General features: G+C 43.4%; 1 protein-coding gene and 1 long non-coding RNA gene across 6 annotated transcripts; one reads left to right on the plus strand and one right to left on the minus strand.

The window, feature by feature from the left end:
* Window positions 1-18,605: 18,605 nt before the first annotated feature.
* SLITRK4 (SLIT and NTRK like family member 4) lies at window positions 18,606-40,083 on the minus strand. 4 transcript variants are annotated; one of them, XR_014215352.1, is made up of 2 exons: window positions 39,602-39,684; window positions 18,606-22,096 (listed from the first exon to the last, which is right to left on the minus strand). XR_014215352.1 is itself a non-coding variant. In XM_082207220.1 (2 exons), the coding sequence occupies exon 2, from the start codon at window positions 35,846-35,848 to the stop codon at window positions 33,341-33,343; it is 2,508 nt and encodes an 835-aa protein (XP_082063346.1). In that variant the 5' UTR covers window positions 35,849-35,910; window positions 38,339-39,372; the 3' UTR covers window positions 27,632-33,340. The 4 variants fall into 4 exon arrangements, 3 of the variants coding, with proteins under 3 accessions (XP_082063346.1, XP_082063347.1, XP_082063348.1); XM_082207220.1 differs by lacking the exons at window positions 18,606-22,096; window positions 39,602-39,684 and adding exons at window positions 27,632-35,910; window positions 38,339-39,372; XM_082207221.1 differs by lacking the exon at window positions 18,606-22,096 and adding an exon at window positions 28,800-35,910 and having other exon boundaries at window positions 39,602-40,083.
* On the plus strand, window positions 39,825-55,250 carry LOC309523481. 2 transcript variants are annotated; one of them, XR_014215383.1, is made up of 4 exons: window positions 39,825-39,927; window positions 41,585-41,650; window positions 53,611-54,237; window positions 54,493-55,250. It is a non-coding gene; the product is annotated as an uncharacterized lncRNA (long non-coding RNA). The 2 variants fall into 2 exon arrangements; XR_014215384.1 differs by lacking the exon at window positions 41,585-41,650.
* Window positions 55,251-72,089: the final 16,839 nt, after the last annotated feature.

Consider the following 72,089-nt stretch of genomic DNA (forward strand, 5'->3'; position numbering starts at 1 on the left):
GCTTGATATTTTTCTGTTTGATGAACTGCAAGATCACAGTTTGGTGTCACATGTCTTTGGCCAAGACCCTAGAGCCCACCACCATGACTTGAGAGGTACAGGCCAAAGTTTCAATTGGGTTTAGCACTGATCTTGCTCTGGACCGCTAGAATGCTTTGTTTATTTATTTTCTTGGCTGGAAGGCATTCTTGAGCTATGATTTTGAGCTATGTTCTCTGGACTATAGGCAGACAAGATGTATCACGTTTGTGGGTGGTGGTGTAAAAGCCTATGGCTTTTGCATGGATGCAATGTAGCCTATCACACAAAAAGAATGAATCACATCTACTGCTCTCTCCACGTTTGCCTGTGGCCCTGCTCATCCTGCAGGTTCTAGAATATTGTTCATGAACAAATGTGGCAATCAGTCTGAAAAGCATTCTGCACTCCTAAAATAGATGGGCCTGATGCTCAATTCTCCTGCTATATGATGGATGATAGGCAGGTTTTCCATCAATGGGTTTGTGACTTTTCCTTTCCTTTTAAAACCAAGAAGTCTTTTCAGATAAATCTGATCTGTGGGCGTAAGCGCTGGGGAATTCAAAAGCTCTTTATTTATTTTTTTAATGCTCAAATGCATTCCAGGAGGTTGGCATTCTGATATGTGCTCATTTTGTTTTACAATAGTGTTTTGAGAGGAAGAAGCTGTAATAAAGGAACCTCCTGGATTTATTGCCTGCACTCCTGAGACAGCATCGCTTGTAACAAAGAGTTCAACCTATTTGCTGCAATGACTCAGGGTGGTGGGGAGGAAGAAGAATGAAGCCACCTTGGATCCTGTTTAATGACATGACTTGAAGTCATGGTTACTTCTGCTCTGCTGCTTCTCTGGTGACATGGAGCAGAAAAACCCAAGCCCCCCGCCAAAAAAAAGGATTCTCTGAGAGCGGGTATGGGTGGATATGTCTATTTCCAGACCATCTCCATTTCACGTGTGTTCTTCTTAAGTCTGCGCCATCCCTGTTTCTCCACTATTACTGAAAATATTTCAGTATACATTTTAATTAGGGATGGAGGACAAATCTGCATAGCTCAGATCATGAACTCACTTTTATCTGCTATAGAATCTGCAGTCCAGAAGAAGACTGGAAGAAATTTAAAGACTATTTACATAAATATTGTAAAATTAATGAATGCTAGAAGGATGTTGGATAGAAACTAAGTGGTTTCCAGCTGTAATGCTTTAAGAGATAGGAAAAAAAGGTTTACAAAAGGGTAAAAGCTTAATGGTAAGGATTTGCTGAACTAACAAACTGAAGTGGAATACAAAAAAGGGAGGTAAGAGGAGGTCCAGGGAAATAAGTAAGATATGTTATGGAAAATCAATGTGTTTTTTAACTGTTTTTATTTTGTATGTTTCTTTTTATTTTTCATTTTTACTGTTATACTTTAAAAACTTTAATAAATATCTTTTTTTAAAAAAAAAATATAGAATCTGCAGTCCTGTAGATCCCATTGTGAGGCAGTCTGAGGGCTCCCGTGCTCCAGCCTCTGTCCATTAACAAAAATCCTTTTAAAAAGCCTCAGAAATTATACATCCACTCATAGCTGGCACACAGTTCTTGCCATTGCACATTTTGAATAGAATAGAGCAAGTCTCCCTGGGAGCAACAAGACCTGATGCAATTATATTGTTTTCGTGAGGAATTGTATGGTGAACGTGGGCAGCGTGGTTTCTCTTCCACTCCAAGTTTTAGGCTTGTCCCTATGCAAAACTATGGCAGACTGGATGGTAATGTGTTCAGGCATCCCCAACTTCTTCAGTGAGGGATTTGTGTGCATTTTAATATAAATCTCCAACTTAGAAAACATATTTTTGGTAGGCTTCTTCTTGAGTTGACATATGCAACACAAAATTTTGTGTTGTCTTGCAAAAACAAACAAACACAAACAGAAAAAAGGATAAGGTCCATGTAGATCAGGTCTGTTTGCTTAAAAAAAAAAAGTAGACTGAAAAATAACTATCAAGTCTAGGTAAAGGTAAAGGGACCCCTGACCATTAGGTCCAGTCGTGACCGACTCTGGGGTTGCGGTGCTCATCTCGTTTTATTGGCCGAGGGAGCCAGCGTACAGCTTCCAGGTCATGTGGCCAGCATGACTAAGCCGCTTCTAGCAAACCAGAGCAGTGCACGGAAACGCCGTTTACCTTCTTGCTGGAGCCGTACCTATTTACCTACTTGCACTTTGACGTGCTTTTGAACTGCTAGGTTGGCAGGAGCAGGGACGAGAAGCGGGAGCTCACCCCGTCACAGGGATTCAAACCACCGACCTTCCGATTGGCAAGTCCTAGGCTCTGTGGTTTAACCCACAGCGCCACCCGCATCCCAAGTATGTCTACTTAATTGCAAAAAGTGGAATGCTCACAAGAGACTTTTAATTCCCTAAGTATTTGGTTTGCAACTGTGAAAACAGAATGCTGGACTAGATGGGCCTTTGAGCCAGATAGCCTCTTCCTATATTCTTATAATTCGGAAAAGAGAGAAGCACATTTTGGGTTGTATCTAAGAAAACACCAAGTCACATTCCCATGAGCACAATGATTCCACTTGCACAACAGGATCCCCCCCCCTACCCCAAACCCAGTGACTCTATTCAAGGGTTTCCTCCAATCCTCTGCATTTGGGGAGGTTTCAGGGTGCTCATATGGTGGAGGAGAGAGAGGAGAAGCAGAAATACTTGCACCAATGGGCTACATTAGTTGGATACCACCCACTGTCCCAGGATCAGGAACCATGTGCAGTGATCCCCCCCCCCCAAAAAGAGACTAAATAGAGGATATTTGAGAGCTAGGAAAAGGAGTCAAAAAAGAGCAACCATGGCAATTTGGAGGTTGAAGTCCCTTCAAAGAAAGGCAACAATATTATATATTATTATTATTTTAAGCTTTTGGGGAAGGAGGAGACTTGAAAGAGGTAGAAACTCATAAATTCGGAATGCTGTAGAATACACACACACACACACACACACACACACACACACACACACTTCTTCTGTAATAAAAACAGCCCCACTGGATTATGCCAAAAGTCAATCTAGTGCATTACTTTGTTCATAAAGGCCAGTCAGATGCTTCTGGGAAGCCCATAAGCATGAGCAAAGGACACGCCCCCTACTTGTGATTTACTTCGTCTGACAGTGGAGGTAGAAGTAAGACAGCTTCATGCCCTACAGAGTAAATATTATATATAATTCAATAGGATATGTGATGACCAGGTTCTTACTTTTTGTGTATTTGGGGATTTTATCCATCAACCTAAAAAAAAGAAAAAGTAGATGGAGAGGGAGACAGTGGTGGACCTACATTTGGGGGGCCCTGAATCTTGAACTGTCATGGGGACTGCTTTGTAACTAGCAGTGAGGTTTGGGTAACTGCTGTTATCTTTTTTCAAATCGGTTGATCCACAACAGATCACCACACTTTTACAACATTTGTGCTGCTAACTGTCAAACTTTGAGATTGTTGAAATATATATATATATATAAATAATATCGATTAGATTAACAAAAAATTAATCAAATTGGGTCTACTAGACCCCCCAAAATTAAGCAATGTGGACTACAGTTACTTCTAGGGTCCCTCTGGGATTAAGCACCCTCAAGTGTAAGCTTCATTAGTTTCATAGTAGATCTGCCCCTGGCCATAGAGAGAAGAAGAGGAGGAGGAGGAGTTTGGACTTGATATCCCGCCTTTCACTCCCCTTAAGGAGTCTCAAAGTGACTAACATTCTCCTTTCCCTTCCTTCCCCCACAACAAGCACTCTGTGAGGTGAGTGGGGCTGAGAGACTTCAAAGAAGTGTGACTGGCCCAAGGTCACCCAGCAGCTGCATGTGGAGGAGCGGAGACGCGAACCCGGTTCCCCAGAGTCCACCGCTCTTAACCACTACACCACACTGTGTAGGAAGAGAGAGAGAGATAGATTGTTGGCATATTAGTGAGGTAAGAAACTCTCCTTTCAAAATATGATTCCTTCCTACATACTTATTGCTGCAGGTAGGAGGAAGACAAGCATCTCATCCAGGGAGTCAATGTTTAGTTCAGGTTGAACTGTGGCTGAATTGGTTAGGAACATAGGAAGCTATACAGTGGTACCTCTAGTTATGAACTTAATTCGTTCCAAAGGTCCATTCTTAACCTGAAACTCTTCTTAACTAGAGGTGTGCTTTCGCTAATGGGGCCTCTTGCTGCACTGCCAGCACATGATTTCCGTTCTCATCCTGGGGCAAAGTTCTCAACTCGAGGTAACTCTTCCAGGTTAGCAGAGTTTGTAATCTGAAGCATTTGTAATCTGAGGCGTTTGTAACTCCAGGTACCACTATATTGCACAGTATTGTCCACACGGACTGGCAGAAGTTCTCCATGGGTCTCTCCCAGACTGGGGCCTCTCCCAGTACTTTCTGGACATGCTAAGGATTGAATTTGGGACTTTCTGCATGCAAGGCAGATGTTCTACCACTGAATTACAGTACCCCCCCCCACTTTCCACTTTGGTTCTGTTTCAGACAATTTTCTCCAGGTTCAACATCCACTGGGCCCTTCCCCTCACAGAACTGATTCCAACTGAAGTTGTTGATGTTCTGATGAAGATGGTCATGGTCTGGCTAAAAGCCAATGCAATTAAGTATACAGTGGTACCTCGGGTTACATATGCTTCAGGTTACATGCACTTCAGGCTACAGACTCTGCTAACCCAGAAATAGTGCTTCAGGTTAAGAACCTTGCTTCAGGATAAGAACAGAAATCGTGCTCCGGCGGCGCAGCAGCAGCAGGAGGCCCCATTAGCTAAAGTGGTGCTTCAGGTTAAGAACAGTTTCAGGTTAAGAACAGACCTCCAGAGGTACCACTGTAACCCGAGGTACCACTGTAATCCAAACAAGTGTTATCTGAGGGACCAATCTTGGGGAATATTCAGCCTATTTTGGATGGGATGGTGCTCCCCTTGGAAAGCAAGGTTTGGAGTATGGGAATGCCTCGTTTTACTACTGGATGTCAAGACAGCCAGAGGTGCCTGATTTCCCCCCTTAATATGTTGATATCCCCCCTTTCCTCCAACACAAGAACACAGGAAGCTGCCTTATACTGAGTCAGACCAATGGTCCACATAGTTCAGCTGGCCTCTCTTCAAGAGCAGCTGGAAGCCCTTATGGAAAAGCGAGTCCAGCTCTGACAAACCAGGCAGTGCAGCTGTGATGCCAACTGAAAAGCTCCAGAGCCTGTCTTTTGTTTTGGGATCCTTTTAAATTCACCGTTGTTTGACAGATTGGGTTCCATGACTGAGAAGCAGATCCCTGTGATTTTTAGATGCTTTATTTGCTCAAAGGACTGGTGTTTTGCAGATATTAGACCAGTCTTGTGGACAGAAAAAACAATCATTTGAGGGAAGGCATGGGTTCCTTGAGCACTCACAGATGGTCTGTCTCCTGATGAAGACAGACAAGTCTTCATTTCAGTCTTGGTCCTTAAATTTTGTTTTAATTTGTTGGAAGCCACCCAGAGTAGCTGGGGCAACCAAGTTAGATGGGCAGCATATAAGCAACAACAACAACAACAACAATTATTATTATTATTATTTACACTGATTGGCAGCAGCAGTCCATGGTTTCAGACAGGGAATCCTTAACCATTCTCCCCCTCTCTGTTTTATTCTCACAACAACTCTGCAAGGTAGGTTAGGCTGTGAGTCAGTGATTGGTCACCCATGGCTCAAATGGGGATTTGAGCCCTGGTCTCCCTAGCCAATATCTAAAACTCTAATTATTACACACCCTGGCTCAGTGGCGTAGCGTGGGGAGTGCAGGGGGGCCGGCCGCACCGGGCGCAACATCTGGGGGTTAGGGTTAGGGGGCGCAAATCCACGGGTTAGGGGGCGCAAATTACTTGCCTTGCCCCGGGTGCTGACAACCCACGCTACGCCACTGCCCTGGCTCCCAGTTTAGGTTGATGCATCAGATGCAGCCACTCCTGAGAAGATCATATCTGGCCATTGGTGGTGCATACTTTGGTTACATCCACTTTTAGATGGGCACAATTTCAAGTGACTGCAATTATATTTAAAGTTCTATCTGGCTTCAGCTCAGGCCAACTAAAACAAACTAACCTTCTTCTCTTCCAGCTTGCTTGCTCTTCTCTCTGCCTCTCTGCCAACCTAGACATAACTGTTTGGGATGCTGGAAAAGACCATGGGCTGTATTCAAATAAGGGTTACAAAGTCTCGAAATCAATATGTCATGTGCATCAATTTGAATGGGTAAGCTCTGCATAGAACATTGGCTGCAACCCATAATCAGTAGCCATGCCTAGATTATGGAACTTCTTGCTTTGGTAGATTCATTTCCCCCTTCTCTCCATGCCTTCTAGCTATTACATTTTCATTCTAGATTTTGAATTTAGAACAGAGTGCTTCTGAAATAAAAACAAGAAGCATAGAAGCTGTTTCAACCTTCTGTACCTATTTCTGTTTTGCCGCTTTTTAATTATTTCCTTCCTGTTTCAAAAATAATGCACCACACATATTTATTGTGGTTGCTGTTATTAATTATTTTGTAACTACTGCATATGGTGGTATAAGCTGCCCTGAGCACTGTGAGTACTTAAGGCATTTCCTTAAATAAACACAAAAGGAACTGTCGTCATTGGCAACTATTCCTGCGGGCTGTGCACACACCATAATTTAAAGTACATTTAAAGCACATTACTTCCCCCACATGCTACGGGTGCTGGGAATTGTAGCTCTGTTAGGTGTAAACTCTGTGTTAAATTCATGGTGTGCACACAGCCTTGTTTTCTTTATAATGAAACAGGTGCCCAGCTGCAAGTGTTGGTGGGAAGGTAAAAAAAAAAGGTAGAGGACCCCTGGACAGTTAAGTCCAATAAAATCAATCAATCTATCAGTCTCCTTCATTGGCATTGAAAAAGTGCATCATATACATGGATCAGACCACTACACAGTTAACAAAACATAGTAGGAGATACTTTAGGATAAAACTGTCCAAACATTATGAGGTACGAAAATGGCTTTTAGGACCTATGGTGACATAATTTCATAGGGTCAGTCAAAAATCTTGCCACATTCCCCACAATGTCATTCCTACCATTGTTCAGCAGATAAGACACCCTGGAAGAGTCAGTGTGATAAATCCCCTCCTTCAATAAGGGGGGCAAATATTTGTGTGTTCAGACCCAGAGACCTCCCCCCTAAATAAATGCACATTTGACTCAAATTTTAGTTTTGGTTTTTGGCAGAATTTAAGCCACAACTTTATTGATTACAGAAAGTGAGTGGTTGCATAGGCTCTGGTTCGACTAGCTCCCTGCACCCTTGCAGGTAGTGCTGACCCAGAGCTCTATCATAGGTCAGCCAAGGGTGAACACCTGAGGTAGTTGGAAAGCCCAGGAACGGAATATGTCCACTCCCCAGATGCTCCCCTGGACTCAGGAACAGGCACAACCCCCTCTCGGGGGTTGACCAAACCAAGTCGAGTCCCTGGATTTCTTTAACAGAATACCCTTCACATAGGGATGGCGAGACCACTCTCCCATCCCTATCACCTGAACAAGTGCCTATCCGCAACCTTATAAGTTGTGACAATTTGCTACGCGGCACGCAAAACCCAAATGGCAGCAGCCAATCATCCAAGTGGGGGAAATTCCTGTCGTGCTCCTGTCCCAAGGATAGACGACACATGACAGCATAGCAAGGTCAGCCACAAAATGCCCTAAATATAGGGAGAGGTGGGTGGGTGTTCTGATGCACAAGCCAAAAGAGGAAGCTCTGGGTCACGTGCATATAAAGGTCCCTTGGCCCATCTAGACAGCTCCCCATTAGCCAGATTAAACCCAGCAACGAGGAACCTACAAATTGGGTGTTGTGGCTGCCCAATATACCCACCCACAACCAGGAGATCAGTCTCCAGGTCTCGATGCAACATGTGCACTCTTCTAGGGAGGGCACATTGTATCATAATTTTTTTTCATAAAATGGGCAATAAAATAAAATGTGTGTTATGGATTCAACCTAATTTGTGCCACAAGGGCAGTGTCTTTCAGAGTATGGTGTTTTGGTTTTTTTTATAATCTTACTTGCAAAACTGCAGATGGTAAGACGTTAAATCTTGCTTGAGAAAGAGCTCTGCGTAGATGGGGATCATAAAGCTGTTGCAAATATGGAGTGTCCTGGCCTAACGAGGGTAAGTCCAGTCAAATTTGACTATGGGGTATGGTGCTCATCTTGCTTTTCGGGCTGAGGTAAAGCAAGAGGAGGAGGTTTACCCTTATGCTATTCATATAATCAGTTATCAGTTATCAATATATTCACATATGCTCACATATAACCAGAGTTTTACAGTGATTTTTATAATCCATTTGAATCATAAAAAGCTTTTGCCTAGTCTAACAGAAAAACTGCTTGAAACCGCAAGTTCAGAGATGGACCTTTCGCCAGTGCTTTCTTGCACCCTAGAGAAAGGGGAAGCTATAAATCAGAAGACACTGGTACATTTCTCTCCCTATAGTCCAGACTAAAATTGTACAAGAAACAGGAAGGGCTGACCACAATACCCCTATATGAACAGATGCACGGGGGAGTTATCGTCAGGAGATCCCCTCCTAGCTGAAGTTTCTATTCCCTGTTCCATCAACTAGGGAAAAGGTCAGACTGTACTTTGACAGTACAGACAAAGAAAGCAGAAGTTGGGAGTTGTACTCTGTGCACGGTCAGGAGCATGGCAGAATGCATGCTTATTGGTTATTTTTCGCTGGCGTACATGATTGTCTCCGATCTTATTTTAATGGAATTTAGAAACTTACGGACTGAGATGTACTTGATTTAAACGTAATTTAATTTATTAATTTTATCTTGTTATACCTGTGTTGTTGTATGATGTACTGAATATGGGCCTATGGCCGTAATAAACTATCTATCTATCTATGATTGTCTCATGATTGTCTCATGATCTGTGATGCTGCACTCAGGTATATAACTCCAGAACTTGAATTCTTTGGGGTCCCAGTCTTTTGGAAAGGATTCCAACTGGGTCCATTATTGCTCAGCAATAAACTTCACCTTCTTTTTCTCCAAATTGCTGTGTCTGTCAATCCTTTGTCTCCACATAAGAGGGTAAAGAGAGCCAGTGTGGTGTAGTGGTTAAGAGTGGTAGTCTCGTAATCTGGGGAACCGGGTTCGCGTCTCCGCTCCTCCACATGCAGCTGCTGGGTGACCTTGGGCCAGTCACACTTCTTTGAAGTCTCTCAGCCCCACTCACCTCACAGAGTGTTTGTTGTGGGGGAGGAAGGGAAAGGAGAATGTGAGCCGCTTTGAGACTCCTGAAGGGGAGTGAAAGGTGGGATATCAAATCCAAACTCTTCTTCTTCTTCTTCTAAAGGTAAAGGTGAAGGTACCCTTGCCCGTACGGGCCAGTCGTGTCCAATTTTGGGGTTGCGTGCTCATCCCGCTTAAGAGGCCGTGAGCCGGCGCCGTCCGAAGACACTTCCGGGTCACGTGGCCAGCGTGACAAAGCTGCAGCTGGCGAACCAGCACCAGCACAGCGCATGGAAACGCCGTTTACCTTCCCGCTATAAAGCGGTCCCTATTTATCTACTTGCACTTAAGAGTGCTTTCGAACTGCTAGGTGGGCAGGAGCTAGGACCGAATGACGGGAGCTCACCCCGCTGCAGGGATTCGAACCGCCGACCATACGATCGGCAAGTCCTAGGCGCTGAGGTTTTGCCCACAGCGCCGCCCGCATCCCTCTTAAGAGGGTACCACTGCCTAAAATTCTCATTTGTCCGCAGACAGCTTTCAAGGTCATGTGGCCAGCAGGACTAAGCCGCTTCTGGTGCAACAAGACACCGTGATGGAAATCAGAGAGCATGGAAAGGCGTTTACCTTCCCTCCACAGCAGTACCTTTTTATCTCCTTGCACTGGCGTGCTTTCTAACTGCTAGCTCGGCAGGAGCTGGGACAAAGTGACAGGAGCTCACCCCATCAGGCAGGTTCCAACTGTTGACCTTACCAGCTTAATGGGCTTGGTGGTTTAGACCACAGTGCCACCCATGTCCCATAGTTGGTTGGTACCTTATAGTGGCATGAGGTCTGAAGTGTACACTTATCCTCAGTGCTCTGTTCTATAATTAGTATCATTGCAGATATAATATTGTTGGCTGGAGGTACACTGGAGAGAGCAGAGTAGTAAGTACAGTGGTACCTCAGGTTAAGAACTTAATTCGTTCTGGAGGTCTGTTCTTAACCTGAAACTGTTCTTAACCTGAAGCACCACTTTAGCTAATGGGGCCTGCTCCTGCTGCTGCGCCACCGCTGCACAATTTCTGTTCTCATCCTGAAGCAAAGTTCTTAACTCGAGGTAATATTTCTGAGTTAGCAGAGTGTGTAACCTGAAGCATATGTAACCTGAAGTGTATGTAACCTGAGGTACCACTGTATTTTGCATTTTTGTTTCATGAATCCTGGGCTTCCACCAGAGAGGTGACTGGGGTAGAAGTGAAGGGAGTCATGGGGAGGTATGAGTCTTTCATGAATGTAAAGCAAAGCAAAAACCCACATGACTCAGTTGGTAGAACATGAGACTCTTAATCTTTGCCCCAAGTCCAGGGGGTTCGACTTGATGATCTGTGTGGTCCCTTCCAACTCAACAGCTATGAGATTCTATGATAATGACCAGTCACATGTGAGAGTCAGTAAGAAAGGCCTTGAAGAAACATCATGCATTTTCCCAAAGGAAAATAAAACAGGGTTAGGCCTTGCGTAATCTTATTGTGTTAATTAGAATAAATTTGCACTAAAATGCTAATGAATTTTCATGAGCATTTTTTAAATGCAAATTCCTGCAGATATCTGGTGAAATGTATTTTAGGTTGTGGGGGAATGAAACAGAGAGGACTGAAATTGATTGATACTTTCACCCTTAGATTCTGGATCATACCACTTCAAACAGCAGGTGAAGAGGTTTAAAAATCTGGATGCTCCTCTATACAAAATAAAAATAAAATACATGGAATTCTAGTGTATTGGGAAGGCTGGCACATTCTCCTTGACATGGTAGCTGCCTGTGCACCTGACCTGAAATTACTATTGCTATTATTATTATTATTATTATTATTATTATTATTATTATTATTGCTTTAATAGAGGAACATTCAGTGGCAGGAGCCCCAACATAGAGTTGGAAGTGGAATAGACCAGGCAGAACTTCACCAATGCATTTCCTGTTTCAAGCAATTAGGCCATAGACTCTACCAGGACAACAGCATTTTCTTTGTGTTTTAAATACATAATAATCTGGGTACTAAATTAAATCAATCCGATCAGCTAAGCTGTATAGAAATACAGGATGGGGCTGCATCAGCCTTGTGCACTGAATTAAATAAAACCCACATCAATGCATCCTTAATTATACTACCAACATTGGTTGATGCTACACTAAAAACTGACCTTCAGTATCACATTTTGCTGAAGAAAATAAATGCATTTTAAAACTCCAGGTCCTAGAAACAAACGTTGGCATCTTGTAGCCATTTTAAGGGAGAAGTTGTTACTGCAGTGCCATCTTCAGAGCATTATACAAAGTAGATTTTGATTCTCCCTCCTGCCCATAACATTGGAGGTTTATTGTTGTTAGTAGTAGTGGAGTATTTAAGATTCTGAGCTGTAACTCCAGGAAGAAATGAAAATCCAGAATCTGTCTCATTTGATTGTAAATGGAATACCAAACTGTTCCAGTGGTGGTGGGGAGGGGATAACTGGATGTATCACAGACATCTGCAGAAATATAGTCTATAAAAAGTGGTGGTAGCCATTCTAGAAGAGAGGATGGAATCAATTTTCAATGACAACTTTTCTTGCATTTGATGAAAAGGAAGAATGATGTGGTCTGCATTTAATTGCATTCCCCATTTAGCTGAACAGTTAAGGGCAGAGGAATTCTGTTTCTATTCTTTGCACCAGTCTTTATCAATACATCAGAGTGCTTTAAGAAAAGAACAACAGGACCAAGTGTGCTTACTAAAGTATTGTACAGTGAGAACTGGGTTAAGAAAACCATTAGCTTATGGAAACCATTATGGAAGTTTATGCTTCCCATAGGAAAACTATTTTGAGGGGGTGAATTGTACAGTATAACCACTCACCTTCCCAGGGGGGCGGAGTTGCAGGCTGGCCACGAGCACTCCCCATGTACAGTGGGGTGGGGTGGGGGTGGCAATGCCACCTGCGCCATTGAGAGTCCCGGCTGCATCATGCCCCATGGTTGACCAATCTGGTTGACTAGAGGGCAAGGCTTACCTGATTTAAACATCTGCGTGGCCGGGGGCTCAGTCTGTACTAATAACAAACTTGTTCTCAGAATGTGGATTCTTACTTAGCCAAACCCAAACAACACTATCTACATGCATTAGAAGTGGGTTTAAGCAGACCATGGGGGATCCCAAGGGTGGCAGTAGGAAAATAGAACTTGTTAAAAGGCAAAGGTAAAGGGACCCCTGACCATTAGGTCCAGTCGTGGCTGACTCTGGGGTTGCGGCGCTCATCTCACTTTATTGGCCGAGGGAGCCGGCGTACAGCTTCTGGGTCATGTGGCCAGCATGACTAAGCCGCATCTGGCGAACCAGAGCAGCACACGGAAACACCATTTACCTTCCCACTGCAGCGGTACCTATTTATCTACTTGCACTTTGATGTGCTTTCGAACTGCTAGGTTGGCAGGAGCAGGGACCGAGCAACGGGAGCTCACCCCGTCGTGGGGATTCGAACCGCTGACCTTCTGATCAGCAAGTCCTAGGCTCTGTGGTTTAACCCACAGCACCACCCACTTGTTAGGGAGTCTGAAAAATCCCCATTGCAGATGCTCAACAGGCACAGAACACTGACGTTTGGGGTGGTCATGGAAATATATAGGGAGCGGAATGGAATGGCGAATTCTGAAAAAGAGCAGGGCCACTCCATATTGAAACGTGTTGTCACAGGTACCAAGGCTTTTGCAAAAAACAAACTTGGGGAAGGGCTGGAGCTCTGTTAGCAGAACATCTGGCTTGCACACAGAAGGTCAAGTTTCAGTCCCTGGCAGCATCTCCAGGTAGGGCTGGGCAACACTCCTTGCTTGAAACCCTGGAGAGCTGCTGCCAGTCAGTGTAAATGTTACTGAGCTAGGTGTACCAACGACTCAACTAGGTATAAAAGCAGCTTCCTCTGTTCCTAAGTAAACTAGATGAACATGTTCACAGCTGCAATGCAGAAAGCAGGTCACATATACACATATTCTGGTAGGGATACTTGTGAATTTGTAAGCTCTTGTAACTCACACCAATAATTTCTACCCATTCCAGTTTAGAGTGCATTGAAAGTTCTTCTCTATTTATTCAGTTAATCTACACTGTACAAGTTTGTCCTGCACTGGCTTCTGAAGCAAGATATGTTAGTAAACTCACTGATGGCTGTTGCCTAATGATTTTTCATTACGAAATAATAACCACCTCACAAGTGATCTGCACAGAGTAATATTCTTACTATTTGGGTCTGCAAGTCAGATCTGCAAGATGATGTCAGTTATACTCTGGAGACTTCCATGTGGCTCCATCCCATTCCCCTTCCACCCAGTTTTCATTCTCACCCACCATTCCATGTTCACAGACCATGCTCATTTCTCACTGGGCTGTTTTCCCCCTATAGACTTTTTTTTTTTTTGCATCTCCCCACTTTTTTGCTAATTATTTCGAAACTTACTATTGTGGCAGTCTTTTATTTCATTCATTTTTAACTGCTGAGCCTGCCTCTTCTATCAATTGTTCTATCATATTGCAAAGCTATTTTGTACTGATTGAGAGAATGGATGGATGGATTAATTTTGACTTTCTCTGAGTCTGCTGATGCCTCCCTCCACTGTCTGAACAGCACCATTTCAACTATATAAGTAACTGCACTCAGACTTGCATGTTGGAAAGAGAAGGGAACTCATGAGGCAAGAGAGGGAGGATGTTAACGTATGTGCATGCAATAGATGATGCATTTGGAACCTATTCAGAAAAATAAAAACATAATGTGAATCCTGCTATATCAGACCAAGTATCCATCTCCAGTATTCCCATATTGACCAAGAAGATGTTTTCAAGAAGCTCAAGAGCACACTATGAATGCAGTAGCACCCTCCTGTCTCTCTCCCACCTGCAAATAAAATAATCTTTAATGGATTTTGAATCTTAAAGTTCCATTAACTTACCATGGCAATAGCTGGAAATTCCCCTATGAATTTGTGTTATCCGCTTTAAAGCCCTCCAAACCATAGCCACCAGTACATCTTGTGAATAAGTCATTTATTTAGTCAGACCTAAATCTGCAGGTGATCAGTGTAGATCTTGGAGAAATCTGATTCAAAACAGATTTGGTTGAGATGCATTTGGAATTGCCCAAAGCTTGTTGGATAGAGTTACCAACTTTTACAACAGCTTGCTAGTTGCTTGGAAGAAGAAGTACAGAAGTTGCTATTACACTCAGGACTTGTTTGCAGGCCTCATGCAGGCTCACCACTGTCAGAACAGGATGTTGAACTAGAGTGAGCCTATGACTTGATCCAGCAAGTCTCTTCTTATGTTCTTGGCTCCTGGAGATGTATCTTTACCCTCATTAGTTGGTGGGAATATTTACCCTTTTGTGGAAAAAAGTAACCTGTTGATTTCTCTGTACATCATATTGCTGCTAAAGGAAATGAAATTCCTTTTGTACCCCACTGACAATGCTGTCCAGTTGGCAGTATCAGTGCCTGTGGTCTGTTGGACCTCCTATGGGAAACTAGCTTATAACAGTCATTGGACCCTTTGACTCAGTATTGTCTATACTGATTGGCAGCAGCTTTCGGAGGTTTCAGACTGGAGTCTCTCCCAGACCTACCTGGACGGGTTGAGCATGTGGGGTAACCAGCTTCAGATAACCAACATGCTTAAGTCTAATTAATGCATGAAGCGGTTAAAACCATAGAGTAAGCTGACCTGCCAGGCTTAATAATGTCCATTGCTCTTACCTTGGGAGGAAATAGGTAATCAGGCCTATTGTTATCCTTCAGTTTACCTGAGAAGCTCAGCGTGTGAAAAGGTTTGAGCTGATTGGTACAGCTCAGACCTTATTGCTCCCACAAGCCACTCGAGCTTCAGTACCAATAATATAGTAACTTTTGCCACTTTGGAATAAAGTTTTACTGCCTGTGCAGTTTTTCTGAATGCTGTATGGAAAAGCACATGAATCTGACCTTTGTAGAGTTTGTAAGCAAACCATTTCTAACTTACCAAATGTATGGTCTTTTTCTATGGTAGGGGGAAATGGAAACATTTGAAAGAACTTGAAAGGGCATATTATTCCCATGCTTTACTTTGCTGCATATTTTGTGATTTTAAATCTCTGCTGGGGTTCTCTCAGCAGAGTACTTGCCCCAACACTTGAATCTCAACATGCAGGAATTCTCCTTTTATACCTATATTCTCCTCACCATGAACAGAACCTGGGACCTTCTGCATGCAGGTGCTCTAACACTGAGTTACAGTCCTTCTGAATCTGGCTCAACTGGATTCTTCTCTCACTTGGTCATTATGCAAAAGTAAATGTTCATGGGAGAGTCCTTCCTTCCTTCCTTCCTTCCCTCCTTCCTTCCTTCCTGTGATAGCTGATTATCCAAAACCACCTTCACCCATAAACCTTCAGCAGCATGGCTGGAAGCCCCTGTCATCTAATCTGATGGAAGAGAAACTGATGTGATGTTGATATGCTGCCAGTGGGATAGTAGTGCCAATCAAATAGAACAGACTTCCAAATACATCAAATTCCATGCAAAGTGAAGACAATTATGTTCAAAGTGCCCTAATTGTTAAGGACAGATGCTTTGCCACCCAACAAAATATTGTTGTTGTGTGTTCTCCCTGGGGTGGTGGGGAAAAGTTACAGGATCAGAACAACCCAGTTTTGTTTTTTCATTGGTAAGCAAAGCACTGGAAACACACATTTGTTTGCTTTATTTACAGCTACTGGCCAATCATGCATTGATTGATTGATTGATTGATTGATTGGTAGCTCCTGGCTGCCGTTCAGCCACTGAAGTGACATCAACTGGCCATTGTTGTCTATTGGCATACAATCCCCCTTTTAAAGGAATAGTGGCCCAGCAACTCTAAGGCTACAATCCTAACCTGACTTACCTGGGAGTACGCTCCATTCAGTTCAGTTGGACTTATTTCTGAGTAGACATGGTTTGGATTGCATTATTGCATGCTCTTCTTTACTCAATTCAGGCTAGTTCAAGCATATACATTTCCCTCTTCCTGACAGGGAACATTGTCAGTTTTCGTGGCTAAACCCCGAGAAGAAAAGAAAATGTGTATAGCAAGAATGGGCCGAGGACATCCATTCATCTCCTGTGCCTATTCTGTTTATGAACAAGCAAATGCTCTCACACAAGCCAGTGGTATCCCTATTGTGAAACTGACTGGGTGCCAATAATATTTATGATTTGCATAGAGCTTTCATCTCAAAAAGCATATTACAAATATAAATGAGGCCTCACAACACCCTCTTTCAAGCATTTGAGCATTATTATCCTTGTTTTTCAGATAGGAAAATCGATGTCGGATGTTTCTGCCGGCTTCCTCAAAGCTACAGAGAGAAAGAATATGTGTCAGAGACAGGATTAGAAGAGAGCTGAGATGGATATTCACAACAAAGTTTGCAGCTATTAAATTTAATGGATTTTGAAGGCAAAAAAGAAAAAATCCATGCGCAAAGTCCTGTTTGATTTTCTGAGTCTTGAAGGTGAAGGTTGAATGAGGATTTCCCATACACAAGGGCAGAAGAAGCTGCAAATTCTACAGGAATAGCCTTGAATGGTTGGAATGAAATCACCCACCATATGCTGTGTAATTAACACTGTACATGTCAATCAACTCTCCATGTAAGTGACTTTCTTACAAAACCACCATTATTGGAAATACATCTATTTGTTTATTTTGCTTCCAACAAAGATATTTCAAAGTTTGGAGAATACAAGGAACATAGGACAGTGCCTTATACTGAGTCGGACTATTGGACCTTCAATCGCAGGAGTGGCTACATTTACTGGCAGCAGCTCTCCAGGGTTTCAGATTGGGGTCTCTTGCAGCTCTACTAGGAGGTGGCAAGGATTGCACGTGGGACATTCTGGCTGCAAATCAAATGTTCCACCACTGAACTACAGCCCTTCCCTGAAGCTGAAAGAGAAAGGTTTGCTTGAAGGCTCAAAAAATATACACAGTTCTGACTACCATTCAATGGGCAGTCTGGGTATGCTTAAGGACTTGATTATGCTTGGCAGGAGTTTTTAATCTAAGGAAAAGAAAAGCAGACCCAACCTAATATCCATGCCATCTCCTTTTAGTGCCTTTCTGTTGGGTGGGTGTAGGGGTACTGAGAATGTTTTTCACCCAAATATCTTCCTTGATAGAGGACACATGTATGATTCCTTGTGACAGAGCTTTCCCAGTGGTGATGGGACATGGAATTTCATTTCATTTCATTTAGCAAAGAAGTGCATGGAGAAAGGAAAAATCTGAAGGGTAATTATGTTCCTAACCACACATTAATCTAGGGAGTACAGATCAGGTGAGTTCATATCAGAATTCATGAAGATCTAATTCCTCAAGTATTCCTAGGGATACTTCTTAAATTCTTATCTGAAATGCTCCCTGGATTTTGGAGCTCTGAATTATCCATTCTTGCTTCCAAAGCAGAGGACTCCAAATTCCTCTGTTGCATGATGATGATGATGATGATGATGATATAAAAACAGAAGAAAAGCTTGCTTGGTCAGGACAGTGACTCATCTAATCCATCATCCTTTTCTCACCATGGCCAACCAGCTTTCTGTGAGAAACTTACAAGTAGGATTTAAACCCTCTCCCCTCCTGCTGAGCACCCTTGCAATTTCTAGCAACTGGCAGTTTCTGCAACCACACTACTGCAATTTCTAGCATTACTGCCTCCAGCCATCGAGGCAGAGCATAGTCACCATGTATTTGTCTATATTTTTAAAGCTATACAAGGTACTGGCCATTACTATAGAATATGTGCCGTATGAAGAAGAGTTTAATGATGATTTCCCAGTGTTGTCCAGAGTGCCCTATGCACAATTCAACTCAGGCTTCTGTTCCTTCCGTTCATTTCTGTCTTCATTTCCCCTCTACTTCAATGTACAGTGGTGCCCCGCAAGACGAATGCCTCGCAAGACGAAAAACTCGCTAGACGAAAGGGTTTTGCATTTTTTGAGCTGCTTTGCAAGACGGATTTCCCCATGGGCTTGCTTCGCAAGACGGAAACGTCTTGCAAGTTTGTTTCCTTTTTCTTAACACCGTTAATACAGTTGCAACTTGACTTCAAGGAGCAACTCATAGAACGCGGTGTGGTAGCCTTTTTTGAGGTTTTTGAAGACTTTGGTGATTTTTGAAGCTTTTCCAAAACTTTCCTGACACCGTGCTTCGCAAGACGAAAAATTCGCTAGGTGAAAAAACTCGCGGAATGAATTAATTTCGTCTTGCGAGGCACCACTGTACCCATTGGTATAAAGCACTGCAGAAAAGCAGTCTGGGGGCAGGGGGTACATAAAATTGCCACAATGTTATTTTGTTCTGGTGCTTTAGTAACAAACATCTGCAAACATAAGCTGTTGCCGAAGGATCCTTCATTCTGCTGCTGCTGGTCCTATTTGGTTTGTCATTTGGCTGGAGCAGGGAGGGCTGCTGCTTGTGGGAAGAAGGTCCCCTGTTAAAACTGGAGAATTAGTTGTGCAATAATAGCAAACATTTATTCAAGCGTCTGGAGGACTAATGCCATTTTGTTTTATTGCTTACTTCAATTTATGGGCCACTTTTTAATTTTATTCTTCCTCAAATGGCTTATAATCAGTGTTAAAACATACTGTATTATGTTTTATGGCATCCTGATATCAGGCTGTAGGAAGGGAGATTTCTGTACAAACAGTGGGGTTCTATAGATATTATTTGGTCTTTGCTTGTGACCTAGCAAATTTCTAAAAGCATTTTCCTTCCACCCAAAAATGTGCAATAGCCTAGTGTATGTTTTAGGTTTAAATATGGGGAAATACATTTGAACTCTGAGTTGTCTAAACATGTAAGCATATTCCCCTCCTTCCCTCTTTTTCGCCCAATTATTATTGGGTAGAATCGACTTCAAAAAAACTAATCCCTTGAAACCTTGTGTTTGCTGTTCAATAACAAAGGGTATCATGCTATGATGGGCTTGCAGAATTCTTGCTGTTCTGCCAAGGAGCAGGGAGATAGGCTTCATGCAGGTTTTTTCCATTGAGTTATCTGCAAAATCTGTCAGGGAGCCCTGTGTTTTGCTTATCTACCCAGTAAGAAGTGTTTATACACCTGTGGTGCCTGCTCATACAGGTCTGAATGCGAAAGAGACTAGATAAGCAATGCCAAGTCAAGGGACATTAAAGACCTTTGCTGAGCCGTATTCTGGTTCCCTCGTCTTGAATTCACAAGGCATAAAACCATTGCATCAAACAATAAATGAGAACACTTGGAATTCAGGCTGTCAAGTACTGAGAATTGCCTGGACTGAGTAGTGCAACTATGTTTTATCTTCAACATAAGATTCTTAAATAACCAAGAAATTTGAGATACTAAAATTTGTGAAGAAATTTGAACCAGAATTTAAGCATAACAAAGAGGACCTGGGACCCCGCTCCCCCAAGTCACTACTTCCACTGCTAGCACCATCAGTAGAAAGATTAGAGCAGGCATAGGCAAATTCGGCCCTCCAGATGTTTCGGGACTACAACTCCCATCATCCCTAGCTAATAGGACCAGTGGTCAGGGATGATGGGAATTGTCTCAAAACATCTGGAGGGCTGAGTTTGCCTGTGCCTGGACTAGGGTAACCAATTTGAGCTCCTGATAAAGCTGGGAGAGATATTTGTTTGCTTTGTAAGCCTGCCTAATTTGCTCTGAAACAGCTGTCCTTTGAAATCAACATTTTTTCCAACCATAAATTTGTGCAGAAAGGCATGTGTTAGGAGAAAGTGTGCCTGGAAATGCAAGTACCAGGAAGAATAAGCATACAAAATGCATGCCATTAGGGGAAACTGATCACAAAAAATTGGGGGGGGGGGAGGTTGCATTAAAAAAAACCACCATACAGCTTTGCATGCAGATTTTGCAAGCTGATGTGGAGATTGGGTGAATTTAAGACTGGGAGAAAAAAGACACCAAGAGACACCAGCACAAAGAGATTATTCCATCCCTTCTCCAGGAGCTGAACAGTAAGTACAGTAGAACAGCATATTGAATGCTCTACCTCAAATTATTTGGTCATTCATATTTATTGCTCTCTGCATGTAGGGCAATAAATATTAGAATATCTGCATTACATTCTTTTCTGGAATGATTTTGTTGTTGCTGCACAGATCAATATTTAACTGCTCAGCTTTGTAAAAAAAAGAAAAGCAGCAGCAGCAGCAGCTTGGCATTCAGACTATGTTCAATACATATCTCATTAAAACAAAAAGATAAAAACACTTTCCCCAGCTTTGGCAGAGCTGCAGTGGTATTTCCAGCTCATGATTTTTTTTGCTACAGACAGTGATGCTAGTGTTAGATGTTCACTTGGGACTGCTAATGTTCCAGCTTAGGGTTGGGGAAATTTAAGGCCTGAAGCCAAATCTAGCCCTACAAGCCTCTCTTGCTAGTCCTTAGGACTTTCCTCATGCCAAACCTCTCATAGTACCTTGCTTTGAACTCCCCTTGAGTGTTTTTGCCTTTCTGGAATGTGTCCTCAAACTCTGATAACACCTTTTGCTTGCCTGGTGGATTTGTGAAATATTTGAGTGTGACAGGTTCCAGTGGATTGAGTGGATGAGACCAATAGTGGGTCTAATGGTCAAGAAGGCAGATTTTGCATGTGCTGTAGAGGGAAGTCAGGAGCAGGTGGACCTTGTCAACCTGGGAAGATAGACCATTTGGGAGAAAGAAAACTCTGATCCTAAACCTCTGCTGCCTTGTGAGATATCTTCAGGAGAAGAAAATGCTAAGGAGTAAACCCTACACAAATCCAAAGTGGAGTCCCTAAGACAGTTGGATGGCACATTGTATGCTTCCTTCTGGCAATTCCTGCCATCAAGCCAAGCTGGTGCCAGATGTATTGCTCTGCTTTCCTTTGGACCACATCAGCGAGGCGGAGACAAGGATCATGTCCATCTGGGCAGCTTTCAGTCTGATGAGGTCAATTTAGTGTTGGTAACACCGTAGTTGGACTTCACCCCTGGAGATGCACTCCATTTTCTTTTGTGACCAACAGATGCCAACAAGAAGAGATGGGTGTGTGGGTAGGCGTAGAAAACTAGTCTATTGTACACAGGTAAAATATACATTTGTTGCTCCATCCACTCCTGCCTCTGGACCTACCCAGAACTGAAATGTACCCCCAAGAAGGTATCTCAGAAAGGGTTGTGGCCCTTGGATTGAAAAAACATTCCCCAACCCTGTTCTCACTAGTGAATGTCAACAGTTAAAAAAGAAACCCAAGACTTCTTGGATTTTGAGAAAAATCCCATCACAGAGGATGTCATAGCTGATCAGATTTATGTTTCTTTCCTATGTACACTCACCTGTCAGTATGCTGCCTTGAGCTCAGTGGAGTTTATTTCTCAGTAGACATCTAGGATTGCCCTGTTGATGAAACTGAGGGCAAATGAAGGCACAGTGAAGGCTAATGAGGCCAACGGCAGTAAAGGTGAAGAAGAAAAATAATGTCAGGAAGTAGCAGCAGCAGCAGCCAGGGAAACAGAAGGGTATCAAAACACCACAGAAACAACCAGAATGTTCAGAAATTTGTTTTGTCAGCAATTAATTCAGATGAATCAGATAACCTAATTGCAAAGAAGATGTTGAAATTAGCAATTATCCTGTGCCTGCAATACAATGTTGAGCTCGTTTTGATTGTCATAGTCTCTCCAAAGACTTTAGTGATGGGATCCTCAACCTTTTTGGGGGTCCAGGGGCTCAACTGGATATCTGAAAAAATATGTGGTTGGCACCAGCAAATACTCATTTCACAGAAGAAAAACAGTAAATGCTCAAATCTCCCCCCGCCCCCGCCAAGAAGCACCCAGGTAGAACACCTATACACCCCCCGACACAAATAGAACATACACAAAATAAAAGCAGGCAACATCACTGAACCAAGAACGAAAGAAAGAAAGAAAAAAGCCACAACCCACTAAGGGCCGGGGGGGGGGGCTTCAGGAGAGGTCTACAACATCCAATGTATGCTGAGATGCCCTCTCAGGACCCACAGAGTTGCACCCTAAACCTGCCATTTTCTCCCACATTCCACCTTGAGACATTGACTCAATTCAGACTTTTTGGTTTGGGTTTCAAACCAGCATTCTTCCCCCATATTATCCTTAACATTTGCTTAGCAGGAACATAGGTATCTCAGTGACTCAGGTCACTGGTCCATCTAGCTCAGTATTGTCTACTCTGATGGGCAGTGACTCACTGAGATTTCAGATGGGACATTCCCTGCCCTAGCTGGAGGTGCCATCAGGGCTTGAATTGGGGACTCTCTGCATGCAAAGCAGGCCCTTTGCCACAGAGCTATGGTCCTTCAACATATTCTCACTATTTTGCAATGTTTTGCTTGCTATTTTGCAACATTTTGATTAGTCCTAATAAAGGCATTGCCTGACCATGGATTTTAAATGGAAGTATTTAACACAACACAACACTTATGGAATTCACTGCCCCATGATATAGTGGTTGCTACTAGGATTTAACACTTGGTGCATGCTAAATACCATGTTCCCTTTGCCCAATCTTTCCTAGAGCAGCTGTTGGTCATGCATTTTACTGTATCTGATCACAGCAAAGTTTGAACTGTATTCTAAGCTGATTTAATTTGCTGGCAGCCATTGCGTGCCTTATATCCATTTGTACACCACTTAAAGATTTTTAGATGTCCAACGGCCTATGAATATAGTTAATAAAATAAACAGATGCTATCAACAGCAAAAGAAGGATGGGGAACTTGTGACCCACCAGATGTGGAGGAGAAGGAGGAAGAGGAGGAGGAAAAAAAGAGGATTGTATTTCTATTCTGCAAGCTCATATAAAATATATATTTATGCAACGTGCAAGATCTCAGCGAAAATGAAAAAGAACACAGCAAGCAACATCACAGCAAAAGTACACCAAAGAAACAGAAGTACTGAATGGTCATCTGCCAAGCAGATTATAAAAACAGTAAATCTGTTTTCATAAAAAGCCTTGCCAAAATAACCCAATCTCAACTTGATGTGTAAAACTCATTACCGACAGCCCCAGCTTGATTCCATCAGGTAAAGAGTTCCATAACACCAGTGTCACTGCACTAAGCAGACCATTTCTTGTTCAGGACAGCTAGAGGCTGCCGGGCATGATCAGACATGCCTCAGTGGCACTATGCAAAAGCTGTTCAGAATAAGGTGATATTTAAAAAATATACTGATCCCAGGTTGTTTAGAGCTTGGTAGTGTGCTGGCAGCCAGAGCAGTCCCTCAACACAGGTGTTATATGTTGATGGCAGCCAGCACTTAAGAGGTTTTTCTGCATTACAGCACTCTGTCTTGAGATTGCCAGTGCATGAACCACCGGCAACAGTCACAGCTGGCATACCAGCTGAAGGCAGTCCAAGCCACAAGGAGCAAAGTCAGATACAGTAGTAGACACAGATTGCATACTTGCTCTTTCAATCAGAGTGCAACCCTGTCCAGAAAAGGCAACTAACCTATCCCCCAACATGAGAACCACTCATTCACAGTGTTTCCCTCTAGGCAAGCTATATAGTTTTATTTGCTGGCCATCATCAAGCAATCCTCTGCATCTAGGCACCAGCCCAGATGTTGCATGGGCTAATCTCACTCTGATGTAATGGGGAAATAACAGCTCTGTGTAATCAGCATACTTGTTTTACCTTGTCCCCAAGCTCCTAATGACCACTCCCAGTGGCTTCATATAAATGTTACATCTCATCCTGTTATACCCCATGACACAAATGCCATTGGGCCAAGAGGCACACACTCAATAATGCTGCTCTCTGGACACAACCCCATAGGCAGGAATGGAGCCACTGCAAAAGAGTGCCTCCAAAATCCACCCCAGAGAGGCTGTCCGGAGGTATACCATGACTGAGGGTATCAAAAGCCATTGTGTGGTTCAGAAAAAGTAACAGGGTCACACACCCCTGGTCTCTTCCCATACAAAGTTCATCCTTCAGGACGGCCAAAGCTGATTTGCTTCTGAAACCTGAACCTAAACCATAATGGTACTAAATCATGGTAGACTCCCATTATCTCTAACCATTGGTCATGCTGTCTGCTTGGATTACTGGGAGTTTGAACCCAGAAACATCTGAAGGAGCACAGCAGGTTTCCCTTCTCTGTTTCAGAAGGACTGGATGGATTCACAAGATAACAAGCCTATCAAAGGCTATTAGACATGACAGCTGAATTAAACCTCCCTCTTCAGACACAGCATATATCTTAAGTATCAAAAATTGGAGGCAGATAGCAAAAGGAGATCTTCTGCCTTCAAGCCCACCTAGGATTTTCTAACTTGGATACTTTGAGAAGCAGCATGCTGGACTAGCACGGACTTGCTGCTCTTCTGCAGCAAGACTCTTCTAAATGCTGGCTTTCTGCCCAGGACCATCCCAGAAACATATATTTCCAGCAATATCTGAAAACTCGGAAATTAGCAGTTGATCATGGAGAAAAAGCTGACATAGCCACAACAAATTTCAGCCTTCACTGGCATATTTTCTGTCTGAAATTCATGAATTGGATTAAAGGTTTATTTTCTATTGCAATTCGATCTATCTAGCTATCTAACTAACTAACTAACTAACTAACTAACTAACTAACTAACTATCACTGTAATAAGGTCACCTAGGTCTCTAGGTGATTAACCACCACATAATAAAAACTAAAAGTAACATTAAAACAATACAAATAAACTCTCAAGGCAGAGATCTTCATCCCCCTCACTTCCTCCTCCAGGTGGAAAAATGTTGAAACAAAAATCTCTTCAATTGTATCCAGAAACTTCAAATAGTCAAAGCCTGTCATATCTCAACAGGGATGCCGTTCCACAAAACAGAGGCAGCCACACTGAAAGTCTTTGCCTGAGTTGCTGTGGAGACAGCTTCTGATATTTTAGTGCCTTCAAGGAGAGTCTCCCTGGAAGAACACAGAGACCTTCTGAGCATATAAGGAGCAAGGTGGCCTCTCAGGTTATCTGGTCCCAAACTATATGGGGTGTTGTATGTTAGTATACTGACCCCATAGAAATGTCTACAAGACTCCCATGAAATATAAATACATTACACTAGAATACAAATTCCAGCCATTTCAGGCCCTGTACATTATATTTATTGTCCAAAGAACAATGGGAGGTCAGGAAAATATATTCAAAGTCTAAGCCTAAAAGTAGCAAGAGACCCTCAGCAGTTGCCTCAGTTTAAAATCCCCACAAAGAAATATAAATGCTGTGTTGGGAATTTATGACTGATCTGCTGCAGTGGGGATGTTAAATCTGACCAAATCTTGGTGGCAGACTATTAGTAAAGGGAAGGTAGTTGTTTTTGGCCTCTTTTACATTTCTTAACGGTGGCGCTGTGGGCTAAAGCCTCAGCGCCTAGGGCTTGCCGATCGAAAGGTCGGCGGTTCGAATCCCCGCGGCAGGGTGCGCTCCCGCTGCTCGGTCCCAGCGCCTGCCAACCTAGCAGTTCGAAAGCACCCCCGGGGGCAAGTAGATAAATAGGTACCGCTTACCAGCGGGAAGGTAAACGGCGTTCCGTGTGCGGCTCTGGCTCGCCAGAGCAGCGTTGTCACGCTGGCCACGTGACCCGGAAGTGTCTGCGGACAGCGCTGGCCCCCGGCCAATAGATGTGAGATGGGCGCACAAACCCCAGAGTCTGTCAAGACTGGCCCGTTCGGGCAGGGGTACCTTTACCTTTACCTTTTACATTTCTTAACAGCTAACTAGCAAAAAGAGTTATAACCCTGTATGGGGCTGGAGGGTTAAGTTCATGAGACCAATGCAAACATATTATATCAAATGCCATATCTCTGAATGCTGGATATACAGTGGTACCTCGGGTTAAGAACTTAATTCATTCTGGAGGTCCGTTTTTAACCTGAAACTGTTCTTAACCTGAGGTACCACTTTAGCTAATGGGGCCTCCCGCCGCCGCACCACCACCATGCGATTTCTGTTCTCATCCTGAAGCAAAGTTCTTAACCTGAGGTACTATTTCCTTGTTAGTGGAGTCTGTAACCTGAAGCATCTGTAACCCGAGGTACCACTGTATTTAGTTTTCCCCTCCAAAAGTGCTGAGAGTGGACACCTGTTTCACTTCTGTTTCAGTGTATCTGAAGAAGTGTGCATGAACATGAAAGCTCATACCAATAACAAACTTAGTTGGTCTCTAAGGTGCTACAGATTTTTTTAAATTTTGTTTTGACTGTTGTATCTTGACAGCAGTGTTGTTTCGCAGAAGAGGAGCAGCCATACTGAAAGCCTTGCTCCAAGTTATTGTGGAAAGGGCTTCTTTGGAACTTGCAGAAGTTCTTCTGCAGGCTGCAGTGACCCTACTAGGTATCTAAGGAATAAGGTGGTCTCTCACATAACATGGTCTTGAGCTGTACATGTTAGTACCAACATCTTGAACTAGGCCTGGGAGCAAATTGGCAGCAAATGCAAATCCTGTAAGTAAGGTATATGCTGGCTGTAGATTGACACCACAAGCAGCCTAGCCACTGCATTCTGCACTACCTGAATATTCCATGAGGAATGATTCCACGAGCAACAGATACAACAAGACACTATGCTGGATGAACATCTACAAAGCCTGAGCCGAAATCCATTGAAATTCATTTAAACTGTTGGTGGCTATAGGTTTTTCTTCAACCTACAATGGATTTTCTGTTGGGATTGATTTACCTGTTTAGATCAATTCATTAGAAATATAATCTCTTTCATGCACATCAAAGGGGAACTATTCTTTTTCCCTTTCTTATACAACATATATTTTTTCTAATATTTATATTTTGCTATGTACATGGTTGTGGTACATTTCAACATTAGACTTTAGAGCATATGACATGATTCAAAGTGTTGGTGCTGACTTTTAAAGCCCTAAACGGCCTCAGTCCAGTATCTCTGAAGAAACATCTCCACCCCCATCGTTCTACCCAGACACTGAGGTCCAGCGCTGAGGGCCTTCTGGTGATTCCCTCACTGCGAGAAGCCAAGTTACAGGGAACCAGGCAGAGGGCCTTCTCAGTAGTGGCACCTGCCCTGTGGGACACCCTCCCACCAGATGTCAAAGGGAACAACAACTACCAGACTTTTAGAAGACACCTGAAGGCAGCCCTGTTTAGGGAAGCTTTTAATGTTTGATGGATTACTGTATTTTAATATTTTGTGAGTGACTGGGGAAGCCCAGCCAGATGGGCAGGGTATGAATAATAAATCATCATCATCATCATCTCCCCTACTCATATGGATAAATCAAAATGAAGACAAAATATAAATTCTGTCTCAGAATCTAATCTGAAAAACTTTCGTTTGTACCATCTATTGTTCAAAAAGTGTACAGTGAAACTCATGCATTTATCAAGTGGGATTTAGTCCTGCTTTATATACACATGCCGATTTCTTGATGTCTGCAACATCAAGTGATGATTTTCATGTGTGAATGGGCCATCAGATCAGTCAACCTGAAAAGCTGCCTTATTCCAAATCAAACTAATTAGTCCACCTAGCTCAGTATTCTCAACATTGACTTGCAATGGTTATCCAGGGTTTCATTCAGAAACCCTACCTGGAGAAGTTGGGGAACTGAGCCTAAGATCCTTTGCATGCAAAGCATGTATCAGATCAGCTTGCACAAAATGTCCATACCCCAACAGTTGGAAAAACCACCAAGTAGCAAACAATAAAGTAACAGATAATGTACATGCATAAAGCAGTCCATTGATAGGGATTAAGATTATATACTCTAAAATTCTCCACGAAGAGAGGAACATTGCTTGCTCCAGGATTTGGAAACCTGTGACAATTGCACTAATCTCCACTGCCCCAATGCCTTCACTCTCCATTTGCTTGCCCTCTCCCTCTAGGCCTCACCTGGGGGGGGGGTGAGGGCAAGGTGTTCCTGCTCCATCTCTTCCTCGTTCTCACTGTTTGCATGCTCAGAGATGCAAACAGAAACCAAGGAGCAGAAACAGCATGAAAAAGAGGATTGTGTTTTTTTTAGGGGGGGGCGTCAGCAGAGGGCATCCTATAAGGGTGTGGGCCTTGTCAAGTGCCTAGTGATGCCCAACCACTGGAGCCAACCCCTGATGCAAAGCAGCCTGGTGGTCTTTAGTCATATGGAAAAGCAATCTAGGAGCTCAGAGAAATGTGGACTGACCCCTGACATTTCTTTAGAGAAATGTATGCAAGTGAGGAGGATGGAAAATGCCTTTCAATGTGGGTGTACCAGCTCATCTGTTGCTTCCTCCATGGGCCCCTCTGTGTGAAGGATCACAGAGAATATGAAGCAGTAGTATCTATGTACTGTTTCATGTTCACCTTTAATCATTTGATTCCTCTGGATCACTCAACTGTTGATGACTTTCCCATCTTTCCGCAACCTGGTGCCCTGTGGACATTTTGCAATTGCAACACTCACCAGTTCCATCCATCATGGCTAATGCTCAGGGGTGAAACAGTCTTAAAACATCTGGAGGGATCCAGGCTGTGGAGAGCTCTGCTAAAGCAAAAATCAAGGCCAGTTTCATTAAGATGTGGTGGCAGGGAGGTCCAGGAAACCCACAAACACATATTCAAGATACAGATCATCTACTTTGTCTTCTCCTTTTCACCTAATCACCAGAAAATAGCTCTGTGTAGACCTAATCCCCACAAACAGCTGATGGAGTTTTAATGCTGTGTCTGGAGGGTACCACTTGTTTGATGGGATGCTCCTTCACATACACTTTTAAAATCAAAATTGCTGCATAGAGTTGATGAGATGCCAGGAGAAAAGGATCTAGCAAAGCCTTCATCCTGGAATTCTAAGGTTCTGTCTTTGTGGGCTGCCACCTGCATTTTGGAGGCATATAGGCCAGTCACAGGTTTATTGTCATTCCATCTACTGTTTGTGACAACAAGCCATCAACGAGCCATCTGCTCAAACCTTTTCTCCAAAGATAGGACCTTCCTTGCATCAACATGCATCCTTCTAACCTGCACTCTCCACACCATAATGTGACACCAGAAGAAATTCAAGAGATGCGTTAAAAAGATGGTATGTGCTACAATGCAAGACAGCCTCTCATCTGTAGACACACCAATACCTGTTTACTGGCTATCAAAAACATATTTTAACATTTATACAGCTCTTTGCTCAGTCTATTATGCTAATACAAATTAAGCACAGAGGAAAAATCAACACACAATTAAGCACAGAGGAAAATTTGCATTATCTCTTCTGCCCCATCTGTCCAAAATATGATTCAAATTTGACTACCTCAACTAGGCCTGAGACATCACAGGGACTGAAAGCAGGTTCAGGAATAGATTGAGCTGAAACATATCTGACCAAAAGTGTGACACCACTGTGGACTTCAACTATACGCTGGTTGCACATTTCACGCCTGCTATGTGGCTTTAGGCATAGAATTAAAGTGTCATTCATTCTTAAGGAACACAGCTGATGGGATGGAGCCCACGCCATGAGAAGCCTACTAAGGAACCTGAGTGAAGCTGACCAACTACATTTGGTTGCTCAATGCAAAGGCCCAGATAGCAACCCATTCCACATACAGAAGCTGAGCAGATGAGCAGTTAAATCAGGCTTCCTCAACCTCAGCCCTCTAGATGTTTTGAGACAGCAGTTCCCAGCATCCCTGACCACCGGTCCTGCTAGCTAGGGATCATGGGAGTTGTGGGCCAAAAACATCTGGAGGGCTGAAGTTGAGGAAGCCTGAGTTAAATGTTGACCAAAACAACATGAAAGCTGAAAGCTAGCTTAACACTGTAGTCCAAACTGCCTGAAACATACACAGCTCTTTCCTCCAATACTTCACTGTCAGTCATTCACTGCTCCACCTGGCACCTGCATGCTACACTATCAGACTAATTCTGCAAGCTGGTGGCAATAGCAGCATACATTGCATGAGCAGAGTAGTGCATGTACATGTACAATGTGCAATAGACTACATGGTCTTTCCTCTTGCTTGCTCCATTCAAGGGCCTTTGCCCATGACAGGTTGGGAGAAAGCAAACAGGTGAGACAGTCAGGACAGTTGAGGACAGCAATAAGGAAGAATCAAAAACAGGACAGTGTTTTAGAAGGATGCCCATGGCTCAGATGTATTAGCGAGAACGGGCTCTGCAGCCACTGATCCCCAGTATCTGCTGCTGGATGTGTCTGTCTCTCTGCTTAATGGTGGAGAAGGCCCTGTGTGTTACAAAATTATCATTAAAACCCACTGCATATCACCAATTCTGCTAAGTTAGTGATATCTTAAAACTCAGCCTGCACAAATGGTGGCCTACCAAGTGGAATGTGACCCACATGGGATGCACAGAAAACTGCATATCCTTCAACAATTCCAAGGAGAAAAGATTAGTACCTAAGAACTGCCCCAACACAAACACAAAAACTGCACATTGGTCTTCACCAATTGCTTGACTTCGGGGTTGAGCAAATTGTGTCTCAAAGGATGATGTTGGACTTCATCTCCCATCAACTCCAATCCAGGCAGCATGATCAGTTCTCAAGGGTGATAGGATTGGTAGTCCAGCAACATCTGGAGGGTAACAAGTTCCCAGTCCCTCATCTAACCCGACTTTCTTTTTCATTTTGCAAACAGTGGCTAGCTAAATAATGGGCTCAGTGTATTTCAGCAATCCTCCTAGACCATAGGTAGCCAGCATAGTGGTGTCTTTGGGATATTATTGTACAACAGCATGGCCAATGGCCAGAGATGATGGGAGCTAGAGACCAACAACACTGCATGGCCACAGTTGCTCCATCCCATCTCTGTCTGCTTATGCCCCACTGATTTGAAAGCCAATTGTCCTTTGCATTAAGTGCATGCTAAAAGGCTGTCCTAAACTGGGTTATCAACAGTTCAAAAGATACCTTGGTAGCTGCATTGTGCAGTGTTTGATGATGCACACACTCACATACATGAATGTGCACTAGAGGCAAAAAGTATCCCCCTTCCGCTTACAGAACTTTACTTGGTTGCAGAACCCTGAACATATCTAGCAACTGACACTAACTAAAGGTTTAAGAAAGCACCACCAAACGACATAAAAATAGGAACACAGACATGCCAAGTGATTCTCGGGAACTGGAAAACAGAGTAGCACTGTCCCTGGGAAACTGCTGCGCATACCCACTGTACATTTAAAGCACACCCACCCCCACCCAGGAATCTTGGGGACTGTAGTTTACCCCTCACAGAGCCCACCACCATGAACAACTACAGTTCATAGGATTATTTGACCAACGTGCACATGATTTACATGTATGGTTGTGTGCAACCCTCTGAGTAGAGTCTTGGAAAACCTCCTGCTGTTGGTTCCAGCCTGAAGCTGGAAAAAAACAACCAGCGATGGTTTACAAACACCTGACAAACTACAATCAACATTACACACTTTACAATAGGGTTGGGGAAGTCATGGCCCTCCTTTGTTTGATTCCAGATGTTTTCATCATCCCTGTCGATTTGGTAAATGGTTAGGGATGATGAGAATAAGTCCAACAACATCTGGAGGGCCACAACTTCCCCATCTGCCTGCAAATCTTCATATTGTATACATGGTCAATGGCCAGGGATGATGGGAGTCATGGTTCAGCAACATCTGCAGGGCTAAAGTTCCCCAACACCCAATCTGAGTAGACTTAAGAACAAAATGAAAACCTAATGGAGTCCGGGTGTTTCAAAACCACTAGCGGCAACCAGAAGCATATGATATATCAAAAGGTTTAGAGCAAATCTACCTAACTGTACAATTCTCTTGGAACAAATCTTAAGTAAGATCACCTGCTAATTTCACAAGCGTAGTACAGAACATAATTTTATTATCATTATTATTATTATTCGTCTTAGACCTGATCACATTGACTTTCAAATAAATCTATACATTTCATCAACAGTTTCTGTTTGGTATATTGTTCTTTTTTAAAATTATACTGAATGATTAATGCACCTTTGTGACCAGGAAAACAAATCAGGCATATTTAAATACATATTGAGGAGTACATAATTTTTTTCCTATTTAGTATACAAAGTATTTCATAAATATGAATTATATTACAAAAATAATTTCTGAAACGCTCACACAGCAAGCAATCTTTTTGAAAATTTTGGATAACCTCTAGGGGTTTGAAAGGAGTTTCACATCACTGAGAATGGGTTAACAGGGGTTGAGAAGCCACAGAGTAGTCCCACATCAAGTATTTTCTTCCAATTGTGTACACCACCATTTTTGTTTTGTTCATCAGCTTGGGTTGAGTTGGTTCCATCTTATGCCAATTTGTGGTATGCGTCTGATGGTCAAATTGATTTGTAGGGATGCAATGCATGGTATATTTTAAACAAAGATCTCTGCACAATTTAACATTATAAATCCAGCGGTTTCAAGATGCAGGCCATAAAGGTAACCAATTTTACACATACTATCAACTGTTCTTTCTTTTGCATGCTTTTTAAAAGTTTTTTGTTTTGTAAAAACTTTTTTTCAGGTATTCTCTAAAACAGTGCTGCTTACAACATCACACACCATAGGGAATGGTTATTTCCAGTTCCTCCACCAACTTTTTAATCCATGTGCAGATGGATGACTCAGCTGAGTACACTAACAGCGGTACCAGTTTCGTTCCTGTTCACTTTTGCATTTGCTTTAACAAATCACAAAGTGATGAAGAGTTTTGCAACTAGGGTACAAAACATATATGCCTCTTGAGGTTAAATTCAGTGTAATACGTGTATAAAGCAACACTTTGGCAATAGAGTTTTGCAGTAAACCCCTACAGGATTCCACAGCGCAAGAGTTTCATGAAATAATATCTGTTTGGAGCAAGTTTTATCACACACCCATAAGATCACCTGCCTCTATGCCTACTGGTTGAATATCTATATGGAAATTAAAAGTCAACAAAAGGCACTTGCATCATTAAATACAGGTCCTCTGCAGGATATAAGATTGCATGACCTACATTTTATTCAGTGCTGTTTGTTCTTCAAGGACTTGCAAGTAGTCTGGTGAGCTCTGCAGTTTCGCTTTCAGCTCAAAATATTCGCTCTTTCTTTGCTCAACGACTATTTTGCTGTGATTGCCCCCTATTAAAGATTTCTTGTTTTTTCTGTCTTGCTGTTTCTCTGGATACCGTATTTCAAAGCCACTGACCCCTATACTGTTGTATTCTTTTTTACTTTCAAGAAAATTTTGAATAAAGACATTGGAATCCCGTCCTGGGAATAACTCATCGAGTTCGTCAATTGTGCTAAGTCTTTTCCTGCTATCCATGTGCAATATATCTTTATCCTTCTCGCTGTTGTTTCGCAGGATGACCTTCTGCCCCGATGGCTCGGCAAACATGAAGCCTGTTTCTGTTTCCGTTAAGCCACAGGCATGGCTTTTGCTCATCTGCTCAATGGTTTGGGGGATGAAGGCCTCTGCCCCCAGAGTGTCCTTCTTGTTTGACATGTGATCATGCTTCCGAAGCTGAAGTTGCATGGAGCTGCATTCTGGATTCCCCAGACCTTCGTGCTTCACTGATGGTTTCTTGTTGCGACGGAGGACAAAGACGAGAAGACAGAAAGCTACAAAGACAGTCAAAATGAGCACTACCAATATGCTTAAGATGAGGATAGACAATGGAACAGGACCACCTGGAGGACTACGAATGGGGCCCAATGGTGTTGTAAATGTGACAGAGGGTGCAGGACTAGTGAAAACAGCAGACTTCAGAAGTTTGGGGCACAGGATCTCATTTTTTAGTGTCTTCAGCTCCATGTTAGCAAACTGCACGGGCGTCTCACATCTCAGTTCCTTCACCACAATGCCGTCATTGAGCTTCTCCAGCCACAGCTTCAGAGCAACCAAATCACAAGTGCAGTCCCACGGATTCCCTTCCAGATCAATCTGTGTCAGGGATTTCAGATGATCGAGCACACCACTTACAGGCAGGTACATGAAATGGTTGTTTCTCAAGTTCAACCGAGCAAGGGGAGCCCCAGAAAAAATGTAGGCTGGCAGACTCCGTAGCAGGTTGTTGTTCAGGTAAAGAAGCTGCAAGTTTGGCATGAGGTCAAAAGTGCCTGCTAAAATTTCCTTGATGACATTGTATTCCAAATACAGGTACTGGAGATTGTGGAGGCCAGCAAACATTTCGGGACTCAGCCTCTCAATCTGATTGCCATTTAGATACAATCTCCGCAAGTTTGTAAGGTTGCGGAAAACCTCCCCTTTAATGGTCATGATCCTATTGCTGCCCAGGTGGAGTAAATCCAGCCCTTCAAACTCTGCAAAATCAGAAGTATCCACATCCTTAATATAATTGCCATTGACATGGAGTTTCTTAGCATTCAGCGGCTTGGGAGTAAGCTCAGCCAGTGACTGAATATTTCTTTCTTGACAGTTGACACTTAATCCCAAATCTGAAGGATGTGTTTTGCAAGTGCAGGGGTGTGGGCAAGGTGTCAGAGGTGGCACTCTGGTCTGGAAATTTATTATTTGACTGAGATTACGGTTGGAGAGTGATTTCCCAGCGACTATCCCTGAGATCTTGGAAGGGTTTGTCGTCTTGGGAGGCTTGGTTACCAATCTGTGCATGGATGTTTGTGTTGCATGGCCATTAGGTGTGCTGTAACCAGGTTCAAGCTGTGATGGAGGCAGGATGCGCACATCAAAATCACTCCCTGTTCCCATGGAGCACAGCTCTTGCTTGTTGGTTTCTTTCAAAAGCCTCCCATACAAATCGCTGGGAGTCTCGCAGATGGCTTCCCCGATGTAGATGTTATAGGGCATGTTCTCCAGCCATGCCTTCAAAGGCAACAGATCACAAGTACAATTCCATGGGTTGTCCTCCAGCTGCAGCTCGACGATGCGGCCAATGTGCTCCAGAACTCCAATGTACGGCAGCTTCTGTATTCTATTCCCACGTATATCTAGGTGGGTTAGAGAAGCAAAACGGAAAATATTATCAGGAAGGAAGGCAATCAGATTGTCATTAAGGATGAGGACTTTCAGCTTGTGAAGCTTATTGAAGGCTCCTCTTTCAATATATTTGATTAAATTGTAGTCAGCTTGGAGATACTCCAAGTTCTCGATGCCAAGGAAGGTGTCAGCTCGGAGGATCTTTAATTCGTTGTTGTTCAAGTGCAACTGCTTTAATGCACTGAGACCTAAGAAAGCTCCTCCCTCAATGTTCTGTAATTTATTGTTACCCAGCTGCAGGGACACAGCATGAGTAAAGTTAAGAAATGTATTTGGATACAGGAGGAGGAGGAGGTTGTTCTGAAAATTGAGGTGATAGAAATTAGACCAAGGTGGTTTCAGCTGGTTTGGTCTGTAGACTGCAACCTTTTCGCAGTTGACATAAAGTACATTCTCCACCGACACACAGGAGCAAACATTGCAAATTTCCACAGATGAGTCAGTCTCTGGATCCGTAGAAGAAGCTGGGCTGGACAACACCAGAAAGAACCACAGAAGCATCTTTTTTGTTTTGTTTTAGGATCAGCAATCAAGCCTACTGCTCCTGAACAAAGACAGATAATCTACAAAAGAAGGAGGACAAAGATAGAATATGTTTCAGTAGTAATAATTCCAGGAATAAAAAAATAAAAATAGTACTAATAGTAAATAGGTGAACAGCACACATTGAGCTACTGTTGCTGAACAAGAATAGGTACAGTACAAGGACAACATAAAATGTATTGCGGCAATTCAAAAAAGGGCACAGATGTACCTTGCATTTGAAATTATAACTCTGATCAGTGTCTATCCATCCATAGCTTCAGCCTCTCTTTTTCAAATACACACAATACATGGATACAGTGCATTACTCTGTCTTGTGTACGGCGTGAATACCAAAACAGAATGAGCCCCCGCTAAACTGCATTTCCATTGTAATGTATGCTTAGCATTCCAATGCCGGTCATTTTGCACATAGTCAGAAGGATTTGGATCACGTATTTGGAAGCAATGCATAATCCATTCGAAAGGCAGGAGAAAGAGAGGCAGTGTGTGGGGCATGGGAGAGACAATCTAGCACAGAAAGGCAAAGATGCAAGCGGGAGTGAGCAAGGAATGAATCTAGGGAAGAGAAGATGGTCATCTGCTCTTACACAATGCTCATTGCAAATGCATGCTGTCCCCCTATTGATTCTGAGTTCTGTGCCAGCCATTGATATGTGCCTCCTGTTCTTTTTTTAGATTTATGCTAAAAATCCCCCTCCCCCCAAAAAATGCAACCCAGGAACATTAACTACTCCCCCTCATAACCCAGAGGCTACAGCTCTCTACATTTACAAATTAACAGTGCTTATTATCGGTGTGTGTATGTGTGTGCGCGCGAGCATCCAGCATCCCAAAAGGGCACCTTAATCGGCAGTGGAAACCAAAGTCATAATTCACTAGGCTGAAATCCATCCAAACTGCCCAGCAACTTTTATCATGCAGAACCTTATATAATTTGCCCCAAACCTCTGCATTCTCACAGGAGGTGGATTCCATGAATCTTACACATACACAAACATACACAGATCTATGGCCTAATCTGGCAGCAGCTGTGCATTCAAGTTTTATTTCAACACAGGACCCTGCCTGACCTCCTGGGGGAAGAAGTTGCTGAACCGCATTTGTGACATTTAAACATTTGGGTTGTCTTCTTTATGAAGGAGAGATAGAGAGAGAGGGAGAGGGAGAGAAGAGAAGAAAAATGAGTTGCAATAAAATAAAATAAAATAAAATAAAATAAAATGGGTTGCTAAGGAAGTCCAGGAGTTGTCTTGGAGAACAATGAAGATCACAGAATGGAACTTGGGGCGGGCGGTGTTAGAAAAAGAAGGAAGGAGAAGAAATGGGGGAGGAAGGGAAGGCCAAGGAGAATTTGAAGGATGAAAAGGATGCAGAAATCTGTGTCCGGTGAGGAAGAAAGGAAAGTATATGTGTGATTAGACCAGGACAGGAGTATGTAAGGAAAGTGAGTAAGGAAAAACTGAGCCTGGAGAGAAGGTGGAGGTCATGGGAGACCAGAAGGGAAGAAAAATGGAGAGGAGGGTGGGAATCAGGGATGAATAGGGGTAGAGTGTGGCAGACGGAAGCGGGGGTAAGAGAATCAGAAAGAAGAGTAGAAAAGGCAGGATGGAAGAGGGAGGCACATGCAGGCTCGGATCTTTTGGTGGGGACGGATACAGCGAGGACTGGGCAGCGTGGGAGAGGCTGGGGGAGCGTTGGGATTCTTTGGAAGAGAAAGTGGTGGCGTGGGGAAGATGGATGATGGACGTAGGTCTGAACAATTTGTAGAAGGACCCTTCCCATGGCACTGAATGAGGCCTCTGGGGCAGGATCGTGGAACGGAGAAGCTGACTGCTATGAGATGGAAGAGGGAGGCTATGACTTGAGGAGGAAGAACCCACAGCTGGGCTGGCTTCCGCCTCCCCCCCCCCCATCCGAAGCTGGCGGGCTCCCTGCCCGGTTTCTCCCTAGGGACGGCGGCAGTGGTGCGGTGCGGGGGGTGCTCCACCGCAATGCTTTGCCGCAGCCTTGCCGCTCCCGGATCGCCTGCCTCCGGCGTGCGGGCAGCTCCCTCGGGGCACTCGGAAGAGGGTCTCTCTTTCCACCTCCTCCTCTCTTTCATACCCTCGCGGCCCGCCCGGGAAATAGATAGATAGATATATCGGAGCGGAGGGCCGGCGGGGAAACGGGTGGGTGGAAGACAGTGTCAAGCGCCCCCACCACGTCGCTCCCAAAATCAGTTCTCTCTTTCTCACCAAACAAACCCCTTTCACGTGGATCTCCAGAGGAAATAGGGAGGGGGTGAGACAGAGAACTGCAAGCGAAAGATCCATTTGCAAAGGAGAAACCGTCCCTCTGCACACAACTCCCCACATTGCTGAAATGCATGCAATCTCCATCCCCCGCGCGCTTTTCTTATCTTGGGCAAAAGCCTACCCCTTTTCTCTCACACCCCCCCATCCTTACCTTGCTTAGCCGGCTCAAGCTACCCAAACGCGGCTTCTGGTTCCTTTGTCTTTCCCCTTCTCTGCTATGCAGTTTCTGGGGTTGTCTCTCTACGTGATGGGGACTTGTGTGTGTGTGTGTGCTTGCTTTCTCTTCTCTCCCCACCCCAAAACACACACACACACACACACACACACACACACACACACGAGACCCAAGCAGGCTACGGAGCCCCGTACTCAGCGCCAGCTCTCCATGCGACACAACGCAGGGCACACAGAGAAAGAATCGCACGAGCGCGCACACGCACACGCGCGCGCACACACACACACACACAAACACACGGATCAGGAAAGGAACCAGCTAAACACACACACACACACACACACTAGCAGGCAGGGAGAGCAGAAGGTGCGCAAAGGCGTGCGCGCGCGCACACACACACACAAGCGCCCGGCGTCCAAAACGCACTTGAGAGACGCAGCCCAGAGATGCGCTTAAGATGCGCGCGAGCCACAGGATACAGCCCCAGTGCAAGAGAAGATACGCGTACGCACAGAAACAGGACCGACAGTCCTCCATGGAAAACTCTCACATATACGCCGAGCTAATGCAGGGACACGAACCGTGGAGGGGTGGCGAGGAGACATTGGCGCACGCGCGCGCACACATACCCCCCCCCCAAGGTTACACCGGCAAAAATATATATTCACACGTTGCACGGGAGGATCGCGCGTTCTCACGACCGCACGGCCTGGAGAGAAGGGCGCACGGCGAGCCACACGCCGCTGGAGGTCGTGCACACACACTGCCACCCCCTGCACACTCTCTCTCTCACACACAAAAGCCGCTTATCAGCAGGTCCACCTAGACGGCAGCCCGCGGCTCTAGGTCCCTCAGTCCAACCGCAGGAGAGTTTCACGCACTCTCCCTCTGCGCTTTGAGTAATCCTCTTTTGCATAAAGTCCAGAGAAACCTCAAGACCCAGAGACCTCGTCCACGCAACCGAATATACTTCTTATACTCCTAATAATAATAATAATAATAATAATAATAACTCCACTCCCCCACACCAGACACCTCTCTCTATCCCTTAATACACGAAAAAAGGCGAATACCTAGTTTGGCGGGGAGGGAGAAGCAAAAGAATCACAGGCACAGATCCACCCACGTCCTCCATACCAGTAAGAAATACGCGCCGCTAAACCACCCCACCAACCGCGCCGTTCCTAGCTTGGGTGCTTTTTTGGCGGGGGAGGGAGGGAGGGAGAAGTGCCACCGTACCTTCGTCCAGTTTCCTACTCAGCCAGCTGGAGATGGTGGAAATAAAAATAAATAGGAAGAAGATGTGGGTGCGGGAAAGCCCTTCCGGAGCCCACCGCTTGCCTCCTAAACGAAGCTGCCTTTAAGCGAGGAGTTGGGATCCCTGTCGCGTCATCCCGAGATGGATCACTCGAGGTTCTGATGGAGCTGCACCCCCCCCCCACGCACAGAGAGCGAGCGATGCTCAGCGTCCAGGTAATGCAGAGAAGAGTGGAAGGCAGGCGAGGCGGGGGGCGAACGAGGAGGAGGAGAAGGAGAAAACGCTTCTAGCAGTCCTTCTGACCTAGGTGACTAGTCCGTCTTGTTCTCGGGGGGCACGTTCCTGAGCTTTAAGGCTTAGTGTCTGCACCGCATCTCACTAGAAAACGAGGCGGGGTCCGTAGTGATACTGGGGGAGAGAGGAGGAAAGGAGAGCGCGAAGCCTCTGCTCCCATTCCCAATGCTCAAGAATTTAACACCCCTTCCAACAAGCTGAGAAGGGCGGAGCAATTCTGCAGACTTCGGTTCGCTGAGAATACCAGCCGCTTTGCTATTTCCCAATAATAACTTTTTGAAAAATCTCTCTCTCTCCCTTTAAGAGAGAGGTTATCTGTGCAAGGAGGAATATATATATACACACACATATACATATTCATATATATATCCCACCTCTCGCTCTGCTCTTTATGCCTAGGCAACAGCTGCAATATGATGGGGGGGGGGCGGGAAACCAATTATATATTATTTTTAACACACATAAATATACAGCTTCTCACTCTTCCCCCTCCTTAGTATTATTCTTCCCCTTGATGCAAAGTACAGTCAGCTCATTAAGAGACCACTGGTTTATTTTTATTTATTCTTCCCCTCCACGCCACATATTTTTGCTTTGCACGCTGTTATATGATTTAAAGTGGCAATGAATATCTCCCGGAGCACCGGGACAGATTTTTCCCAAGGCAGGCGAAGAGGCAACTAGTCCAAGCAGAGAGTTTTTATTTAGAGATGTCAGATTGGAGAAGGGAGGGGGGTTCTGAAGATGCAAATGTGCACTTAAGCCAGGCAAGGGGAAAATTGAGGGTTTTAAAGGAGCAGAGCAACCTTCCTTAACTATTTAGCCTTGCAATCAGCTCCACACTGACAAATGGGTTCATGTAACTGATATAATTTTGGGATGCTGGTTTGCATTAGGCAGGGTGGCCTGAGAAAACTACCACTGTTTGGCATAAATAATCTGCATAGTATTGTAAATCTGCCAGTGTTTTCTTAGCACGTAAAAGCATAAGAATGCCATACGAGGCCAAAGCAAAGGCCTATCCTTTTCTACGTGCTTCCAGAGTCTCTTACACGGCAAGCTGTTTATTGGGCATTCATCCTGATTTCCTTGCCCAAAAGCTCAAATGGGGTTAGGCTATGTCCATGATTTACTGAGCATTTGTAGGAAGGTTATACAAATTGCTGGAAACCAGGAAGAGGGGAGTGCTCTTGTACTCAGGTTTCCCACGGGCATCTGGTTGGGATCTGTAAAGAAAGGAGGGTGGGCTAGAAGTCCCATTAGGCTGATCCAGCCTGATCTTCTTATGTTCGCTATGACACTGAGCATGCATACTGATTTGCCTGTGTTGTGTCTATATATCTTCTAGTTCATCATACTTCCATTCCACATTTGCTCACTGCATTTCCCTGTTGCATTCCTAGCTACAAAAGGTGCATTGCTGTGGATTTGTTCTGGATGTGCAACAGATCCCTTCAATCCACTTTAATTGTGCAAACCTAGATTTTCAGTATGTGCTCACATCACTTCCACAATATACTGACTTCAGGGAAGCCTACAAGCCTCACAGTATGAAACTAACCCACCTAGGCTAGTTGTCAGTTTCCAGCATCCAATTCTTATAGATATACTGCTACTGATCATGTATCACTTTTGACAGCTGTTAATAAACTCTTCTTTTGAATTTCCAGGGGAGGAGCTGCATTAGTCCATTGTAGCAAAACAGCAACAACAAAGCATCTCGGGGCACCCTAAAGGTTAGGAAACTTATGGTGGGTTATGGTTTTGTGGATTAGGGCTATGTATACTCATAGGGTTTGAAATACACAGGGTTGAGGTTTTTGACAGAACAGTTTTGTGCAGAGCCTTTGAAATTGAGCATACCTTCATGTAAGGAAGTTGCCTACTGTGCATTGTTCCTATACATATACATGGGCATGTTTATGAAGTAGTGCATCAGTGTCACCTCCACACCCCGTAAACATTGGTAGAAATGACATAACACCTCACTGCACATGGACATATGTAGTTCCTTTCTTCCTTTTTTTTAAATGTGCGTCTTTGGATATTCTAAGTATTCGGGGTAGCATCAAGGCAGACTTGAGGGGAAGGGAGGCAGAGTTTGTGTGTTCTCTCTTTGTGTGTCCAGTTTGGGATGGGATTTAGAGTGTGTGTTCTTGGTACTAGGCAATCGGGGCAGATTAGGGATTCTGCTGGTTCACCACCCACCCCACTGCCCAGCAGTCTCCCTGACAGAGCTGTCAGAGCTGATCTTGGAGGCAGTGTTGAGGACTCCCAGACTGCTGGTGTTGGGGGACTTAGCATCCATGCTGAAGGCCCAAAGTGGTTAGCTCTGGGGTGGTTCAGGACTTTATGGCTGCCGTGATAACCATGGGGCTGTCCCAACATCATCAGCCTAATGCATGTGACAGGTTACACTCTGGATGTGTTTTCTCAGCTGGGCAGGAAGAAGGTGGGGGATATTGACACCAGTCCCTTGTCATGGTCAGATCACTTCCTGCTGAGATACAGTGGTGCCCCGCAAGACGAATGCCTCGCAAGACGGAAAACCCGCTAGACGAAAGGGTTTTCCATTTTTGAGTCGCTTCGCAAGACGAAAACGTCTTGAGATTTTTTTCCGCTTCCCCCCTTTTTCTAAGCCGCTAAGCTGCTAATAGCCTTTTAGCCACTAAGCCGCTAAGCCTTTAATAGCCGCTAAACCGCTAATAGTGCTAATCCGCTAAGCCACTAATAGGGTTGCTTCGCAAGACAAAAAAACCGCTAGACAAAGAGACTCGCGGAACGGATTATTTTCGTCTTGCGAGGCACCACTGTATAGCCTTTCAGCAACTTCCCCCCTATGTAGAGGCAGGAGACCTAGTAGGATGATGCACCCTCAAAGGCTGCCTCTACAGCAGCCTCTTGGCAAATTGGGGGTGCTGCTCTTCTCTTCCCACTCCATGGGAGGAAACAGTGGGCACTGCCCTCTGGGGTCTCCTGGAGTCTACACCTGCCTGGCATGATTCAGAGTAGCTCCCCTGCCCCGCTGCCATGGCCTTTGATTTCCAGTTCAACCATTGAACATGGTTGATTTGATTTCCCTCCCCCACTTCTTCCTGATGAAGTGGTGGGCCTACATTTTGGGGGGCCTGAAACTTGAACGGTTATGAGGGCTCCTTCACAACCAGCAACAAGATCTGGGCAGCCACTTTTCTCTTCTTTAGTGGGTTTTTTACAACAAGCTTTACAGCATCTGTGCTATTGATGCTCAGACTTTGGCACTGTTGAAATATATACAAAAAAATAAAAATAAAAATTGAGTTGTACAACTCAAATGGGGCCTCCTAGATGGCAAAATGTTAAGCAGTGTGGGCATGACTAAAATTGCTTCTGGAGCCCCTGAAGCAGGGATTAGGAGCCCTGAAGCTCACGTTTTATTATTTCATAGTAGATCTGCCCTGTCCTGACGTAGAGCTTCACTCACCTCTTATTCCCTGGCAGGGAGGTGCCACTTTGTGGTTTGCCTTAGGTGCTGAAATGTCTTAGGTGCTGAAATGCCAGCCCTACACCAGGCTCATGACCCTTACTTGCAGGCCACAAACAGGGCTTCTTAAGGATCAGACAGGCTTGTGTATGTTTGCCCCATATCTATGGTCAACCAATGGGTGAATTCAGACATATTGCATTAATTTTCCTGATTATAATGCTAGCGCTTTTGTCCCATTTTCCAATGTTCCTTTCACAATGCGGTACCTGTTGTGTTACAGAACTGCAGCTTTTAAAGCCAATATACTGGCATGTTGTGCTAAATTTCATTCACATCAGTGGGTGTTGTGCAACACAACAAAGTCCTTTGGGCAATGTCACTATTCCCCCACCCATTCCATACATGTCTGCTTCTGTTCTCCCATGATTAAAACAAGAGGGAAGAACCATATGCTAATATACTGCCCCACATTTCATCACTTTACTCCTGTTATTTTCTGAGTAAAGAAGGCTGAAAATGATTTTTTTCTAGCATCAACAGTGAAATGAGCACTAAACGTGCATGATATTCCATTAGTTTTTTTCAGAAGTGGCTTTTATGGAAACTCAAATAAAATGCAGGAAAAAAGAAGGAAATGGAATGTGAATGCAGCCAATAATTCATGGTAACCAATTTTTTATATTATGGGACAGAGAGGATGCTACAGAATCACAGAGTTTGAAGGGATCCTGAGGGCCATCTAGTCCAACCCTCTGGGATTCAGGAATCTCAACCCTCTGGGATTCAAGAATCTCAACCCTCTGGGATTCAGGAATCTCAACTAAAGCATCCATAACAGCTGGCTGTCCAACCTCTGCTTCTAAACCTCCATTGAAAGAGAGTCTGCCACCTTCCAAGGGAGATGGTTCCATGGTCAAACAGCTCTTACTGTCAGAAAGTTTTTCCTGATGTTTTGGCGGAATCTTCTTGTAACTTGAAACCATTAATTTGAGACCTACCCTCCAAAGCAGGAGTAACCAAACTTGTTCTGTCTTCCATGTGACAGCCCTTCATATATTGGAAGATGGCTATCATATCTCTTCTCAGTCTCCTATTTTGCAGGCTAAAAATAACCAGTTCCATCAGCCACTCCTCATCAGGCTTAGTTTCCAGATCTTTGATTATCTTGGTTGCCCTCCTCTGCCCACATTCTAGCTTGTCAATGTCCTTCTTAAATTCTGGTGACCAGAACTGAAGACAGTGTTCCAGGTGTCGTCTGACCAAGGCAAAAAAGAGTGGTGCTAGTACCACTGTAGCCCTCCTGTTGCTGGTGTGTGTGTGTGTATCCTCAACCATCAGGTGGAGATGATGGGCTATGAAAGATTATACTACAGGAACATCTCCAACTTCCTGAACTCTGGGCATTGTTGTTGAATCAAAATAGCTATGGAACTTGCAGCGATAGCCACCAACTTGAATGACTTTAAAAGAGGGTTGGGCAAATTCATGCAGGACAAAGTGGTCAACGGCTACTAGTTATGCTAACTATGCTCCAACTCCACAGTCAGAGGCATAAATGCTTCTGAATACCAGTTACTGGAAAGCACAGGAGGTGAGTGCTCTCAGGTTTGGCTCTGCTTGAGGGTTTCCTACAAGAATCAAGGTGGCCACTGTGAGAACATAGGGCCATTGGCCTGATCCAGCAGGCTCTTCTTATGTTCTTACAGTCGGATTGGTCAATACATGAATTTAGGAAGAGTTCTGCATCTTATTCAGACTCCTGTTCTTACAGTGGCCAACCATATGCCTATGGGAAGCCCATAAGTAGAACCTGAGTGCAACAGCACTCTCCTCACTTGTGATACCCGGGAATTGTTATGCTGGGGCATCGTGCTTCTTTCAGTGGAGGCACGACATAGCTATCATGGCTGTTATCCCTTAACAATCTTTAACCTCCATGCATTTCTGCAATGCTCTTTTAAAGCTGTCCATGTTGGTAGCTGTCACTACATCTGGTTTGTTGTGAAGCAAAGCATATATGCTGCCCTGAGCCTAGCTGAATCCTGGAACATCCATGACAAAATAATTTATAGTTAACAAGTCTGTAACATCTTCTTCCTGCCAGACGGAGCAGTAACAACTGCTCTCCTCCACAAGCAGCATCTGATATTACAAAACTCAAAATGCCTGTACAGAAAAGTCTTGTCATGATTCTTCAGATGACTGGGCATGTCCTTTCTTAAGGCAGCGAGGGAATGGTCGCCCCGCCTCCCAGCCCTTCGCTGGATATGTCAAGTCAACTGCCTGTCGGAGTTGTAGAATGAAGGAGGGAGGGAGAGAGAGAAAGCCAGCATAGAATCTGTCTTTGCACAGGCAACCGTTTTGAAGAACCGATGTGAGGGGAAGCAGCATGAAGCTGTAAATACACGGAAGGCAGAGCTGCTGCAACCGAGCACTGTGCCAAATAAAGCAGAAGAAATGCCGTCAAATCTGCGTCTCCACATGGTTCCAGATTACTTCCAGCTAGCTTCCTCCAGTTTATCCAGGAGACCTCTCCAAGCTACTGCAAGTAACCTACCGCCTGCATCAGGGAGGCACGCGTCAGCCAAGAGCACATTTCTCACTGCAGTCTCTGAAGGCTGAGGCTGGTTCCTTGTATAGCATCTATTATTCACAACAAGTTGTTTCCTTTGAAGTCGGATACAATTTGACAAACAGAAACTGCCATTTATGGGCATTTCCCTCTTCCTGTAAACATAACCTCAGGATTTCTTAGACCTAGAAGGACTCAATCTACCCTACCTGGGTTGCTCCAGTATTGCATCAATTTCATTTTTCTTTTTTAAAAAGCTACACAAAATGTGCACAAGAGCCAATCTGGCTGCTTGAAACCACACACTGCAAAACCAGCATTAGGTGTTGGCACCATCTGGCAAGTGGGGCCCTTGCTGTCAAAGCCCCTTAATCCTGCTACTTCTCCTCCTCTCAGTTGCCTCCTCTTTGCATTCCTTCTTCATGCAATTAAGGAAGGAGTGAGGACCAAAGTCCTGAACCTGACAAGCTGCATTCCCTTCTCTCCTCGTTTGGCTATGTAAGCTTCTTAACCCCAAACCTATGGGGCTCCCTGATTATTAACATCTACCCTGCTAGCTCCACCTTCCTTCCTACCACCCCTTGCCCCCTGGGCTGATTGGAATGCTTATTTTTCTACATCTGTAGTATCATTTCAAGAGATGATTAGCAAGTGTTAGTCATCCCACCCTCTCCTGTGATTGGGCAGTGTTGCAAATAAGATTGGTTGGGCCTCAGATATCTGGCTGTAGCTCAGTGGAAAAGCTCAGGTTTGTTGGTTTTTTGCATGCTGAAAGTCTCTGATTCAGGGTCCAGGATCTCCAGGCGGAGGTGGACAAAAAGCCTGACATCTGGAATCTGAAGGTCAGGTGCCAGTAGGGATGGGTGAATTAATAGAGGCTAGGTCTATCAATAGTTATTAGTTAAGTGGAGCTTCCCTATTCAGACCATATACTTCTGAGTCATGGGTTAGTCATTCTTGTCAAAGTTGTCTAAACTAGCCACTAGCGATGAGTGAAGCTGAAAATTTAAGTTTCTCTCAGTTTCTTATTTTTTCTAGTCATAGGTTTAGCTCAACACATTTCAACATCAGCTTGTGAATTAATTTTCTCATGAAAATTCATCACATTCTTTCATAATGTACACAAATGAGTACATTATTTTCCCTAATATAATGCATTTTTGTATGTTACCTTCACCATTGATTGCATTCGTATGCACGCTTTACCCTAGCTTATGCATTTTTGTAATGCATTGCTTGACTGGGAAACTGCATTGCAGAATTTGGAGAAGTGTGAATTTCAAGTGAGAATTTTGGTTCTCATATTATGTTGGATGATGTGAGATAGGTTCACTTTTAAATGTTAAATAATTTTAAGATGTATTTTAATTAATTGATGTCTGTTTTTATGTATATTGTGTTGTTTTTATGATGTTAGCCACTCTGAGCCAGGCCTTGGCTGGGGAGGGCGGGATACAAATAAAAAATAATTATTATATATTATTATTAAATGGATTGAATTTCTTCCCCATCTCAAGGCCAGTGGAAGGAGACACAACCTAGCAAGATAGACCGATTGTTGCAGAGTACCCTAATTCAGCCAGAACTCTGTACATGCCCCAGAACTGTGTGTGGTTTAGCTTTGCTTCGATCAGCAAGAGTGTCATGGAGGTGGAAGAGAAAAAACCTCTGTGGTGGAATCCAGCGGTCATTTCAGCATGTGCTAACAACCACAATCAGAAAGGTGCAATCCATACACCTGGGTAGAGAAATTTTGTTTTGTCCTCAGGGCCTGATTCCTTTCTGGTGTGGTGTGTCACCTGCTAGTGGTGGGTGGGGCCATAGGTAAAGTGAATCATAGAACTGTAGAGTTGGAAGTGACCCCAGGGGTCATTTAATCCAACCCCCTGCAATGCAGGAATCTCAACTAAATCATTCATGACACCTAAGATATGTAATGAAGGTGCCAGGTGAGTCTGCTAGGGGAGAGCATTCCACAAAAAGGGAGCCACTGCAGAAAAGTCCTATTCTCCTGATGCTGCTGCCCTTGGGACCTCTTGTGGAGGAGGCACATGAAGAAGGGCCTCAGATGCTGATCACAGGGTCTGGGTATATATGAATGAAATAAATAGAAATGAGATCATTTAACAGACCTTATTTTAAATAAAAAAATTCCTTCCAGTAGCACCTTAAAGACCAACTAAGTTAGTTCTTGGTATGAGCTTTCGTGTGCATGCACACTTCTTCAGATACACGAAAGCTCATACCAAGAACTAACTTAGTTGGTCTTTAAGGTGCTACTGGAAGGAATTTTTTTATTTTGACTATGGCAGACCAACACGGCTACCTATCTGTAACCAGACCTTATTTGACAGCTTAAAACTGAACAGGATAGAGAACAATGCTTATAACAGTGGAAAAAATAGTATACAAAACATCCATACACTCCAAATCCATCTATTCTCAATAGTTTGGACCCCAAGATCAATTTTCAGACATTCAGGTGTCCCATTCCACCTCTGCAGACACTCCTACTCTGGCTCTCACCCAGACAGCAGCGTACATTCATTCCGGCTGAGGGCTGCAAATAAACCTTCAGAGAGCAAGGGAGATGGCACCCTTGCCCCTGGGGCGACTTCTGAATTGGGGACCTTTATAGCGGGTGGCGCTGTGGGCTAAAGCCTCAACGCCTAGGGCTTGCCGATCGAAAGGTCGGCGGTTCGAATCCCCGCGGCGGGGTGCGCTCCCGCTGTTCGGTCCCAGCGCCTGCCCACCTAGCAGTTCGAAAGCACCCCCGGGTGCAAGTAGATAAATAGGTACCGCTTACCAGCGGGAAGGTAAACGGCGTTCCGTGTGCGGCTCTGGCTCGCCAGAGCAGCGATGTCACGCTGGCCACGTGACCCGGAAGTGTCCTCGGACAGCGCTGGCCCCCGGCTAATAAATGTGAGATGGGCGCACAAACCCCACAGTCTGTCAAGACTGGCCCGTTCGGGCAGGGGTACCTTTACCTTTACCTTTATAGCCTTTTCTGCAAGCTAAAGATAAGGGGTATAGGGGAGAAACTTGCATTTCAAAGGGCATGTTTTAGAAAGAAAGAAACAGTTTTAGCATAGAACTGGTGCTGTGTTCTCAAAAAAAAAAAAATCTATAACAACCAGAGTGTAAGAACATATTCCAGGCAGGCAGAAGCACGCAAAAGGAGTGCAAAGCAAGAATAGTGAGGTGTGTGTGGGGGGGGAGAGAGTGCTGAGGAGAGGGTGCAAACTGGAGGGTGGGACAGAGAGGCATTCAGGGCCACATTTGCCCATTGCACCTGAGGTTTCCGATCTGGTAGCAGAAAAAAAGGCAAAGACTGTTGCTCAGTGCCAGACCATTTGCCTTGCATGCAGAAGGTTCCAGGTTCAATTTCCAACATCTCCACGTAGGGCTGGGAGACCTTCCTGAAACCCTGAAGAACCATCAGCAGCAGAGGCATTTTAGGAGCAGCAAAAATGATGTAGAATGGAGCACTAGAGGTGTCCCCTTCCCCAAATATTAGCATCACACTGCTGAAATTTGAGAGCCCAAAGTCTGCCACTGCTGCCGGCCTGTGTAGGCAATGGTGCGCTAGACAAACCAACAGGTTTGTCTCAGTATAAGGCCTCTTCCTATGTTGCTAGTATGAGACACCCTCCAATGTGGTGTTCTAAAGCACTCTTAGTAACGTAAGCCAGACTCATGTGCTTCATTAAACCTGCTGTTTTCAACCAGACTTGTCAACTGACATGTTTGCTATGATAATCTGCTTGGAAAATATACTGTGAGCCTGAGACTTGTTGCTTCCTTTAAGGGGAATTAATGTTGCAGGGATAATATTCACAGAAAAAAGTAAGATTACTGCCAGGGCTGTTTGTACATTGCTCTGCTTTAATCTTTTCCTCTCTTGCTTCTGGGTTTGGGAGGTGTGTTTTTTTGTGTGTTTTTTTTCAAGTTGCCCTAATTTTGCCAATTTTACATTCTCTATCAGTTTCAGTTAGGCCCTCTAAAATCTCTTATATTTGGCAAAATATTTTATACTCCTTTCTTTTTAAGTGCAGTTTTGCTCTCCGAGTGAATTTTGCTAATGCATCCTTAGGGGTGATATTTTTAAAATCTGTTTTCAGCAGACTGGAGAAACTCCTCTACCCCACCAATGACCTTTCCAAGAGGGGTCAAAAGAATCTCCCTAGTCAGGGATAATTGACTTAGCTTTGAATTTGCTTTGAATGCCCTTGGCAATATTCTCATGTTCCTAAATCTGACTGGCTGCATACTGTGGTGGCATCATCCAGTCTGATTGTCTAGCCTATTAATCATGCCATTCTTGACTGGCTAGGTTTACCCATGCCTAGAAGTTTGTTTTATTTATTAAATGTCTGCATCACCTTTCTTCAAATGACCACAGGGCAGTTTACAACATAGAACACAAATGTCCACTACATATCATAATAACTATACAACATAAAGATCAAAACAATCATAATAAGGAGAAGTATATAATAATATGCAGATTCTCTAACAAGAGAAGACAAAATAAAGGGAGGGGGAAATCAGTTTCAGGGTGTCTTAGAATACAGAAAAACAGTGCACAAATATAGAACCTTCTTTCTGTCCAAAGCCAGCACTCAATACCAGCCAATGACAGGCCCATCCAGATCTCACCTGAGAGCTTTTTTCTCCCCACCTGGATCTTCACTTCTCTGCCTCTCACTTGGGTCCTTTCTCCATCTATCAGCCCCATGCACAAGAGTGCAGTCCCTGGCCCCCAATGGCTAGAAGGAACAAAGGACAGTGTCCTTTGATGTCTCCCCCAAGAAGTGACTCCCATCACTGGGCCAAATAGCTTAGTCAGTGGTAAAGCATGAGACTTAACCTCAGGGTTGTGAGTTTGAGCCTCATGTTAGGCAAAAGATTCCTGAGTTGCAGGGGGATTGGACAAGAGGATCTTTGTGGTCCCTTCCAGCTCTACTATTCTGCGATTCTGTGACCCGCTGCCTGCAGCAATGCCCAGCTTTTCTCTCCCCACTCTTCAATGCATCCTCAGTGTGAATCAAATCCAGTTTGCCTGTTTCTATGCAGCATCAGCCAATTAACACTGTTCTAAAATGAGGGTAATGATGGCAACTGAAAGAAGTGAAGAAACGGGGTTATTCACCCCCAGTGCTGAGAGACTGACTGCTGCTAACTCTCCCGTTCCATTAAAGCTGGGGAGCAGAGGGAGAGAAGTGAGGCAGGGCTGTTTCACCAGCTCTGCTGGGAGACCAGCTGTCTCTGGCCTTCCCTCAACTGTCACATAGTGGCAACCATTCCAGCAGGCTACTAGAAGCACAGCTCAGTTGGTAGCATAGCTCAGTTGGTAGAGCATGAGACACTTAATCTCAGGGTTGTGGGTTTGAGCCCCATGTTGGGCAAAAGATTCCTGCACTGCTGGGGGTTGGACTAGATGACCCTCGTGGTCCCTTCCAACTCTATGAATCTATAATTCTAAATTTCATCCTAAGTGTCATTATGAGAGTGGTGACTTTAAGAAGTGGTGCCAAAGCTTCCTCTTTTTCCTCCTTTCTACCAAATTTTGGTCCTTGTGTGTTATGCCTGAGTGCAGGGACTGTCTTATTACTAATTTTATTGATTTATAATGATGATGATGATGACACATTTATAAGGGGCAGATGGGGCTCGTCCACCTGGGAAGTTAGCCAATCTAGTTGAAGAAAAACTCTGATCCTGAATCTCCACTGCCATGTGGGATATCTTCTGGAGAATAAAAGCCTTAGAAGTAAACCTTACAGAAATCCAGGGTGCCTACCTAATGGCGCCTTGTTATGCCTCCTTCTGGCAACTCCTGCAGCCAATCTGGTGCCAGACATCCTGCTCTGCTTTTCTTTGGACCCCGTCAGCAAGGCCAAGAGAGCTGTCTTGTCATCCGAACAGCCCAGGACATCCATACAGCCTGCCCAGGCTTGTGCCCCAAGCCTGCTTACATCAGTCTGGCTTCACCCTCAAAGGCATACTCCATTGTCCAGTGTGGTGTAGTGGTTAAGAGTGGTAGACTCATAATCTGGTGAACTGGGTTTGCTTCCCCGCTCCTCCACATGCAGCTGCTGGGTGACCTTGGGCTAGCCACACTTCTTTGAAGTCTCTCAGCCCCACTCAACTCACAGAGTGTTTGTTGTGGGGGAGGAAGGGAAAGGAGAATGTGAGCCACTTTGAGACTCCTTAGGGTAGTGATAAAGCGGGATATCAAATCCAAACTCTTCTTCTTCTCTCAAGGCAGATGGATGCCAACATTTCTATCCCGTCGTTTGGCCAACCTGGGCTTACGATGTTTGAAAACATGATTATAAAATATATAGTAATAAAAACAAACATGTTAAAAGCAATTGTCAAAACACAGTACAACACATTTAAACCAGTGTTAAAGAATAACAGCCTAGTGGTCAGCTTTGCAGCTTAGTTTTCAAAGCTCAATAAAGTTCATAGTAGAACCAGTGATATTAATGGACCTGGCTATCAGGTCCTTTCATTTCAGTGGGTCTATTCAGTGTAAAACTCTTTTGGTTACAGCCATCTGTATTCAGAGACTGTATACTTCTGAACACTGACCGCTTGGCGAGAATGACAGAGAAGAGCTATTGTCTTCATGCTTTTTCATTGGGCTTGCTAGAAACATTTGGATGGTTTGAAGTAGAAATATGGGAGAAATCTGATAAAATTTCACATTTAAAGCTAAAATTGCCACATCTGCAGCATTGTCTCTACTGACTGGCAGCAGAGGAGGAAAGCAGCAAAAAGGCAGGGAAAGTAACTGGTTACCTGTTTTCCTGCTCCCCATTTGTGGAATGCTCTCCCCAGGGGGGCTAGCCTGGCACCTTCACTACATATCGATCAAACAGCCGCAGTTCCATCAACACAACAGGGGTTAGAATTCAAGACAGAAGCACTATTGCTGCATTCAGGAAAGCTAAGGTGATAATCCTCATATCTGAATACACCTTTAGTGAGTTTCATGTATGCAAACTGAGTGGGAATTTGAACCCTGAGCTCCCACGTACTCCAAGCCCAACACTTTAAACACCACAATAAGCTGGCTGCTGTGGCAGTGAACTTTGTGAATCAATTCTACTTTTTTGTATGTGTTGGGGAAATGCCTTTTTCTTCTCCACATCACCTTCATTGGCATCTGAAAAGGTTTATGCACAGTGGTCCTGCAGTGACAGCATTTACTCCCAGTGTTCATATCAGAAAGGAGTTTTTCTTCATAAGAAAATGTAGAGGAGGAGGCCTCATATTTTTCAGAGAGAGATGGGGAAATAGAGGATCTCTTCCTATCATTTCTGTTCTTCTTTAGTAGGTCAAAGCAGGCAGCCGATTACCTTCCAGTGCTGCCTTTGCCTTGGGAGTCTACTGAGGTCTGACAGTGATGTCTTCTAATTGTTGTTTATAGATGACACAAGACATCACACTCCTTTCCCCCTCCTCATCCTAGTTTTGTTCTGAAAACCTGCTCATTGTGCTTACTCCTCTCTTTCCTTATTTTATTCCCTGTAAAATGTCTTCCCACCAAAAGGAGGAAAGACAGAAAATCCTTTCATGTGGGTTTGAGGAAATGTCACTGTATTGACAATGCTCTATGATGGTTGTTTTTGTTTTTGCTTTAATAGGGCAGAACCCAACAACAGTTTCTTACACAAGACTGGCTGGCTCATGCAGTGGACACTCGGGAGAATGGAAGGTACCTGAAGAAAAGAAAGAAAGAAAGAAAGAAAGAAAGAAAGAAAGGGAATTTCCCATTACTTTCTGGTCTCAGTCTGGGAAGCTAGGCTTGTGTACATGTAAGACCAGTTCTGTATTCCCCCGCCACTTTAAATAAGAGGTGTAAGAGGCCACATCTGCACCATGGATTTAAAACACTGTGACATCACTTTGATTGACCTGGCTTCCCCTAAAGAACTGTGGGAACTGTAGTTTGTAAGGGGTGCTGAGAGTTATTAGGAGACCAACATTCCCCTCGCAGATCTTCATATCTCAGAGTTCCCTGGGAAGAGGAACTGATTGTTAGTGCTTTGAAGGGAATAAGTGTACCCTAGCAACTCCCAGCAATCTTAACAAACTACAGTTCCCACAATTCTTTAGGAAAAGCCATGATTGTTAAAGTGGTATCATGGTGGTTTAAATGCATAGTGTGGATATGGTCAGTTTAAACCTCAGACTGCTTGCTGCTGTAAAGGGAAGGAATTTTGATGTACTTATTCATACAGTATAAGCACACTTAAATATTTGATACAGTGGTGCCTCGCAAGACGAAAAGAATTCGTTCCGCGAGTCTTTTCGTCTTGCGATGTTTTTCGTCTTGCAAAGCACGGTCCGTCGCAACTGTGCCTCTTCAAGCGGCTTTTTTTAAAAAGTGCAAGACATTTTCGTCTTGTGAAGCAAGCCCATAGGGAAATTCGTCTAGCGAAGCAACGCAAAACCGAAAAACCCTTTCGTCTAGCGAGTTTTTCGTCTTGCAAGGCATTCGTCTTGCGGGGCACCACTGTATTTAGATTTTAGAAATGATATGTATATATTTTTAAAAGAAAAACAGGCTGATATTTAGCATGTTTTTTTTCAAAAAAAGATATGATGGAACAGAACGTTAAAGTTTCATTTTAGAAACATTGAAAGGTTTATATGAAGTGATATGGTGCATTATATGATAGTCTTTCTAGTACTTAGATTTTCTGTGGCACATGTATGTGTACTGGCCCCAAATTTTGAAATTTGAACGCTTTCAGAATTCTGCAATGCAAACTGTTTTTGGTATTTTAAAAAGGACTAAATGTTGCTCTTGAACAGGGGTGGGGGACTTTTAAGAGCAGCGCTTAAGACCTGGTGAATTTTAAGCCAGTAATATCAAGCATCATTTTGCTAAATTACAGAGCAATCCAAAAAGCGACGGGAAAGGGTGGATGGAAGCTACAGGAACTGCCAAAAATCCTAAGGTCTACCGGGCTCATGCTGGCACAGAAGAAGGGAAAGAAGGATGCAATTTCTTTATTCTCCCCTTCCCTGCTTTGCTCCCCCCATTCTTCTTTAAGTTTTCCTTTCCATAGGTCTGTTTGCCAGCCCCGGGCCTGGCATATACCCTCCTTTTGCCTATTATGGGAGCTAGTTGAGGGAATGGTTGTTGGCAGTTACTAACAAGGATGATTAGATTCTTGATTCACTGGTAGTTTGCCTCTGAGTACCAACTGTTGGGAATCACTAGCGTGAACCATGCTGTGGACGCAGGTTCTTAACTTCCTGTTAATAACATAAGAACATCCTGCTAGATCAAGCCAATGGCCCATCTATGCTATGTGTTTTCACAGAGGCTGACCAGATGAAGCATGATCCAAGCAGCTAGACATCTGGTTGATCACTGTGAGAAAAGGAAATGGGACAGATAGCTCATTAGCCTAATCCAGTCAGGTTCATTGATGTTCTTATAAACAGGAGGACTCAAAACTTCTTCCAGTATTCCCATGGAACCTCTCCTTTCTGTTTTCTCAGTTGACAACAAGGACGTCTCTGTTGGCAAACCTCCTTCACCTTCTGTGGAGATGAAGATGCATAGAGTCCACAGGAGCCAACTGCTAGCGGCAGAGGGGTCTTTGGGGGCCCCAATAAAATATTTGAGCCCCCCTCCGGTTGATTGGCATTGCCATTCAAATGATGTACGTGCACCTCGTCATGTGATCAATTATATGGAGTGGAACTTACCACCCCTCCGCCACCCCATATTTTATTCAAGTTGGCAACCCTGTCAGAATCCTATGATCCTATGAAGTCAGGGAGAAGCAAAATATTAAACAGCTCATATGCCCATGTGTACAGACAAAAGGGGGGGTGGAACACCCCAATGGGTTTTAAGATTCGTTCTTCCTGTGCATGTAGCTGTGTCTGTGCGGGGTAGATCACCCCATTATGGTTTTCTAAGGCATTGTTTAAAATTTAATGATTCCAGCTCTTGAATTCAGACAACGCAGTAGTAGTTTATTAATGCTTGGGCCATGGGCCATTCACATGTCAGATAAATAGGTGCAATACAGGAACCAACAGTGTAAAATACTGCATAAGATCACATTGCTACCTAGAATCATATATAAAACATACATCTTAAAAATACTACATAAATCACATGTAACTTGTATTATTAAAAGGGTGAAATTGAATACAGATAAGAAACATTAGTTATTAAAAGATATAATGGTTAAATAAGAGCATCCCCAAAACAGTTGACGGCAATCTCATTAATAACTCTTGCCTGGATTTTCCTTGCTGCTAGGGCAAAGAGAGAGACCTTGTGGGTTGTCCTACAATTGGTGTTCGACAGAAGGTAGAAAGCCGTTTCTGGAATGGTATTGGAATATAGATGAGGCAGAATAGATCCCAGAAATTTAGTTCTTGGTTCAGAGTAAAGTGAACAAAAGAACAAATAGTGAGGCAGAGCCTCAGTTTCTGGGCTCCTGGAAATACAAAAGTGGAACACCAAGGAAGTATGAGAGTATCTGCTGTCAATCATAGTTGCAGGCATCATTTGGAAGCGAAGGGCTGTAAATACTGAATTATAACAATAAGGAGGTTTTTGCCAAAATTTAGCTCTAAGGGATGTGTATTACGGCTTAATATATAGGTTTATCATTGCCCCTACTAAATCACCCGCACCAAAGCTACCTAGCAAATCACGTTCTCCCATCCAGTGGGAAACAGATATAATTCTGAACTTAGCTAAACATTCGGACCAGTGGCGCTGTTGGAAACACATTTGTTATTTCTCTCACAGGGTATACTTAATTGAAAAAAACATTATTTTTAAGAAAGAATTTCTCGTCTCTTGCTTAATTTGCAAGCATGGCTGATTCAGAAGTGTTCGTGGGTATTCCTGAGGCAGGAGCCAAGAGAAGCAAATGAACCAAAAAATAAATTACACTTTGAGAAATCTCTGTGCATAGAACATCAACCTTAGGGATAGGGTTTTTTGGAGGCATGCAAATGATAGTTCTGCATAAACATATGCACAGCACAGAATACCTGGTAGATTATTTTAAAGTAGCTACCTGACTGATGGTGGTTCAGAACTCTTATATCTGCAGGTTGGGAAAAAACCTCCCCCCCCCCGCTTATTTCTTTTATGCATCTCTCATGCATATTCAGTTTAAATTAGAGTTAAGGTTGAGCTGAATTTTCCTTCTAAACTTTTTAAAAAGTTTTTTAAACTCTCAGGAAACATTGTTCCCCACATAAAATAAAGCCTGAATCTCAACATAAACATCACTTCTCTGGGCATGATCTCTCTCTCTCTCTCTCTCTCTCTCTCTCTCTCTCTCTCTCTCTCTCTCTTAAAAAAGTCCAGTTTTCAGCTAAGGTTGCCTAATTTTCCCATCAGCTTGCTAGTTTTTTTGTTTCAAAGAAAACAAGTCCTCACAGAAAATTGTCAGTGTCTTAATGTGCATTTCTCCTAATGGACAATTTACCAGTATTGTATGCAATTCTTTCTAACACTCTCTTTGCAAGCAATTTGCCCAAACATTATAAACTTTTGTATGTTATGTTCACTAACATATACATTTTAAAGCACATACTCCCCTACTGTATGCTTTGTGAAACAATTTATAATGATTTTAAGAATGAGATCATAATTTTTTTGTAGAACAACAACTGCAATCAGATTTTTATCAAACTTTTATTTAAAAGAACAACAACAACAAAAATCCCACACCCCAATCCCTATATAATTCCAAATCTGTAAATCCTGGTACAATATAAGATCATTATGTACAATGGAAAATGCATTTTTGAATTTTATTGTATTGGATTGTACTACAATCAGCAGATACTATCGTGAGAAAAATATCAAAAGTATTAAAATCATTGAAAGATTATTTAAAATACCAAATTGTGTACTTCTAGAAAGGCAACTAAAGTATAATGCAATACAAACCATCATTTAATTGTAAAAACAATTTAAGCATTCCAAATTGCTGTATATTGGGGTGGGAACCTATATCATTATTCTTGTCCTATAGATATGCTATGAAATTTAACCAAACACCTATGAATTTATCAGGTGTTTTTTTTGTATAATTCTAGGTTTGTGCAATATTCCCCCCCCCAAATAACAGCTATATACCAAGATTTTTGATGCCAATGTTTTAAGGTTGCTCCTTGTAAGTTATTCCAAGTGATATGTAAAACCATTAAGAGATGTCCTGTTAAGTTCATTTCATTGAGTAGGATATCTGCATTTTGATTAAGGTTTAACAGGAGGAAGTGTGGGGAGCTGTCCACTGGTGGTTTTACAGTTTTCTGTATTTCATTTTTTAAAAAATCAAGGTTCCAAAATTTACACACATGCGCGCAGGTCCGCCACCTATGATAGGATGTGTCAGGTAGGGCCAGCCCACCAATGAGACAAGGCAAGGTGACCTCAGGTGGTAGGATCCACAGGGGCAGCAGATCCAGCCTCCAATGAATGTGTCACCCAGTGCTGCTGCCGCCCCAGTAGGAGCAACAGCTGCAACACATTCCTTGGGGGCTGTATATGCCACCTCCTTGGCAGCTCCCTCCCCCAATACCCTCTAAAGGGGCCTATTGACAAATAGGAAGCACAGGGGGTCTCCTCCCACCCCAGGGAGGAAATGGGCAGGAGCTGCCCTCTGGGGTCTCCTGGGGTCTGCACTTGGCCAGTGTGATTCAAAACAGGTCTTGATTTCCCTTCCACTGTTGGGTAAGGTTGATTTGATTCTCTCCCTTGTTTCCAAAGGAGATCTTTATTCCACATGCAGCTGCTGGGTGACCTTGGGCCAGTCACACTTCTCTGAAGTCTCTCAGCCCCACTCACCTCACAGAGTGTTTGTTGTGGGGGAGGAAGGGAAAGGAGAATGTTAGCCGCTTTGAGACTCCTTAAAGGGAGTGAAAGGCGGGATATCAAATCCAAACTCTTCTTCTTCTTCTTCTTCCTCCATGGGAGGAGGTGGGGAGACATCATTCTGTGGTTCGCCTCAGGTGACAAAATGTTTTGGGACAGCCCTGGTGGCAGGATCTGTACAGCCACTTGAGCACCTCGGATATAATTCACCATTCATTCCAGACAATTGATCTGGAATTATGTAACACCGATGGGCAAGTTTTAATTTAGACTCTTTAATCTGCTTAGAATCCCTACTAATTATCAGTCTATTCCAATATATTTTCCCTTCTGTTGCCTCTTCCAGATCTCCCTCCTACATTGTTTTCAATCCCATCAGATTCCTCCTATTTACTGCAATTAAAGCAGGATATGGCTTTGATGCGACCCCACCCCAGTCCATCCTAGAAAAAAAATGATTCAGAGGGGGAAGGAACTTTTAACACCTATTCTTTAATATTGAGTCTTGAAGGGAAAGCACACTATTGTCTCAGAGGAAGAGCGGGTGGTGTCTAGAATGCATTTTTGCGCATATATTTTAATTGGAGATCTGTGTAATGAATTTTTGAGTGCAAATTTCCAGGAATTGCCATGCACTGTTGAGGAAGGGTAAATCAGGTAGCTTTGCAACAAGATGTGAACCAAACCAGTTTCTCCCCCTTCCCTGCTTAGGTTGCTTAGGGATGGAGGTGATAGGGGACCACATGACCTGCCTTTAACCATACTAGCTAAAGGGCCTGGCTTGTTTCCCAACAATGGGGGTCTTCCAGGGGCAGAACTAAGTTTTTAAAATAATAATAATAATAATAATAATAATAAATTTATTCTTAATAAATGATAAAAAATGGAAATAAAATAAACTAACATATCCTGATACAAAAAGAAAAAAATACACATATCTCCTATACTGCAAAAACACAAACCCTACATACCCCCGTGACTTCATTCCACCAAGTGGCTTCCCTCCACCACTACTCAACTTCCTTTGGTTCAAATTTGAATATTGTCATTGCATTATTTGGATAATGCATCTTTTATAACCCTTTCTAATTATTGTTCTCATCTATATTTTACATATCAACATATTCTTTTTAGAGCAGTGTTTTTCCATATATTCCTCGAAACATTGCCATTCTAATCTTAATTTTTTATTTGTCTGAAGTCTTATGGCTGCTGTTAACCTTCCTAATTCTATAAATTTGCTTAATTTACATATCCAATCATCTTTTGTGGGAATCATCTCCCCTTTCCATTTACTAGCAAGGGCTATTCTGGCAGCTGCCGTGGCGTATAGAAAAATTGTTTTTTTTTCCTGTGGGAAACCTAATTAATACACCTCTGCTTTCTTTTCTATGGGGATTTTAAGCATCTTTTTCAACTCTTCATGTATGATACCCCCCAATTTTTAAAATCTTTTCGCAGCTCCACCAAACATCAATCATTGTCCCGTCTGCTTTATCGCATTTCTAACACAGATTGGACTTTAATTTATAGATCTTTGCAAGTTTTGATGGTGTTGGATACCACCTGAAGAACATTTTCATAAAATTCTCTTTAATGGTATAAAGGTAAAGGGACCCCTGACCATTAGGTACAGTCATGGCTGACTCTGGGGTTGCGGCGCTCATCCCGCTTTATTGGCCGAGGGAGCAGGCGTACAGCTTCCGAGTCATGTGGCCAGCAGGACTAAGCCGCTTCTGGCGAACCAGAGCAGTGCACGGAAACATCGTTTATCTTCCCGCCAGAGTGGTACCTATTTATCTACTTGCACTTTGATGTGCTTTTGAACTGCTAGGTTGGCAGGAGCAGGGACCGAGTAACGGGAGCTCACCCCGTCGTGGGAATTCGAACCGCCGACCTTCTGAACGGCAGGTCCTAGGCTCTGTGGTTTAACCCACAGTGCCACCCGCGTCCCTCTTTAATGGTATAGCAGGCGGTAAATCTGATATCCACTCGCCAGAGCCTCTCCCACTGTTCTAGGTAAATCGTATGGCCAATGTCCTGTGCCTATTTGACCATTACCTCCTTTACTACTTCATCTTTCAAGTCCCACTCTAGAAGTAAGTCATAAATATTTTTTCATCATTCAATATTCTTTCACTCATTCTCCAGCTTTTATTTTTCTTCTTGTTGTAGGGGCAGAACTAAGTTTAATTTCCACTCTAATGGTGAGTTGGGGTGGTGGCACTGGTGTTACAATATGCACTCCCTCCTAAATCTACAACTGCCCTTGAGAGCTCCAGCTGAGTTTCCTGTTGCTCGTGTTGTTTTAATGGAATTATTTAATTGCATATTTTAATTATGGATATTCTCTTATATTGATGGTTTCATGTGATTGTTCTATTGCATATTTTAATTACAGCTGGTTATATTTTAATGCTTGTGCCATTGGTTTTTATACCTGCAAAAAAGCCTAATTTGGCATTAAATGGTAAATAATAATGATGCCTGGGCTCCTTCTCTCTTGCAGCAGACACTACCCTCTTCTCGGTGACATCTCTTTCCTACCTCCACTTTTTCAGTCACCTGTGGCTCAGTGTTCATGAACGTGAAGCAGGTGCCAGCAGCCAAGTGTTGTGGCAAAGTGTTGAGAGATACACAGAAGAAAAGGGACTGTCATATGCATGTCACAGAAATATGTGCCTTTCCATGCCTGATCCTCACAATTCAGAAGCAGCCACTGTAAGAATAAGCTTGCATATGAATAGCAAAGTGTAGAACTCTCAAAATACATTATCCCCCAGTCCCGCACAGTGTTCACAGATGGTGCTTGCAACAGACAGTGCACTTGTGATGTTCAAAGGAGCTTTGACTATTTCTCCCATGGAAATGTAAAAGGACAGCTACACATTCAAACAGCCAACGGCACTTAAGTTAGTTTGAAGGACAGGATCCAGCCCTTGCTAATTTGTTTGTTTGTTTAGTACATCTGTTAGCCACTAGGTGGCAGTATCTTTGCCATTTATGGACAAAACAGACATGGTATTGTGTAGCATAATGCATTTTATTTTATTTTTAAAATGGCAAGGAAGCTATGCCAATGCTACTGAGTGGGGAAGAAAAGCAACAGCACTCAAGATGGGAAGAAATGCTTTAGATGTGTGTACCTAAGTGTTTCAAAATAGGGCTTCCATAGTACTCCTGGTTGTTTCTGCTGCATTATTTTTTGTTAAAAAAAATTGCATTTATTTGCTGCTGGTGAAATTCAGGCATGGCTTGGAGTTACCAAGGATGGGAGGAATCTAACATGGGAAACAAGAAAAGAGATCCACGTTAGATTCTCCCCTCCCCTGGTAACCCCAAGCCATGTCTCACCTCCAGATGTTGTTAGATGACAATTTCCATCCTCCCTGGCCACTGGCCATGCCAGCTGGGGCTAATGGGAAGTGATTATTTTACTGTCTGTCAGTATGCTTTTTACTAGGTTTTTATTATTTTTATAACTGATGTCTTGTAATGCATTTCTGATGTTGCACACCACCCTAAGATCTTTTGATGAATGGTGGTACAGTGGTACCTCGGGTTAAGAACTTAATTCGTTCTGGAGGTCTGTTCTTAACCTGAAACTTTTCTTAAGCTGAAGTACCACTTTAGCTAATGTGGCGTCCTGCTGCCGCCGCACCGCCACGGCACGATTTCTGTTCGCATCCTGAAGCAAAGTTCTTAACCCGAGGTACTATTTCTGGGTTAGCGGAGTATGTAACCTGAAGCGTATGTAACCTGAGGTACCACTGTATAAAAATTGAATAAACAGGAACACCTAGAAGTGTTAGCCATCTCTACTTTAAAGCATGGGAATCTGCCCATCTCCGTTTTGGGTGAGAAAGACCCCATCACCCGCTGATGATCTTTGCTGGAGAAGATTCAAATGAACGGAACTATAAATAATAGAATCACAGAACTGCAGAGTTGGAAGGAACCCCAAGGATCATCTAGTCCAACCCCCTGCAATGCAGAAATCTCAGCTAAAGCTTCCATGACAGATAACCATCCAACTTCTGCTTAAAAACTTCCAGTGAAGGGGAGTCCAAAACCTCCTGAGTGAGACCTGTTCCACTGTCGAACGGCTCTTACTGTGAGAAGGATTTTGTGATCTTTAGTCAGAATCTCCTTTATTGTAACTTAAAGCCACTTATTTGAGTTCTACCCTCCAGAGCAGGAGAAAACAAGCTCGCTCTATCTTCCACGGGACAGTGCTTGAGATATTTGAAGATGGCTATCCTATCGCCTTTCAGTCACCTCTTTTCCAGACTAAACATATCCATCTCCTTCAAGGGCTTAGTTCAAAAGGCTTAGTTTCCAGACCCTTAATCATCTTGGTTGCTCTCCTCTGCACATGCTCCTGCTTGTCAACATCCTTCTTAAATGTCCATGTTTACCTTTGTATGGTAGGGTACTTTTTAGACACCACTCTGTATTGTTCATCTAGGCAAGCAAGAGGCATTATCAAGTGTTCAAGGACACATGCCAGCCAGGCAAAAAAATGGCCAAGGAGAATGAAAAACTGTGTACGTATGTGTTTTGCGTATTGTGTGGCCTTCGAAGAGTTCCAAGGGACAGATAAAGAGGCCTGGAGGGCTATGTTTACCTCTGGGCTGGAGGCTTCTCACTGCACTATAGACACAGATTGATCCATATAACTTTTTCACATTTTCTTCCAAAAGTCTGTTTCCACATCAATCTACGTGTGTGTATGTGTGTGTGTGTGTGTGTGTGTGTGTGTGTGTGTGTGTGTAAGTAAAGGTATATGCATGCACACACACAATACAACCTCACTGCACACATTCTGAATGCATTTTATTCCAAAAGGCACATTTCAGCTTGCATTTAGATCCTGTTTTTGGTTCTTTTTTGTCTCTTTTTTGAGTCAAGAATGGTATTGCAAAATTTGGAGAAATTCTGAAAGCACCATGGATTCTGAGTATGTGGGCCAAGCCAGGCTCAGGAACAATGACTGAGTCAACCCACTATCCCCCACATGCCAAAGTGGTCCATGAGGATGAAAATGATCAGGATCGAGCACACCAGTCACATCCTGTTCCCCAACCCCTGGCTATAGGAAGCACATCATTGTTGGTTGAGTTGGGTTTAATTGCATCTCATATATTTTGCATGCATCTTTCCATTGGCCCACTGGTCTGTGATACATTGTGGCTCCATTTTATCATTTTTATGTAAGGCCATTTGCACTGACTTCATTTCATTTCCAAATTGGTCTTAGTTAATGTGCCCAGCTTTGAAACTTCTGAACTTTTCATTAAGGCAGCAAAGCACCATTATTCCAACTGCAGCCTGTGAAGCTCACTCACCTAATTTGTGGATTAGAGGATAAATGAAAAGGCTGCATTATTGCTAATCATGCCAAAATGAATCTGACATTTACCAAACTGCCAACAGATCAAAATTCAAAAAAGGCAGAAGTCAACTTTTTCCAGTTTAGATATTATTATTATTTTACAATTCGGATTAGACAACATTTCTTTGTCACCGCAAAGTAAAACAGCACTAACTAGTCTGTTTATGTTTGCTTGGTTTTTGTTTTGTTTTTTATTTAAAGATAATTAAGAAGAAGAGTGGGAAGGCTTTTTCAGCCTGAAGGCCAAATCTTCACCACCATCACTGATTTATTAATTGCCTTCTGAATTGCCGTATCAAGGTGATTTACACACAAGATAATTAAAAACAGTTAAAAACACAAAAACAGCCAATATATTTAAAACAAGACTATAAGCCTTACAAGTGGCCACTCATGTTAACAACCCTTTATGCAGCTGGGGAAACCTGTCTGAACAAAGATGTCTTCATTTTTTCTCCTGGAAAAGGCAGATAGAGGACATTGTATCTTGACAGAAATGCTATTCCATAGAACAGGAGCAGCCATGCTAACAGCCCTGCTCTAAGTTACTGCAGAGCAGGCTCCTGAGATCTTCGGAACTTGCAGGAGAACATCTCTTTCAGAACTCAGCCACCTTTAGGGTTTATAAGGGGTAAGGCAGTCTCTTGATCAACTTGGTTCTGAGCTGCGGCATAGAGACTTATGTTAGGGACTTACATGTTAGTACCAACACTTTGAGATTGGAAAACTAGCAGAGTGGCAGCCAATGCAAACAGGTAATCCAATTGCCTCTGGGGACCACATGACAGTAGAGGGCATGACTAGAGGCAAAAATGGGTGGACACCTCCAGTTTCACATTCCTGGTGGCGGTGGCCCTGGCTCTCCTCGTGGGCACTCTTTCTTCCACAAGGGGTACCTGAATGAGGGTAGCAGGCTTTGTCTAACCACTGATTGGTATTTTGACCACATTCATAACACACATTTAAAGCACAATGATACTACTTTAAACATCCTGGCTCCCAAAGAATCATGGGAGCTATAGTTTGTTAAGGGGCCTGAGCCTCTGCGTCCTTTCACAGAGTTACAGTTCCAGAGGTGGTTTAGCGATCCATCCCTTGTCACAGGGATTCTGGAGATTATAGCTCTGCGAGGGGAATAGAAGTCTCCCCAAAAATTCTCAGACAGTTTCTTGTGTAGGGTGACCAGCCTCATATAACCCGTATGCTTGAAGCTAATTAATGCATGTATGGGTTAATGCCATAGAATAGACTGTCCTGCCAGGCTTAGCCTATGTCATTTCCCCTCATTTTAGGAGGAAATGGACAACCATGGAAAAGAACATAATCTTGGCCTTTGGAGTGTTTGTAAGCACACAGTTTTTATAGCTTACCAAACACATTGTCTAAATGTATGTTAGGGGAAATGGAAACTTTGGAAGGGGATTTTAAAGTGGGAAACTTTGGAACTCACTAGAAATGGCACATTTCACATCTAAACTTTTCTCTGCTGCATATTTTGTCATGTTAAATCTCTGCTGAGGTTGTCTCACCAAAGCGTACTTGCCCCAAACTTGGATCTTGGCTTCCAGCAATATTTCCAACATCCCGCTACTTATATATTTATAATATATCTAGTTGGTCTTAATTTTTTAAGCAAAGTGTTCCTCAATTTCTTTTTCTTTTAAGCATCTCTTATGGTCTGCATGCACTTCTGTTTTTGGCCAAACTTTGTGTTCATTTTCATTCCCCTTATCTAGAAAAGGCTTTAGTTTTTTTGAAGGAAGACTTTATGGCTCTAATACAGTGGTACCTCTGGTTACGTACTTAATTCATTCCAGAGGTCCGTACTTAACCTGAAACTGTTCTTAACCTGAAGCACCACTTTAGCTAATGGGGCTTTCCACTGCTGCCACCACCGGAAGATTTCTGTTCTCAGTCCTTCTTGAACTGTGGTGCCCAGAACTGGACACAGTACTCCAGGTGAGGTCTGACCAGAGCAGAATACAGTGGCACTATTACTTCCCTTGATCTAGATGCTATACTCCTATTGATGCAGCCCAGAATTGCATTGGCTTTTTTAGCTGCCATGTCACACTGTTGGCTCATGTCAAGTTTGTGGTCAACCAAGACTCCTAGATCCTTTTCACATGTACTGCTCTCAAGCCAGGTGTCACCCATCTTGTATTTGTTGCCTTCTTTGACTCTGCTCATTAACCATTATCTCATGACCCTGAGATTAAGAGTCTCATGCTCTACCAACACATTTTGGAGTGATTTTTACTTGAACCTTCTGGATGCAAAGCAGGTGCTCTAGACACTGATGTGCAGCCTTCCCAACAGTATGTCAGCTTAGTGCTGAGAGAGATTTATTTCTTTAAACCATTTGCAGGTGTGGGGGAGCCCCCTGAGTTTGAAATTGTTCCAACCCCCCCCCCCTCTGCTATGCAATAAAAGACCAAATTATTGCTCAGCTTCCTGCATTTGAAAGCAAGTGACTTCCTAGTGCATAGGAAGTGAATGAAAAGAAAACAGGGGTGGTGAGGATAATAAACTGAAATTGAGCTGGGGAAAGTGGAGGCTAATGCAGCTATGGAAATCAAAAACCCCACTAAGAGGTACTCAAGCAGAAGGATGAATCCAGAGTGGGGGGGGGGTGACAAATGAACAAGTGGCCGTACATGGGGTGGGGGTGAGAAAGGAATAACTCTATTTACCCTAAAACCCACAAGCAACAAAAGTAGGTTCTGGCCTGTTGTGTTCTGTGCTTTAAGGTTGCAAACCTATTCACCACACCAAGAGGCTGAATGCAGTTCTCCAGGCCTCAGTACCTGGCCATTGGTATTCTCCCTAAACCACACCCAATTCCAGGCCATCTCACTCTTTCTCTTCACCTTCCTTGAGTTCCTTTGCCTGGCTGGAATGTATCAATGAAGTGTGATAATGCCTCTTGTCTGGATTGGGGTCTCTCTCTCTCTCTCTCTCTCTCTCTCTCACACACACACACACACACAGCACATGCTTGTTTGTAGAAGCCTCTGGCTTTTGTGTGACTGGAATGTAGCCTACTGTGCAGGGGTAATAGTCACTTGTATTGTTCCACTCCCTCTTGCATCCATTCCTTCACACACTCTGCCCCTAACAACACCTGCCACTGAAGGTTGTGGCATCATCAAGGTTTCCCATTAGCAAGGTTTCCTTGAGCTGAAAACCTTTCCATGCTATGCACTCTTTCCTTGAAGTAAATCCCTATCAGCACTATACATTTAATGCAGTCCCACAGCCCTTAAAACTGCCATGGCTTTCCACAATGAATCCTGGGAAGTGTAGTTTGTTGAGGGTGATGTAAGTTTTTAGGGGACCCCTATTCACTTTGCAGAGCTACAGTTCCTAGTTCCCTGTGGAGATGGATAGTTTAACATCTCTGGGAATTGCTGCTCTGTGAAGGGAATAGGGGTGTCTGGACCAGGGCCAGCTCAATACATTTTGCTGCCTGAGGCAAAGGACAAGTTGGCACCCTCCCCCAAGGCACATAAAGAAGCTGATTGGACTGGTAGTTCAATCTTAATCCAACCCAGGTGAAAGAACATTTTCTTCCACTGCACTTGAGGGCAGAGGCAAGCATAGGGGGTACAAGGCAGGCAAGATGGCACTCACAGCTCTGGCTATTCTTTCCCCCTCAGCATCTGCCTCCTCAGGCAGCTGCCCCACTTTAGCCCTGGGACTCCGAACAACTCTCAGCACCTTTAACATACTACAATTCAATTTGCATTTAAAATGGAACCTAGCCAATTTGCACTTTCTGAAACAATGAAACACAACCTTTGAAATTTGCACTTCTCTGAATTTTGCACTGCAGTTCTATAGCCATGCTATGTGTACAAAAGTGGACAGGCTAAGGTAAAGTATGTATGAAAATGATTGAAATCACTGTACAAAAATGCATTATATAGTGCAAAATTGCTTTGCAAAACTGTGTATATTAGGCCAAATTGTAAATGTATGTGTTAGGAGAAATTCACATTAAAATGCTGGTGGATTTTCACTTTCAAACCAATGTGGGAATGCAAAGAACTTAAGACTGGCAAAAACAGAAACTGCAAGAAGCCAAAGTGGGTTCTTTCCCCTGCCCCATAAATTGGATGCTTCCTATTCGCGTGTCTTGCCAAAATGGCACTGTCCACACAGGTACTAGCCAACCCAAAATAAGTCTTATTGTACTAGTCAATGGCCATGATGAACATATCTATATAACTATATAATTGTACTGTATATAAAAACAGAGCCACTGCCTGAACCATCAAGATCATAAAATCAATATGCTTGTGTAGACTGGGGACTCCACACAGCATACAATATTAGCAGTATTAGCAGAAAATTATAGCCAGCTTGGGAAACTGCAATCTCCAAATGAGTACATTTTTTAAAAGAAGTACACACATGTGTGTGTGAGTGAGAGAGAGTGAGTGCGTGTGTGTTTTAAATTGTACATATTTATTAGCATTCTTCTGGAGACGTATGGACAGATTAAATTAGACATATCTGGTTTCTGAGCCACCCACTTCATATGATTCCAAGCCAGTTGCTCTACAGCATTTGAGAATTTGTAGGCTCTCCCCCCTCTCTCTCTGTTATTAATGTGCTCCATCCCGAAACATAATACAACATTGCAAGTCGAGCATCTTCATTGTGAAGGCTCCTCTTACTCCTGTGAATGCACACCTTGAAATTTTGCCAGAAAGGGAAGAGCAGAAGTTCCAAGGTGATTGGTGATTACAGGGGCTCTTGAATCCAGGAAGAAAGTGTCCTTGAATCATGACACAAGCATGTCACTAGTAGGCACACAGAGCACAAGATGCAAACCTGTTTTCTAAAGTAAGACAAACGGTTGTTAGTGATGCAAAGAAAGGATGATAATTGTGTAGAATCCCAATTATACTCTTCTTTTGTATTAGGTATAGCATATATCATAATTTTGCAAGCAAATTAAAATGTGTATTGTTTACAAACTTCTGCACAAAATGGTTTTAGACTTAATTTTAAGCTCTCTGTTGCCTTTATGTCAGTGGGGAAATTCATTTTCTTGTAAAAGGGGGCAAGGACCCAGACTTGGCTTACATTTTCCTCACACAGCAGCTGTACTGATTTTTAAAATTTTGGGGTTGACTCTTACATTAGCATTTAGAATGTTTGTGCACATTCTGTGACATTACAACAGCTTAGCCAATGGCTAAACTCATGCAGGGATGATTTTTATAGAGAAAGTGCTATATATATAGGTTGTCCTTTGCCTCAGTTAGCAAATTTCTTGCAGACTTTCCCTTTCCTACCACATTAAGGTGGAATGTTGTTGTTTAGTCGTTTAGTCATGTCCGACTCTTCATGACTCCATGGACCAGAGCACACCAGCCACTCCTGTTTTCCACTGCCTCCTGCAGCTTGGTCAAACTCATATTGGTAGCTTCGAGGACACTGTCCAACCATCTCATCCTCTGTCGTCCCCTTCTCCTTGTGTCCTCTATCTTTCCCAACATCAGGGTCTTTTCTAGGGAGTCTTCTCTTCTCATGAGGTGGCCAAAGTATTGGAGCCTCAGCTTCAGGATCTGTTCTTCCAGTGAGCACTCAGGGCTGATCTCCTTAAGAATGGATACGTTTGATCTTCTTGCAGTCCATGGGACTCTCAAGAGTCTCCTCCAGCACCATAATTCAAAAGCATCAATTCTTCAGCGATCAGCCTTCTTTATGGTCCAGCTCTCATTTCCATACATCACTACTAGGAAAATCATAGCTTTAACTATACGGATGGAATCTACACACCTGTTTTTTTAAAAAAAACCACTGAAAATACTTTTTAAAGAAATGTTTTGAAAAATATATTGAATTTGCCATAGCTCACTGTCACCATCTAGTGTCACATTTGTATATTGCACTTTACAGCACACTTAAAATGTTTTATTTGCAGCTGTATAGCTGCGTTATGTGCCAAATGGTTCATTTAGCTTTTAGACAATAGGAGGATAAGAAGTTTAGTATGCACACGCAAAACCCCTGCCCTTGGAGAATCAGACCAGACACGGGTTAGAGCTCAATGTTGACGTTACAGGAGCCAGAATCTAGTACCAAAAGGGTTTTAGAACTGATTCAAGAATTTGGTCAGGTTGCAGGATTTAAACTGAATAAGTTAAAAACCAAGGTTTTAGAGAAAAATTTATTTTATTTTTTTAAATGATATTTATTGAAAAAAGAATTTTTTTAAAAAAAATACAAAGAAAAAAGACAAAAACAGAAAAAGATAAAGAAAAAAGAAAACCATCATTTTCAAATTCTCCACTTTCAATACCTTTTTTCCATGACCTCCTCCTCCTCCCATCTCTTGTATCTTGATTAATAATTGTCACAGCAAATCCTTTCCATAATTCATAATATTCTGTCATTACATTACCTTACTCTATTTTCATCTTATCTTATAAAAAATCTTAAAACGTAAGACTTAAATCTTATTTTTTACCAGCTTCTCATAACCATTACCTTTTTACCTAATTCTTTAAACATTTTTACATTTGAATGGGGTAACTGTGCCCCTGAAGGACCAGGTGCGCAGCCTGGGAGTCATTTTGGACTCACAGCTGTCCATGGAGGCGCAGGTTAACTCGGTGTCCAGGGCAGCTGTCTCCCAGCTCCACCTGGTACGCAGGCTAAGACCCTACCTGCCCGCGAACTGTCTTGCCAGAGTGGTGCATGCTCTAGTTATCTCACACTTGCACTACTGCAACGCGCTCTACGTGGGGCTACCTTTGAAGGTGACCCAGAAACTGCAATTAATCCAGAATGCGGCAGCTAGACTGGTGACTGGGAGTGGCCGCCGGGACCACATAACACCGGTTCTGAGAGATCTACATTGGCTCCCAGTACATTTCCGAGCACGATTCAAAGTGTTGGTGCTGACCTTTAAAGCCCTTAACGGCCTCGGTCCTGTATACCTGAAGGAGCGTCTCCACCCCCATCGTTCAGCCCGGACACTGAGATCCAGCGCCGAGGGCCTTCTGGCGGTTCCCTCATTGCGAGAAGTGAGGCTACAGGGAACCAGACAGAGGGCCTTCTTGGTAGTGGCGCCTGCCCTGTGGAACGCCCTCCCAGCAGATGTCAAAGAGATAAATAATTACCTGACATTCAGAAGACATCTTAAGGCAGCCCTGTTCAGGGAAGTTTTTAATATGTAATGCTGTACTGTTTTTAACACTGATTAGGAGCCGCCCAGAGTGGCTGGGGAAACTCAGCCAGATGGGCGGGGTATAAATAATAAATTATTATTATTATTATTATTATTATTATTATTATTATTATTATTATTATTATTACAGCTAAATGGTACTTTTGGTGTTTTGGAGTGATAGCTCAGCATGTGCATTCAACATAGCTACAGCAATATATTCCCTTCATTTTCCTCATTTTCATTTTCTGCTGATACTAGCACACTAAATTCTAGACCAAGCAGTAGCAACCATCCAGAGGTTTCTGCCTGGACATGGTGAATCAGAGGAGTGGGTCATTAATAACCCCAGCACTTAAAGGAGGGAAGGGATTGAAATATGACCCTCTGGAATTCTCTGTCTTGCCTCTGGAACTCCTTCCATGTCCTAACCCCTTCCAAGCTACACTATTCAGCATCCCTGCTTTAAGTGGCAGAGGAAGGAGTGTGTGTGGGGGAAGCAGGCTGCCCTGGGTGTCATCACTGAGGGGGGGTGACAAAATGACAAAAACATGAGTTTTTAATAATAATAATAATAATAATAATTATAATAATAATTGGGCTCACGAAACTTTTTTGTTCAGTCAACGTAAAGAAAAGTGGCTGACACTGGGTGCCACACTTTGGGGGC

This window comes from Podarcis vaucheri (assembly GCF_965113315.1).
Source record: "Podarcis vaucheri genome assembly, chromosome: Z".
In the NCBI taxonomy this organism is placed as follows: Eukaryota; Metazoa; Chordata; class Lepidosauria; order Squamata; family Lacertidae; genus Podarcis; species Podarcis vaucheri.

Coding starts and splice junctions, on each gene's coding strand:
- SLITRK4 (XM_082207220.1), bottom strand. CDS start 35,848: ATGCTTCTGTGGTTCTTTCTGGTGTTGTCCAGCCCAGCTTCTTCTACG.